Source organism: Talpa occidentalis, unplaced genomic scaffold (assembly GCF_014898055.3).
Source record: "Talpa occidentalis isolate TD23 unplaced genomic scaffold, MPIMG_talOcc4v2.1, whole genome shotgun sequence".
Lineage (NCBI taxonomy): Eukaryota > Metazoa > Chordata > Mammalia > Eulipotyphla > Talpidae > Talpa > Talpa occidentalis.
This window is the reverse complement of record NW_026555331.1, coordinates 73357645-73429733: the sequence shown is the minus strand read 5'-3', so window position 1 is coordinate 73429733 and position 72089 is coordinate 73357645. Positions and strand designations below refer to the sequence as shown.

Sequence of the window (72089 nt, the reverse complement as noted above, 5' to 3'; positions counted from 1 at the left end):
TGGAAGATCTGCTAAGATCTTACACAACTCAACAAAAACAATCCACCTCAAAAATGGGCAGGAGAGCAAAAAGACACTTTTCCATATAAGAGATGCAAACAGCCAACAGTTACATGAAAAAAAATGTTTAACATTACTTGTTATCAGGGAAATGCAAATCAAAACCATAATGAGATAACACCTCACACCTGTGAAATTGGCACATATTTTAAAAATGAGAAACAACAAATGCTAACGAGAATGTGCTGAGAAAGGAAACTTCTACACTGGTGGTGGATGCAAATTGGTCTAACTCCTATGGGAAGCTTGTGCAGATTCCTCAAAACACTAAAAATAGATCTACCATATGATCTAGCGATTCCACTCTCAGGAATCTATCAAAGAGCACAAAAATACTAATTTGAAAGGAAACCTGCACTCCTATGTTTATTATAGCTCTATTGACAATAACTAAGCTATGGAAACACCTAAATGCCCCCAAACAGAGGAATGGATCAAGAAGATGTGGTATATATACACAATGGAATACTACTCAGTGTTCAAAAATGATAAATGCATGCCATTTGTAGCAACATGGATGGACCTGGAAAGGATTATGATAGGTGAAATAAGTCAGAAGGAAAAAGTATCAGACTGTTTCACTTGTACTGGAATATGAAGAAACTAAACAAAGTGTCAGGGAAAAAACACAAACTTGCAAGCTGACCATAGATCTGCATAGAGCAGGTTAGGGACAATATGAAGATTCAAACCAGGGGAGGGAAGAGCACATGATTCTGTGGTGATGGGCCATGAGTCATGGTTTTGGGAGCTACACTAGAGGGAAGAAATCAAATACTCTCCCAAAATTAACAAAGATGTAAGAAAACAAATTTAAAAAAGAAAAGATAATATACTGAATATGGCAACCAATTACAATTACAGATTTCATAGAGTTAAGGTTAACTTCATAGAATAGAGGAACAAACTTTGAAGTCTGGGTAGTTTACAGAACTTCTTTGTTGCATTCATCTTCATTAAAGTAGTTTTATCAAACAGTTTTGTTTTCTGCTGTCCCACTGCGTGGAAAGAGGGAGCATTTTTTTCCTGTTGAAATTTATTTTACCAACAGTGAGTAGGATTTATCATTTGCAGGGCAATTATTGGAATCTCAATGATTGTTAAGAGTGTTAAGAAAAACAAGTTTAAAACACAATGTAGACAGAGATAGTTTTAACAAAATATAGAACATGTAATGCTTTACATTCACAATTCTCCTGTTGCCTCTATGTGACACTTTAACTTATATTTGAATTTGCAGAAGATACCTTAGCTTCTTTTTTTAGGTCTCTTTTTTCTAAAAAGCAATACACACACTAATAACATACGCTAATAACAAACCAAAGAAGACAACAGAGAAAGATAAAACTGTAGACAATCTCCCTAATTAACACAGAAGCAAATGTCCTCAACAAAATGCTAGTCTTTAATATCCATGTGAGAACACTGGTTATTATTTAAGCCTGCAGATTATGCAACATTCTGTAAGTGTTACTGCTAAATAAAAACTGTTTCTTCCAACACCATTCAGTATATTTTTATACTGAATATTTTAAAGTCAAGAAAACACAAATGACTCAGGTTTTTTAAATTTCACCATCTTTTTTTTTTTAAAAATAAGAATTTATTATTTTAAATGTGGTAACTTTAGGATTCTTTCCATCAGATATTGTCACTGTCAAACATCAGACCAACCATAGTCCACTACATAGTCCATTGTCTACCCTCTTTGTTCTCACTCCTTACCCACCTCCTCCCTCTTTTTTCTTTTTTCTCCCCTTTGTTCCTTTTCTTCTTTTTTTTTTCTTCTGGATATATAGTAATTCCATTTTTAAATTTTTATTAATTAATTTTAATTCTTGAGATTCCTTGCTAGTATTTCTTGAATTTGACCATACAGTGTAAAAGTTTTGGCTTAAAATAAGGAAAATAGCAAGTACAGTTCATATTGGTTATTGACATTGGTCAATCTTCCTGACTTCCTCTAGCAAATAAAATATTTTGAAACAAGAAAAAAAGCAAATTACAAAAGTCATAACAGAAATCCAGAAGATAATCAAGATTACTATGAACATTGATATGCAAATGAGTTAAATAGATAGACGATGTAGAGACAAATTCTAAGAACTATACAGTCACCTACAGCTGAATAAAAACCCTCCCAAAACAAAAACTCAGGAGCAGATGTTTTTACAAATTAGTTTTAAAAATATTCAAATATGAAAAAAAATTTAAAAAAAATAAAATAAAAAAATAAAATAAAATAAATATTCAAATATGAACTGGTACCTATCCTACAAAAATTAGGACAACCTAATATATTTTAAGAACCCTACATACACTAATAACAAAACCAAACAAGACAACAGAAAAAGATAAAACTATAGACAATCTCCCTAATGAAGATGGAAGCAAATGTCCTCAACAAAATGCTAGCAAACTGAATCCAATAATGCATCAAAAGGATAATACACCATGACCAAGTGGAATTTGTTCCAGGGACACAAGAATGGTTCATTTATTCATATGCCTGTTTGCCACTCGCACTTCCTCTTTGGAGAAGTGTCTCTTTAACTCTTCTGCCCATTTATTGACTGGGTTGTTTGCTTTGTTTTTGTTGTGTAAGCTCCTTGCAGATCTTTGATATAAGTCCCTTACCCTTACCAGTTTTATGGAGTGCAAATAATTTTTTCTCCCAATTTGTAGGGTGTCTCTTTATCTTTATTATTGTCTCTTTTGCTGAATAAAGCTTTTTAGTTTGATGTGGTCCCAGCTGCTTATCATCTTCATTTTTGCTTTGGGGGAATGTGTCCTCAAAGATGTTTCTGATGTATGTCAGGGAGAGTTTTGCCTGTGTTTTCTTCTGTATATTTTATGGTTTCAGGTCTTACATTCAAGTCTTTTATCCATTTTGAGTTGGTTTTTATCTATGGTGTGAGGTAGTAGTCTAGTTTCATTCCTTTTCATGTAGTTGTCCAGTTCTCCCAGCAGCATTTATTGAAGAGACTGTCCTTCTTCCAGTACATATTCTTTGCTCCTTTGTCATAGATTAGTTTGTCCATATATGTGTGGTTATATATCTGGGTATTCAATTTGATTCATTGGTCTGTCTGTCTGTTTTTGTTCTAGTACCATATTGTTTTAACTATTATGGCTTTATAGTATAATTTGAAGTCTGGGCCTGAAATACCCCCATTCTTCCTTTTATCAGTCAGGAGAGTATGGCTATTCAAGGTTTTCTGTGATTCCATAGGAATTTCAGCAATATTTGTTCTATTTCTTTGAAGAATGACATTGACATTTTTATTGGAATTGTATTGAATCTATAAATTGCTTTTGGTAGGATGGCCTTTTTGATAATGTTAATTCTTCCATTCCATGAGCAAGGAATATCTTTCCATTTCTTTGTGTCTTCTTCTATTTCTTTTAATATCTTGTAATTTTCTTTGTATAGGTCTTTCACCTCCTTTTTTTTTTTTTTTTCCCCTGCCAGGGATATACCCACATGGCGTGGCAGACCTCTCCTGTCTCACCTGCTGCTCCCTTGAGCAGTGGATTTCAGTTAATCTGCCTGTTTTGCTCTCTGTTCTGTCTCTGGTGAATTCTCTCACCCTTTCGCACCTCTTGTGCCTCTGGCCTCTTGTACAAATAAAAATAAACCTTAAAAAAAAATAAACTCCTCTATATTAGGATCAGAAATGTACTGTCACATGACCATCAGTTGCAACACACTTATGGGCTGGTCAGTCATGGATGCTTGGCCCCACTGAGCTGAAGTGGGACAAACCCAGGGAGCCAAGGGTGTCCCAGTTAGTGAAGTCTCATCTGCACACTTACATAGGAAGGTATGACTTAAAGGCAGATACACAGGGGCAAAAAACAATATGATTTATTTACAGAGAGAGTGACAAAAGGGTGGGGGGGAGAGAGGGAGTGGAGAGAGAGAGAAATTATTACCCAGTATGTAGCCAGATGCCATCTGTCCTACCCAATAGCATCTGCTGAGCCAAGTATGGGGTCAAAGCCAAAGGTGCATGTGGCAAGCTGGTTTCTTCTCCTCGTCAGTGGTAACAGCCCAGGCATCAACCCTATTAACTGCCAATATGCCAGCCCCAACATTATTTCCCATCATCCCCATAGGCCGTCACAGGGTAGATTCTGGAAAGCCTTTCCTTCTACAACTGAGTTGGTTATGAGCACCACCCAATGGCTCAGCGGTTGTTCCTCACTAGTCCTCTCATATTTTGGTCAAAACTTTACCCAGTTCTTCAAGAATGAGTTATGTAGAAGGTAAGGTTTCATATGGAACCATACCTCTTTTCTACTACCAGCCCTTAGGTATGGAAAATTTTAGGTAAGGGAGAAGAGTCTGGATGGTAAGGAAATTCATGGAGATATCATAAGGCCTTCAATACTCAAACCAGAGCATTGACACTAGAATTAGTGTTCAGTAATTATGCATTCCTGTGAGAAAAATAGCAACACTGACAATCTTATTTCATAACTCACCACAGTAATGGAAAAAACATTGGCTCTGGAGTGGGGCATAGGTGTAACATTCTTTGTACAACTGAACCTCAGTTCCATTATATATAAAAATGAGTCATGTTAATAGTCCTACCTTACAGATTTGTTAGGATAAATAGCTGTTACCTGTTTTGTTAGGCCAAATAATGTGAAATTAATAATATTTGCTCAGTTTGACCAATAATATTCACTCTAATACTGCCTGGTTTCCTGTGGGAGGAAAGACTAGGTTATCATCTATGTGGAAATGCAAGCAGATGTGGGGAGTGAGTTGTCCAAGATCACAATGGAGAGAGACAGAGAGGCACCAAGACACAAGACTTTTAACTTCAGTCCAGTCTACCTTGTAAGACTTATTTGACCACTGGAAGTGTGGTCCTCAAACACCCCTTAATAAAGGGACAGCATCTTTCATCCCATTTCACAAGGAATATTTTATGTCTAACTTTGGAAACTGTGGCTTCCAATTGTTTTGCATATTGGAAAAGGGACCAGAACAGGAATGATATGTTCTCCAATCTACAGTAGTTTACAAATTACTGAGAGTTATTCAGTAGTGTTCCTGGCTGTGCAAGTAGGCGAGTGACTTGATCTTACTAGGCCTCAGTTTCCATTGACTGTAAAATGGGTGAAAAGTGATTTTTGTGAAAATTACATTATAAAATGACTGACAGAGTAAGCAGCTAACAATTGTTTTGTGTGTTTTTTTTTTTTAAGAGTAGATTCCCTGATATTTACATACTGTTAGGGAAATGAATCAGGGTTCATGAGAACTCCCAGGAATACTAACATTACCAGAGGAGACAAGAACACCAGTATCTACTGGGGTAGCAGGAGGCAGTACTGGCCAGGTGAGCAGGGGCTGCTGTGTTTGGGGTTAAAGTTTTGCCCTGGATGCAGACAAAGCACCCCCATGCCGCTGAGTTTCTCCATGCCACTCCCACTCTGTTCCCCTGGACCCACGGGGTAAAAAAACAGTTCCCAAAGGACACTAGGAAAGATCTCTGGTGCCACCTAGCGACCAGAACAAAATCACCAACACCCTATAGTTGGAAACAAGAGATCCCAAAAACACCCACGAGGCACTGAGAGAAGTTGGGCCACGCAAATGGGGGTAAGGGGGGAAATAAGGCATGGAGCAAGACCACATCCTGGGACTGAGAGCTAGGCACAGGTTCCGGGGCGTGGGACGTGCCATATAGCAGCAGGCACTGCACAGGGTGACAGCCAGCATTTTTGGATCTGATAGCCGTGGAACTGAGACCTAGAGTGCAGAATTCAGGGCATGGGATCCATACAGCTGCAGGTACAACACTGAGTGAACACCGGCAGACACAGCACCCAGCTTGAATAAGAGCCCCTGTGTTGAGGTGCTCCCCTCTGTGCCCCCTCAGCTACTCAGAGAACCAGTGGGAAAAAGCACAGATCAGCAAGTACAGGTTTCTGGCGCCACCTTGTGACCATAACTAAATCTACTTGCTGATTCCCTGTTGGAACTGAGTAAATACAAAGGGAGGGAACTGTAAGGGACAGAGCCCAGCAACACAGCATCAACACCCTGGTGGAGTTTTGGCCTACCAGTGCTGGTCTCAGTCTGGTAAACAGTTTCCAACATCCCTAAAGGAGCACTCCAAAGAGATGCCCGCTATCACCAGTGGCACAACGTCCCAATGCATAGAATTAATTAGAAAGCAAACAACAGGGAGAAGAAAAAATATAAATAACCAAGCAAGCCAGCAGGAGGACATACCACAAAAAGAAATACAGTCACCAGAGCTCAACAATGACATTGAAGAACTTCTCGGCCTATCATATAGAGAATTAATAATCATCCTGATTAAAAAGCAGAAAGAAAATGAAAAGGAAATAAATGATTTGAGACAAATAATCACTGAACTGAAGAATGAAATTGAGACCTTAAGAAAGGAAAGAAAAGAAACACAGGAGATAAAAATATTACTAGAGGAGATAAAGAACTCTGGGAAAAGCAATGAAAACAGAATCGATGAAATGGAAGAATGGATCAGTACTATCACAGATACAGAAATAAAAAGAGCCAAAAGAGAAAAGAAGAGAGAAGTGCAAATGAAGCAGTATGAGGAGACTCTTAGACAATTATCAGACTCCATGAAGAGAGGAAATATAAAAGTTACAGGCATTCCAGAAGGTGAGGAGAGAGACAAAGGAACTGAGAAATTATTCAAGCAGATAACTGAAGAAAACTTCCCAAGCATGAAAAATGAGATGAATATAGACATACAAGAAGCAAGAAGAACCCCCAATACCATAATGAAAAGAAAACTACAGCAAGACACCTAATAGTAAAGCTTGCAGAGTCCAAGACAAGGAAAAAATAATGAAACTGGCAAGGGGAAGAAACAGATAACTTATAAGGGAAAACCAATCAGGTTAACTTCTGACTTCTCCAAAGAAACATTACTGGCAAGAAGAGAATGAAATAACATATTCAGCAAACATCGAGACAGCAAATGCCAACCAAGCATACTTTACCCTGGAAAGCTCTCCTTCCTCTATGAAGAAAAAATATGGACCTTCCCAGACAAACAGAAACTCCAGAAATTCGTTACAACTAAACCCCCACTCCAAAAAATTCTACAAGAAGTCCTAAAGCAAAAACCAACAGAGGAATGAACAAGAAGAACAGAATAAAGCAAGGAATAAAATCACAAAAAAGACAAACAAAATGGCAAACACAGATGCCAACATATCAATATTAACTCTAAATGTAAATGGACTGAACTCATCAATAAAAAGACACAGAGTAGCAGGCTGCACTAAAAAAAAAACCAAAATCCAACTTTCTGCTGTTGCCAGGAAACACATTTAACCACAAAAGATGAACACAGACTGAAAATAAAAGGTTGGAAAACAATCCTACAAGCAAATAGACGAAAAAAGAAGGCAGGAACAGCCATACTTATATCAGATGAAATAGACTTCAAATTAAAAAAAGTAAAAAGAGACAGAGATGGACACTACATTATGATCAAGGGAACAATACATCAGGAAGATATAACACTCATCAATATATACTCACCAAACGAAGGGGCACCAAAATATATTAGACAATTATTATCAGCTCTGAAAACAGATATTAAAAAAAATATAGTTGGAGACTTCAACACCCCACTCTCACCAATGGCCAGATCAACGAGACAAAAAATAAACAAAGACACTAGAGCCCTAAATAAAGACATAGAACTCATAGACTTAACAGACATCTATAGGACACTGCACCCAAAAAAACCTGAGCACACATTTTTCTCAAGTGCGCATGGATCATTATCGAGAATCAATCACATACTGGGCCACAAGACAAACATCAACAGATACATGAAGATCAAAATCATTCCAACTATCTTCTCCGATCATAAAGGCATCAAGCTAGAAATAAATCATGAAAAGAAAACAAGGAACCCTCCCACTTCATGGAGATTGAAATCCACACTACTGGAAGACCACTGGACTAATGAGGAGCTCCAAGAAGAAATTAAATAATACTTTGAGTTGAATGACAAGGAGGACACCACTTTCCAGAATGTATAGGATGCAGTAAAAGCAGTAATAAGAGGAAAATATATAGCAATACAGGCTCACATTAACACACAAGAAAGAACTCAAAAAAACAATTTAATCTCACATTTCAAAGACCTAGAAAAAGAACAACAACAACAACAAAAAAAAAAACCCTAAAGCCATTAGAAGAAAGGAAATAATAAAAATCAAAGCAGAAATGGGTCTCCCCAGTAGCACAATGGTTGAGCGCTGGGTTGCGAAGCTGCCCGCAGCTTCTGCAGCGCTGGTTGGATCCCCAGCCACCGGGAGAGGGTCCCACATGGTGCGCAGACCTCTCCTGCTGCCCGCTGCTCCCCTCAGCAGTGTATTTCGTCAGTCTGCCTGTTCTGTTCCCCCTCTGGCTCTGGTGAATTCTCTCGCCCTCTGGTGCTTCTGACTGTACCCAGTGCTTGTATAAACAAAATAAATAAATCTTTAAAAAAAATCAAAGCAGAAATAAATGAATTAGAAATTTTTAAAAAATCCAAAAGATCAATGAAACCAAAAGTTTGTTCTTTGAAAAAATAAACAAAATAGACAAACTTCTAGCAATGCTCACAAAGAAAAAACGGGAGAAAACACATACAAATAGGATTATAAATATAAGAGGAGAAATCACAACAGACTCAGTAGAAATCAAAAGAATAATCTGATATTACTATGAACACTTATACACAATCAAATTCAACAATCTAGAAGAGATGGACAAATTCCTAGAACGATATAATCATCCAAAGCTGGACAAAGAAGAAATAGAATAACTAAACAGACTAATTACAAACAGCGAAATTGAAGCAGTAATCAAAGCACTCCTCAAAAACAAAAGACCAGGCCCAGATGGCTTCACAAATGAATTCTACCAAACGTTCAGCAGTGAATTAGTGCCTAACCTACACACACTCTTTCAAAAAATTGAAAAAGAAGGAATACTACCAAATATGTCCTACGAAGCAAAACCCAAAAAACAGCACAAAAAAAAAAATTACAAACCAATCTCCCTAATGAACACTGATGCAAAAATCCTCAAAAAAATCCTTGCCAACAGAATCCAGCAATGCATCCATAAAATAATTCACCACAACCAAGTAGGATTTATTCCGGGGACACAAGGATGGTTCAACATCTGAAAATTAATCAATGTAATCCAACACATCAACAAAAAGAAATATAAAAACCATATGATAGAGGCCTCCCCGGTGGCGTAGGGGTTGGGTGCTGGGTTGCAAAGCTGCCCGCAGCCTCTGCAGAACCGTTCGATCCCTGGCTGCTCCCCAGCCACGGGAGGAGGGTCCCACATGGCTCGCAGACCTCTCCTGCCGCCTGCTGCTCCCTTCAGCAGTGTACTTTGGTCCTTCTGCCTGTTCTGTTCCCCTCTCTGGCTCTGGTGAATTCTCTCACCCTCCTGCGCTTCTGACTGTACCCAGTGCTTGTATAAATAAATAAATAAAAATAAATCTTAAAAAAAAAGTTTAAAAAAATTAAAAAAAAAAACAAAAAAAAAACCATATGATAATATCCATAGATGCTGAGAAAGCATTTGACAAAGTACAACACCCATTTATGATAAAGGCCCTTGAAATTCTTGGGATACAAGGAACATACCTCAACACCATAATGGCCATCTATGACAAGCTCACAGCCAATATCATTCTCAATGGTGAAAAGCTGAAAGCATCCCCATTAAGATCTGGAACAAGATAAGGATGTCTACTCTCAGCACTGCTTTTCAACATAATACTGGAAGTCCTAGCCAGAGCAATAAGACAAGAGGAAGACATAAAAGGAATCCAAATAGGCAAGGAAGAAGTCAAACTATCACTATTTGCAGATGATATGATAATATACATAGAGAACCCCAAAAACTCCACAGAAAAACTAATTAAACTAATCAATCAGTTTAGAAAAGTGGCAGGATACAAAATCCACACACAAAAATCAGTAGCCTTCCTATACACAAACAATAAATCTGAAGAAGAAGAAATCAAGAAAACCATTCCTTTTATTATTGAAACAAAAATAATCAAATACCTGGGAATAAACCTAACAAAAGAAGTAAAGGACCTATACAAAGAAAACTATAAAACACTGTTAAAAGAAATAGAAGTAGACCAAAGAAATGGAAAGACATCCCCTTCTCATGGATGGGAAGAATTAACATTATCAAAATGGCCATCCTACCAAAAGCAATATACAGATTCAATGCTATTCCAATAAAAATTTCAATGTCATTCTTCAAAGAAATAGCAGAATTATTGATGAAATTCATATGGAGCCATCAAAAACCCCAAATAGCCAAAACTATCCTGAAAAAAAAAAAATAAAGGAATGGAGGCATCATACTCCCAGATTTCAAACTATACTACAAAGCCATAATCATCAAAACTGCATGGTATTGGAACCAGAACAGACACACAGACCAATGGAACTGAGTAGAAAACCCAGAAATAAACCCACAGATTTATGGTCAACTAATCTTTGACAAAGGAGCAAAGAATATGCATTGGAACAAAGAAAGTTTGTTCAATAAATGGTGCTGGGAAAACTGGGTCGCTACATGCAAAAGAATGAAACTTGACTACTACCTCACACCATGCACAAAAACCAACTCAAAATGGATTAAAGAACTAGACATAAGATCTGAAACCATAAAATATATAGAAGGAAACATAGGCCAAACAATACTTGACATGCACCTCAAAGACATCTTTACAGACACATCGCCCAAAGCAGTGATAGTGAAGGCAAAGATAAACAGCTGGAACTACATCAAATTAAAGAGCTTCTGCACAGCAAAAGAGACAATAACCAAAACAAAGAGAAACCCCACCGACTGGGAGAAAATTTTTGCACACAACGCTAATGATAAAGGACTGCTCACAAAAATCTACAAAGAGCTGATGAGACTCAACAAAAACAAGAAAATAATCCTATCAAAAATGGGCAGAAGAGATAAAAAGAAACTTCTCCAAAGAGGAAATACAAATGGCCCACAGGCATATGAAAAAATGTTCAACATCACTTGTAATCAGGGAAATGCAAATCAAAACTGCAATGAGATACTATCTCACACCAGTGAGAATGGTACATATTAAAAAAAACTAGCAACAACAAATGTTGCGAGGATGTGGAGAAAAAGGAAATCTCCTGCACTGCTGGTGGGAGTGCAAACGGGTCCAGTCACTATGGAAAGCTGTGTGGAGATTCCTCCACCTACTAAAGATGGAGCTTCCATATGATCCAGCAATTCCACTCCTAGGTATTTACCCAAAAGACACAGAAACATTAATTCCAAAGACCACCTGCACCCCTATGTTTATAGCAGCACAGTTTATAATAGCTAAGCTTTGGAAATAATCCACATGCCTAAAAATAGATGACTGGATCAAGAAGATGTGGTACGTTTACACAGTGGAATATTACTCAGCATTCAAAAAGACAAACACATGCAATTTGCAGCTATATGGATGGAGCTGTAAGGCATCATGCTCAGCGAAATAAGCCAGAAAGAAAAAGAAAAATACCGAATGGTCTCACTCATAGCAGGAATCTAGAAAACCTAAATAAGGGACCAGGAAAAAGAATAACTAGAAGAAAGAAAAAATCAAAATCAACAAACAACTGTGAGCCACAGACACACTATGGGGAGGAGGCGGGAAAGAAGGGATTGGGGTCAAAATATGGGGGTTGCAATTGTATGGGTATATAAAAATAAAATAAAATAAAAAAGTTTTGCCCTGGAGGTAGTAGGCAACACCACTATCAAATTTGTGTTTTTCTTTATTCAAGTCATACATAGCTGTCTCCCAGGAACTCCATACTGATCTAAATCTGTCATAGTTCAAATACCCTGTCACCTACCATTTGTTTATTATCTTTGTTTATACGATGCCTTGTTTGCAAAAGGGGTTTCAGTGAGTTCCATGACTTTCTTTTTCCTTTGAGGGTGAGAAGTTGGGGTAGGATTACGTGTGTTAGCATGAATAAAATAATTTAAAATGATGTTTTAATATGACTTATTATACTATTTTAAATTGTCATTGGAAATTTTCTAATTCTAATGGCAATATTTTATTTTTCTGTAATTTCCCTTTGTTAGTGTTTTGATGCACTTTGCTTTCCTCATCAATTGTGTAAAGAAAGTACTACTGTCTAGATTTCACAGATTTTTCAGAAGATGGAGGCTCAGAGACTCACCTGAGGTTACAGAAACAGCAAATGGTAGCAAGTCTTCTTGTTCCAAAGTATGTGCTTATTCCAAAACTGGGTTTCCATTGCATCAGTGGGTTCAGAATGGTCTGGGTTTCTGTTGTTGGGCACAGACCTCTAAGGGATGGCCCTGGGAAACTTCCTGGGTATGAAACAGCCACATCCAGAAACATGTCACCCACATGAATGTCCTACCTGTGTCACTGCTGCGGGGTGCACATCAGAAGCCCAGAATGATGGGGATGCACAACTGTTTTTTCTCAGATGTAAGCCTCTTGGTAACCAGGATGAGCCAGAGTTGCCTTTATTCTCCCAAAGCTGGCTCCTAACGCTGGCCGCACATTAAAATCCACTGGGCCCCAGACTGAGTCCCACAGGTACAGAACTAGGGGGACACACAAGTACAGAACTAGGGTTTAGAGAAAATGAGTGACTTTGCTCAAGGGCCATATAATTACAGGAAGCAAGACTGAGGATCCTGCGTGATGAGGTGAGCTACTTCCCATCTCCTGGAAGAAGGGGCAGGCATCTTTGTTAGGAGTCTCAAAGATTTGCAGGTTCATTTACTCCAAGATCACTGACATAGTTCATTCTTCACCAAAGTAACCAGATGCCCTTTGGGCAGACACCACCTCTTTTGAACATCCTTGTCCATCTGAGTGGCTCTTGCTTTACTATGCTGGTTCCAAGGACACTACTGCTCAGCAGCCCCATGGCAAGTTTTGGAGTCTCTCAGTCCCTATGCTAATCCCAGGAATTGGTAGAATGGACTGATACTTAAGGTTTGAACTCAATATGCTAGGCAAGTCCTGGGTTTTGTGGCAATTTGAATCACAAGAGCAGTACTGACCTCAGGGTCTGAAGAAAAAACAATTCCTAAAAAGGAGACTGAAGTTCTAGAAAAATGACTCCGCTTCAGGGAAACCTCTTCTGTGCCTGCACCTGAGGGTCTGCACACAGCCCAGGGAATTCCTTGGCTGCTTCACTAATATTCCCTCCACAGTGATCTGGCCTAACGCTGACCAGGTGTAGAGTAAATGATTTTCAGGCTTTTCTGCACTCTGGCAATTAGGATCGCATGCCTGATGGCAGGTACCTGCATTTGGTTACATTGTTACAAGGTGTGTTGTTTACTTCTGTGGACCATGGCTGCAGTATTGACATATTAGCAGAGAAGCAGAGGCAGGTGAGAGAGTGAGTCAGCGAGCCCAGTACAGAGTGAAGATTCCCCCAGGGCTGAGAGGCCTACCCGCCTCCTGGCCTCCCAGCACCCCTGCTTTCTGTGTACCTGGTTGCTGGACTACATGTAAAAGCTCAATGAAAACCTGCAAAAGGCACTGAGGGCTCCAGGACTCTCCTTTACCCCCATCTGCTCCAATCACAGAAAAGCTGCTCTGTGCCTTCCTGGCACTACACCAGGGAAACCTCCCACCCAAAGTCTGTTACACCCTGTAACAGCCTTCAGACTGGTTGTTTCCAAGATACTTTGGGCACATATTTGATATAATTTCATAATATCTGATGTCATGGGGGGTATGCATGGAAAAAATTTCCTGATTACTAAGTAGTTATTAATCTATTTTAGATCCTGCATCCTTTCTTTGAAAGCTATGAACTCTTTGCCCAGGGAGGGGGAAGAAAGTATAGAACTAATTTTCAGCAATTCAATGATTAAATCTTATCTTTGAACAATAGTGGATGGATATACCATCAAGAATCCTTGATTTGTAGGGAGACACTATAATGGCTTTTTCAGATATCAGGAATAGCTTGAATAAATTTTTAGGGGGAAGACTGATAGTCTACAATTTTAAGAGAGCTTTCCAATGCCTGAACTTGGGGCAGAGGAATATCCTGGGTAAAACTGCTAGCACCTGGATAATTTCCATGGCTTTTTGGGGAAAACGAAGAAGTTTTGATATTTCCACATGAGCCAACATCATATTTGTGATACAGGAAGAGGTGAAAGCTTCCAGTACTACAGAATTAGATTCTATGTAAGTTTTAGTAGGAAAAAGTTTTTCCTAAATTTATTAGCAGAAACAGATCTTCAGAGTTCCAATAATACTTTCAAACTCTGTTTTACATATCCAGACCCAGGTTCCCAGAACACAAAGTCAACACTTTGAACATCAAGGGAGTAGCATGTGTAATTATCTCGAAAGAAGGGTTCCAGTCCAGAGGGCTCCCTTGCCAAATCTGGCAAAAGGAGGAGTTCCTGATCACCATCTGGGAAGAACTTAATTTCCCTGAAGTCACAAAAGACAAAGTGAAAGAGTCCCCAAGGCCTAAGCAGTAAGGTACATATGACCATGCAGAGATTCTCAGATCTAGTGACGAAACTGAGATTGAGTTCCAAGGTTTAGTGACATGACACTGGTCTTTGCTAAGGGCCAATATAGGCAAAGAGTCCAGCTGGAGAAAATGGACAGGAGAGATGACATAGGAGGGCCATGGTTATGTTGGAAGGAAGCCTAACCTTAGAGGCATGGAAATGAGTGAACGAACTGAGGAACAAGGCTGGGGATGAGCCTGACAGCTCTGGAATTTTGGGGGAAATGAGCAGTCAGGAAGCAGCGGTATAGGTTTAGACTGCTAGTTTACTCAGCTCTTCTCTACCCATGAAGGTATATGAGCTGAGCATGTTCTAGGCCTCCTTTCCTCATCTATATAATGGGAAAATGGAGGTACCTTGGCATTACAGCAAAAAAAAAAAAAAAAATTTTAGTTCAGTTTCACAGTAATAGTTTGAAGAATGGATCTTTGCTCAAAGAGAACAGAACAGCATGGTAATTTTTAAAGACACTTCTGGGACCCTCCATTTCAGATGTTCTGTGATGTGCCTCTCCTCAGACAGACACTGTGATCCTCTTTGAAGAAACTGGAACATTAAGACACAGTGGAATCTCCCCATTACTATTATTTGTGCATCAATTCTATTTCATTCATTCAACAAATATTTATTAAGTGCCTACAATGTGCTAGGCCTTGTGGGTAGAAATTCGGGTGACATACAGCCCCTGCCCTCAAGGAGCTCACAGTCTAGGGTAGGGGCAGATACATGAACAGAGAAGTCACGATACACGTGTTGAGTACTGTGGCAGGATGTGAACAAAGGCCATGGTACAGGACAGAAGGCAGGAACTCTTCCCAGGGTGGGGTAAGGGAAGGTGGCCCTTTGCCATCTCAGTCAATAAACAGAGTGCCATGGCAGGCCCTGCATGCCACAGGCATGCACTACCTTGGGCAGGACTGAGTCACTAATACTGAACTCATTGGAAGGGCCACCTCTGCTTCCTCAGGACAACTTTCTGATCTATATCCTGGGTATCCGTCTGCCTGGACTGAAGCAACTGAGAAGAAACCCTCCAATTCCAGGGGCAAATGAAGGAGGGCAGCTGCACAAAAGGCCAAGCCCCCATGGCCCTCAGAGCTCAAAGACAGAAAACCCATGAGTGCTTTGTCCCGCTTCCTACCCCAGGGCTTGATCTTCCTGAGAGTATCTCTAAGGTGGTCTGTGCAGTTATTTCCTTTCTTACCACTGTTTAGTAAGCTCTAGATTCCCCCCTCATTCACTTTCCTCCCTTTCCATGTATGCTGGGCATCAGTCCCTCTCAGACACTGGGCACAGCCCCATGTGGACACCCTACCAGAAAAAGTCACCCACAGCAGGCCTCTCTCCACACTCATAGTCGTCTCACCAGCTCAATGAGCTGCTGAATGTTCTTGTTTTGGTTGGACAAGCCATTCCTGATGTTTTCTAGCAAGCATCTCTTCAATTCAAATATAGCTTCACTGTACCCCAAGCTCACAGCAGCCATGGGAGGCACTCCATGCCACAGGCCTGGAATGTACCAGATATGTTGCTTCTCAGGGTCACAAAAGGCCATGTCAGCCAGAGTCCGGATGCTATCACCTTTTTCCATTTGCACTGTGGATCTGCTGACATCACTGGACTGATCCAGGAGCTGCCTCCGCTCCCTCAGCTTGGGGCCTGGAGCAGACACGTCATGAAGGTTCTGATACACAAACTGATAATTTGGCATATGCCCTGTTTTTTCCAACCTCAGAAATGCATGCAAAATTGCAGGAGGAATGTCCCTTGTTTCTGATAAACTAACTACGGTGACGTTGCTCAGTGCCATAATTAAAGTGGCCAGGGATGCCTCCAGCTCAAACCTCTCTCCAGCCGTGGTTAGGGCCCCACCTATCAATCCCCCAGAGTCTATTACTAGAATGTGATCACAGCCCAAGTCCTGGCTGAAGCCCTCAGCCACTGTGATGAGCTGCATGAAGGCCCCTCGAGGGTCACAGCCCCTGCCAGTGGCAAACCGCAGCCCAAACATGGTGTTGAGAAGGGTGGACTTCCCTGTGCCTGGCACACCCAGTGCTGACAGGACTACCAATCGAGACCTTCTCTCCAGACTAACATGCAGCTCCTTCAGGAGCCCCGTGACCCAGCGCAGGGGGGTGCTTAGAGTGCTCCCATCAACCAGTTCCAGGGGAAGCCCTTTCAACAACAGCTCCAACGCCAAAGCTGGAAAGTGGGCGAACCGCCTCTGGCCTGCTGGCAGCTTTCCTGCCTCCACAAGACAGCTTTCTGCCTCATAAAATTGTCCCATTTCCCGCAAAAAGTGCTCCACTCCCAGAGGTTCAGACCAGAGTGGTTCACTGAAGTCCACAGATGCACAATGTTTTGGTCTCAGGGTAAGAATTGTCTCCGGAGGCTGTCTTGGTCTTGGCTGGGTCACCCTGGCCAGCCCCCACTCCATCCACTTGAGGAAGTACTGCTTCTCACCCAGGGAAGGGCTGCTGATGCCATTGATGAACTCCTGCAGCCCCCAGGCAGGTTCATGGCCATTCTGCTGCATTCGAAGTTCCAGTAACCGATGCCTCAATTCAGTTCTGTGCTTCTCAGGAGGGTCACCAGCCCACTGAATCTGACAGAGTTCCTTTTCCACCTGGGCCACCTTCCTCCAAGAGTCCCCCTGCAGCCTTAGCTCGTCTCTTTTATAGGTATCTGCATCTTTGATTTTCTTGGTTATCCGTTCCATCCGGTCTTTTGCCTGCTGACATTCCTCACAATCCTCATCAATCTTCAGTCCCAGCTTTCGGGCAGCATTCGCCATATCCTCCACAGAGACCCTCCTACAGGGGGACCGAACCACGTGTGCCACAATGGAGCGGACCCTTTGCACAAAGCTTGCACTATCTGTACTGCTTACCTTCACGAGAACATGTGAGTGATCCATCTTCAGCACAGGAATTAGCTTATTCAGGAATCTCAGGTTTGTGTTTCGTTTCCCTCGGTAGGGACTTAGGATAAAGTAGTATTTCGTGGATGACCCCTTCATGGAGTAGAGCAGTTTGTATTCCTTCTTACTGATGTTGTCAGTCAATATGAATACAGCTGAGGAGATTTCTGTCAAGAGCTTAAACTGTAGCCAATGAGACCCGATGTCGCCTCTCAGGTTCAGAAAGGCCACAGGCTCCAGGAAAATGTCTAAGTCCTCCCTGCCACTAGGAAGAAACCATGAAATTTCCACTAGCCCATCTGCAATCTCCCGAGGGTTGGTGCCCAAGTTCAGATCCCGATGCCAGAAGTAATCCTGCTGCCTGTGGCCCAGGCTGAGCACAGCATTGAGAAGCTGGGACTTGGAGTTGCTGCTGACCTCCATGCGCACAAAGGCAAAGGTGGGTGCTCGGGATAAGACCACATTGTCTTCTCTGAAGCTGCCCACTCCCTTTGGAGGCTGCGACCACCATGTCTGCACAATGCCCCTCATGGCCCACAGCAGAAATGTGTGGTAGTGGTTTTCTGAGTCAGGCAAAATGAGAGGGAGTGCAAACTGGCAAAGGGACATTTTCAACATGATTTCTTGTTGCAGGAAACTATCTGAAGAAAGCAGAAGTGCACAAAGAAGGTCCAAGGGGTTCACAGGTGTGTCCGGGGTGGGCAGCTCAGAGAAAGAGTAGATATCTGCAGAAATGTCATCCGCCGTGTCCCAGTAGATTATCTCCTCTTCCATCTGACTCTCCTTCTCCACAGGCCTAGCATCTGGGGGCATGTCCAGCACCATGGTGGTGTTCCTAGCCTCAGCATTGAGGGCCTGCAGTTTCCTGAGGAAATTCCAGGGCAGGTCTTTGGGAACCTGAGGAGCCCAGTTCTTCATGCTGTCACTACTGATCTGCAGAGCATCCTGGAGGCTAAGTTTCTGGACTTGGTATGTCTCCAGTCCCAAAAGCGACAGCATTTCTTGTAGTCTGCTTCTCTCCACTGTGGAGAGAAATGAAGACATAAGCACCCACTCAATACATTAGGTGTCCTAGGTAGAGGTGGGGAGGGATAGGCTAGCACAAGGGGTGCATAACGTCCTACTTCAGAGAGGAGAATGCAGGGCACCCCTAAATAAGACGAAGGTAAAATTACACCACCCCAGATGCAAATCCAGCCAGATACATAGGGCATATAAAAAGAAAAAGGAAAATGAGGCAGTATATTTAAGAATTGGGAGATTTCATGTAAAAGTCTACACACCTGGTTTGTCTTAAACTTGTAAGATTTAGTAACATTGAGCCCAAATTTAATTGGCCAGAGTGAGCAATCATGCACCTAGATGTGAAATGCAGACTCCATTCTCCAACCACACCTCCACGCACTCCCCAAAATTCCTGTGCTTCTGGCTAATGTTCTGGGCCCAGCGTGCAACTCCTCAAACTGTTACCAGGAATTTCCCATAGGGAACACAGTCACTGATTCACTCTGATTTTCAATTTAATATTCCCTTCTCTTTACAAATAAGTTGGAGAATTTTAAAAGGAAACAAGGAATATGATTAAGTATGGAGTGGTCGAAACTGTAGTTAAATAACCATCTTACCAATGTGAGGCCAAGAGGACCATTTGAAATTTTTTTTTTTAAGAGTTAATTTATTTATACAAGAACCAGGATACAGGCCAGATGTGCAGGAAGGTGAGAGGATTCACCAGAGACAGAGCAGGGAACAGAACAGGCAGACTGATGAAATATACTGCTGAGGGGAGCAGTGGGTGAGACAGGAGAGGTCTGCTTTGCCATGTGGGATCTCACCAGCCGGTGGGGATCGAACCCGCGCTGCAGAGGCTGCGGACAGCTTCACAGTGCAGAGTTCAACCACCTGCGCCACCAGGGAGTCCCTGAAATTTTTTTTAAAGATTTATTTTTACTTGTGCATACAAGAACTGGGCCAGAGGTGTGGGGGGATGAGAAGATTCACCAGAGACAGAGTGGAGAACGGAACAGGCAGATCAACTGAAGTGCACTGCTGATGGGAGCAGTGGTCCAGGCAGGAGAGGTCTGCTATGCCATGTGGGTTTGCTCGCTGGCCAGCCTGGGATGGAACTCGTGCTGGAGAAGCTGCGGATTGCTTCATAGGTTGCGTCTTAACCCCTTGCACCACCAAGGAGGCCCACCATTTGAAATTTTTACTATATTAAATATTTGGCACAAACTGTCATGAGTCTCCATTTACTTGTTAAGCTCTTTTAATATCACCTAATATAACATGAAATCTTACAAGCACCAGATGCTAAGAACAGTAATGCTGTCTCTAAAGTTCATATCCACCATCCCTGCTCTTGGCTACGGTATTGGTGTACCAATTTTTGCACTGCACATAACTAGTACACAATATTCATTAAATTAACAAAATAAACAAATACAAATCCCGTTCAGCTACAGGATTTTCTCCATCCCTTTCTTCAAAGAAGTGACACCTATGTTGCTTCCTTAGATGCTCAAATAAAATACAAGAAGCAGCACAGATAATCATCCCTTTTCTTGTTTTCTGAGGTGTCACATGATGGGTTCAGAACCACACTTGGGTAACCAGCAGGGCTCAAAGCACTGGAGCAAAGAAGGGCCGCCCTGACAGAACTCAGAGAGTTCTATGGGCATTGTGACTACAGTACCAGCTTAGAGTGTACAAGAACCACTGAACTTGGTGCAAAAAAAAGAGCGTCACGGAAAGGACATGCTATTACAGAAATCCTTCATGAGTGTCACTAAGATGTCTGAGTTTTGCCAGGACATTATCTTATACAAACATGGAACATTGTTTTTATATTTTAGTAGTAGTAAAGTGCAGTGGGAGCAAACAAACCTACTTAGATATCTACTCATGCCCAGGGCGTGACCCTCAGATTCTTAGACTTTACCTAAAGTGCTGAGGAGGACTGATCACTCTGTATGGTAACAACTTCCTAGCGTTTCTTTTTTCTGGTAATATTATTGACGGCATACCAACTAAAGGTGATCCTAATGCCATAAGGTTGTAGGAACCACCAGCCAAGATAATATTCTCCACAATAGGACAGAAAAAGCACATACCTGTTGGGAAGTCACTGTCCTGACCTTCATTTGTACCCTCTAAAAAAAAAGGAAAGGAAAATGAAATATCAATCAAATAGGATTCCTTGACTGATACAAAATAATTTAAGCTAAACTAAGAGCCCTCCTTCTTTCTTACTAAGATACAAACTTCTCCCAATTGCTTAAAATATAAAATCCCATTTTTGTGTTACCATTCCCTCTCTCTTTCCCCAATCCACTCTGTTGCCAAATCCTGTAGTTTCTACCTCCATAATGAAACTCGCAATCATCTCCTTCCATTTCTCTCCATTCCAAATCTGGAACAAAAAGCACACACACATTTAGTTTCAGCAGCAAGTTAGGACCTTTAAAATGAGGATAAGGTGGCTAATGTTTATTTTGAATGCAATAATTGGTTTCAGTTTTTCATATATTTTTTTTAACACAAGATATTAAGTTATACACAAAATGATGCTCTGAGATATAGCCCTTGTGGAATTTATTAAAGTTTGTGAAAACAAAATATAAATAAAATCATGAAACATCATCTTTGATTTTAGCAATTGTTTAAATATAATTTGATATAAATTCCTTGGTTTAATTTCAGGATTACCTGGTATAAAAACTTTTTTCTATCATAAGGAGTTTTACTAATCATTTAACATGATGTATATATATATGGGGGAGGAGAGACTCTTAATTGAGGAAAAGATATGACTTATAAGTAAACTTTTTTCTTCAAAGTCTCTAAATCATGATATGCCCATCAACACAAATATTTTAATTATAGAATGTATTGTGCTATTCAGATGTTTACATTGGAGGGAAAGACCTTAAAATCCTAATGTTTTACTTGCAAACATAATATAAAGGCAATTACAACTTTGGAAGTAAAAATCACCTGTGCATGTTTTCACTATTATGATGTTTGAAAGTACCACCTACTCCAGAATTTAAATTACATTTTTAAAGCTTATGAATCAAGAAGAGATTGCCTTTTTCATATTTTTATTATTATTCATGACTTCCATATAATCAACTAGAAAAACATGACATTTCAGTTTTTTAGAGGTCTCTGGAAGACATATGTATAGAAATAAAGGAAAGGGGTTTAGGAAAATGTGGGAATGTCAGAGAAGACACAGTTGCTCAACACAGATCACTCCACACAATGTTGAACACTCTAAAGATTTTATTCCAAGTGGACAAAAAACATCATAAGATTTTTTCCAAGGAATCCAAAGTGCCACCTGAAAAGATGCAATGATTAAAGAGAATAGGAAACCCAGGAAAGCCCAAGATGGGCTGAGGTGGCTCTGAGACAAAACTTTTGAGCAAGAATCAGGACTAAATGTTAGACCCAGAGAAGACAGAGCCATTCTTTGTTAAGAATAAGAAATAGCTCTCAGTTGGACCTGGAGAGATATTAGGTGGATGAGGACAAGGATGTACAGTCGCCAAAGGATCAGACTACAAAAGCAAGGAAACCACGGATGAAGGGAGGGAGAGCCTATTGTTCAAGAGGCGAAGACCACTGGAAGCTAAGATAAACAAGCAGAATAAGAATGAGGTTGAAAAAAATAAAGGAGCCTCAAGTAAGCACACAAGTCAGTAGCAAATATAGGGTTTGAGCAGGGCTTGGTACCAGGAGACAAGGTCTTCACTGTCCTTTCTGTTGGTCAGGAACTGGTTACTATGGGACAGAATTGGGCTCCAACCTAAAGGGAATGCTGGGCTCAACTAGTACACAAAGGGCGACTGTGGGCCAGACCTTACCACTGAAATGAATTCTAAGTGGAGAAATTAAAACCCATAAAATTGAATGACTTCTCCTCACCCCCTCCATAATTACAGTACCCACTACCCTCAAAATAGAAGTTTTTTTTCACCAAATATTATAATTGTTATTGAGTATTAAATGGACATTTAAGACAGCATTTGAGGGCCTCCCCTGGTGGCGCAGTGGTTGAGCGCTGGGTTGCGAAGCTGCCTGCAGCCTCTGCAGTGCCGGTTCGATCCCTGGCCGCCAGCGAGGGTCCCACAGGGTGCGCAGACCTCTCCTGCCGCCCGCTGCTCCCCTCAGCAGTGTACTTCAGTCCTTCTGCCTGCTCTGCTCCCCGCTCTGGCTCTGGTGAATTCTCTCACCCTCCCGCGCTTCTGACTGTACCCCAGTGCTTGTATAAATAAATAAAATAAATAAATAAATAATCTTTAAAAAAAAAGTTTCATTTCTCCCCTTTTTTCTTAACAGTTTTTGCAATTGAGGCATTTTTTGGTTCCACATAAATTTCAGTATTTTGCTCAGTTTCTTTGAAAAATATTGTTGGCATTTTAATAGGGATTGCATTAAATTTGTATTTAGGCAGAATAGTCATTTTGATTATACTGATTCTCTGTATCCACAAGCACGGGATATCCTTCTCTCTCCTTATGTCACTAAGTGCTTTAATAACATCTGTAGTTCTCATTGTGTGGGTTTTTTATCTTCTCTTTTGGGTTGATGCTGATGTTTTTAATTCTTTTTGAAGCAATTATAAGTGGAGTTATTTTCTTCATTTCTTTTACTTGTTTGTTGTTTATATATGAAAAGGGCATGGATTTTGTATGCTGTTTTATGTAAACTACCATTTCTTCTTTTTTTTAAGGGTAATTTTTTGGGTTTTTTTTTTAAAGATTTATTTTATTTATACACGAATCGGGGTACAGGCCAGATGCGCAGGAGGGTGAGAGGATTCACCAGAGACAGAGCGGGGAACAGAACAGGCAGACTGATGAAAAGCACTGCTGAGGGGAGCAGCAGGCATGACAGGGAGGTCTGGCACACTATGTGGGATTCTCCCCGGACAGCTGGGATTGAACCTGCGCTGCAGAGGATGCAGACAGCTTTACAGTGCAGCACTCAACCACCTGCGCCACCAGGGAGGCCCTGTTTTTTTCTTTTTAAATTATTTATCTATTTTATATATTTTTTACATCATCTTTCATTTTTGCACAATGTATGCATTTTCATCTTGGTTATAGTCCCCATACAATTCCCACCCCACTTATCCTAATTCCTCCTCCCCCACCTGTAGCGTGTCTCTGGTTTATAGTTGCTTGCTGATTTTGATTTTTTTCTTTCTTATAGTTATTCTTTTTCCTGGTCCCTTATTTAGGTTTTCTAAATTCCTGCTATGAGTGAGACCATCTGGTATTTTTCTTTTTCTTTCTGGCTTATTTCACTGAGCATGATCCCTTCCAGCTCCATCCATTGCACATTGCATGAGTTTATCTTTTTGATTGCTCAATACTATTCCATTGTGTATGTGTACCACATCTTCTTGATCCACTTATGTATTTTTGGGCATTTGGGCTTTTTCCATAGCTTAGCTATTGTGAATAGTGCTGCTATAAACACAGGGGTGCAGGTGCTAAGGGTACATTTTTTTACTGACAATTCAATCTTTATATACATACTACTGCACAAATTACAAGTGAATTGACAATTATATGAATGATACAAAGTCAGCAGCATCTACATAAAGCTACTACTTAAGGTGCATTTTGTGCCAGTAACTATGACAAAGGAACTCAGCAACTTCAATTCATAAAAGTCACCTTTCATGAAAAGCATATATGTCATCTCAGAATAACTAAATGCAGAAAAATCAGTAATTAAATGACAAAATGATCATGGTTAAAGAAAAGTTAGTGATAAAAATGTTAGGCTAAAATATTAGGCTTAAAAATTTTAGTGTCTACATTTAGGATCCCAAAGGTATATAAACATTGGGATCTTTTAAGAAAAGACACCCATGTTCTAATGGTAGCTTTACCATTACTAATACATTTCAAAAGAACAATTTTGTGTTCATCTCTAATTCTTCTTCCCTGCTAGTATAAACTACTGTTTCATATTTTTAAAGAAGTAAGATAATATTTCACATAAGTGGGTTTTAAAGATTCTTCTCACTTAAAGCAAAACTAAATATGATCTCCATCAAATTACAAGAAATCTTACTAAAAGCTTGACTGGATAAGGAAGTCAACTACCTATTTACTGTCCATGACTTCCTCAGGCATGTCACCTACAAGGAAGAGAAGATGTAGGTGGTTCCAGTTCTGCCCCTACCAAGCCTGCAGCGTAAGGGTGGACAAAAACCCTTCAGCTTCCCTGGGGTTTTGCTTTCCCAGATAAAAAAAAATCGAGAGCTGGCTAAATGGTTTTAATAGAACTTCCAACAAAAAGGATCCAAGTCAAGTTGAGATGCCATCTCTGAGTAGACTTGTAGGATGGCAAAAGAAATGGATTAAAAACAGGTGGGTAAAGTATTTTTCTTCTGATCCCCTCACTCAGCACTATTATACACTACAGTCGAAGGAAATTTTTGTCACATACTTTCATTTAATGTCTAGTACTCCTAAAGTCTAAACAAATGAGGTATCTGACAAAGTTTGGATTAAAAACATAGAAAGGCCATGCCAAGTTTGGGGGGAAAATCAATGTGTCACCTCATCACACAAGCAATCTTCCTGTCTGAATTCTATTAATCTGGTGGGGAGATGTGCATTCAGACCTATTAAAAATACAGTCTCTAAAATTCATCCAGGAGAGCAACTTTCACAAAACTGCTTCTAACAGAAAGAGTTAAGAGTAGAATAGAATAATGTCCCCAAAAGAGCACTGGTGTCTCATTTTCTGTCTTCTAAAACAAATACAAATGTCACTTCTCGAATCTAAACACTGGCTTCCTTTTTAAAATGCATCACTTTGTTTTCCTAAAAAGGCAGCCATACATTATAAGCTGTAAGTATGTGACAGTCACGTGAATTCTTCAATAAGTCCCGGGACTTCCACCTTCTTGGGGTTTACACAAAGAATAGTCATGTAGAATAGAAAGGAACAGGGCTTCCCTGGTGGCACAGCGCAGTGAAGCTGTCCACAGCCTCTGCAGTGCCGGTTTGATTCCCAGCCAGCTGGGGAGATGCCCATGTGGCGCAGCAGACCTCTCCTGTTTTGGCCCGCTGCTCCCCTCAGCAGTGTTAGTCCTTCTGCCTGTTCTGCTCCCTGCTCTGTCTCTGGTGAATTCTCTCACCCTCCCGTGCCTCTGGCCTGTACCCCAGTGCTTGTATAAATAAATAAATTTTAAAAAATAGAAAGGAACAGCCACATGTTTCTTTGATGGTCGAGTTATTGAACACTAACTTACTCTATAACCTGTCTTTAACATAGTCCATTTCTGTTCCTAAAAGTATTAGCTGTGCTTTATTTTTGATGATTACTGACTCCATCTTGAACAACTTCATCAGAATCTCCTTTTGTCTTCATCTACTCCAGAGCATAAAAACGACCATTACAACCCCAGGTTTGTACACCAACTTTTATACCTATGTGTTTTGGCTTATCTTTAAGCTGTTTTATCTTGTTTAGTGTTAAAGGTCCAAGTGAAAGCAGCCCAGGAGGGTCATAGCTTCCTCTTGCTCATTAGCAGGACAGTAGCCCTGGTAAGTTGACATCCTTGCAGTACCAGAGCCCAGGTTCCTCAGCCCAGACCTCAGCCACTAGAGCCTCTCAAAACAGACTGGGGGTGGAGGTGGTGGGTGGTTGGTGGGGCACACTGATACTAGCCTATCACTTCTTTATCATCTAGCCTTATCAAGTTTGTGTTTCCACAAATTTGTCCACCTTAAGGTTATCCAATTTTTGGGTGTACAACTGTTTATATTACCCTCTAGGCCCATCCTTATTGTCGCTGGATTTCATCGTTTTTACAGTTGAGTAGTAATCCATTGCACATACATACACATTTTATCCAAACATCTGTCAATGGACACTTAGGTTGCTTCTAATCGGTGATTTCAAAAAATGCTTTGATAAATGTGGGGGAGCAAATACCTCTTTGAATTCATGTTTTCGTATTTCTCAGGTAAATACCCAGAAGTGGGATAAATGGATTGTACAGAATTTAATTCTTAATTTTTTGAGAAATCTTTATACTGTTTTCCATGATGTCTGCAACAGATTATGTTCCCACCAACAGTGTAGAAAGAGTTCCACTTCTTTTCCCATGCTCTCTAGCACATGTTTCTTGTCTTTTTTATAATAGTAGCCTTTCTCACAGGTGTACAGTGATGTCTCAGTAGTTTTGGTTTGAACTGCCCTAATAATAAGAGATGACAAACATTGTTCCATGTTCCCATTGGCCATCTGTATGTCTTCTTTGAAGAAGTGTCTGTTTAGATCCTCTGCCCATTTTTTAATCAGCTTTGTTTTGCTGTTCTTGTTAAGTTTTATGAGTTCTTTATATATTTTGGATAGTAACTGCTTGTCAGTTGCATGATTTGCAAATATCTTCTCTCATTTAGTAGAATGCCCTATCATTTTCATAATAGATTCATTCACTGTGCAGAAGCCTCTTAGCTTGATATAGTCCCATTTATTTTTGCTTTTATCCCCCTTGCCATTTGGAGTTTAATCCCCTATATCATCTCTAAAGTCTATGTAAGGAGCAGGTTGCCTATATTTTCTATGTATTTTCATCTTACATTTATTAGATAGTGGTGTAAGTGCATTTTTCCACCACGTGGTTGTCCCGTTTTCCCAATACCATTTACTGAAGAGATTTTCCTTGATCCATTGTATGATCTCGGCTTCTTTTTCATAATTATTTGTCCAGATATGTGTGGATTTACCTCTGGGCTTCCACTGCTGTTCCACTGATATCTGTGTCTGCTTTTACTCCAATATCATGCCGATTTAGTTACTGTAACTTTGGAGTATAGCTTGAAGTCAGGAAGCATGATACCCTCACTCTTCTTTTTTACTCGGGGTTGTTTGAGTAAAAAACAGCTTTAGGTTACATAACATTTGTAATGATGTTCATTCTTCAAATCCATGAACACAGAATATCTTTCCATTTCTTTGTGCCTTTTCCGTTTCTTTGTGCCTTTTTCAGCACTTAGAGTTTTCAATTCTTTTGGTTACATTTATTCTGAGTAATTTAATTCTTTTTTTTTTTTAAAGATTTATTTATTTATTCATACAAGCAGTGGGTATAGTCAGAAGCACGGAAGGGTGAGAGAATTCACCAGAGCCACAGCGAGGAATAGAACAGGCAGACTGACGAAATACACTGCTGAGGGGAGCAGGGGGGCATGGCAGGAGAGGTCTGTGCGCCATGTGGGACCCTCGCCCGGTGGCCGGGGATCGAACCAGCGCTGCAGAGGCTGCAGGCAGCTTCGCAACCCGGAGCTCAACCACTGCACCACTGGGGAGGCCCCTGAGTTATTTAATTCTTTTCGATGTGATTGTAAATGGGATTGCTCTACTGGTTTCTCTTCTAGTTCCTTATTTGCAAATAGAAATGCAACAAACTTTGAATATTAATTTTGTAACCTACCACTTAATTGTTTTTTTTTTTTTTTATTTCTAGAACTTGGGTTTTTTTTTTGTTGGTTTTTTTTTTGTTGTTGTTGTTGTTTTTTACTGGAGTCCATGAATATTACCATGTCATCTACAAATAGTTTTGGTTTTACTTCTTCCTTTCCAATTTGGATAATTTTCATAGCATTTTTCTTGTCTAATTACTTTGACTTGTCTTCCACTTCTATGTTGCTATTAGTGGTCCAAGATGACACACTTGTCTTGTTGCTGATCTTAGAGGAAAAGTTTTCAGTTTTTCACCACTGATCATATTGTTGGCTATGGGTTTGTTACACATGATTTTTATGTTAAGATATAGTCTTTCCATGCCCATTCTGTTGGGGGTTTTATCATATATAGATGAATCTCGTCAAATTATTTTCCTGTACCTATGTAGATAATCATATTACTTTTGTCCTTACTTTCACTGATGTGGTTTATCACATCAATTGATTCCGCATATGTTAAACTGTCCTTGAAACCCTCCCACTTGATCGTGTGTATGATTCTTTTAGTAATGTTTTTGTCTGGTTTTGGAATCAATGTAATGCAGGTTTCACAAAGTGTGCTCAGAAGCCTTTTCCCTTTTCAATTTTTTGTAAGAGTTTGAGGACAGTTATTAATTTTCTTTGAAAGTTTGATAGAATTCACTAGTGAAGTCATTTGGTCCTGAAATTTGCCATTAGGGAGGTTTTTGTCTACTGTTTCAATTTCCTTACTTGTGATTAATCTATTCAGATTTTCTGTTTCTTCCTGATTTAGTCTTGGAATGGTGTGTGCAAGAAATAGTCCCTTTTTTCTAGATGGTTTGATTTGTTTACATATAGATGCTCATAACATTCTTTTACGATCCTTTATATTACTATAGTACCCACTGTAAGTTTTCTTTTGTTTCTGATATATTTTGGACATTTTCTTCTTTGTTAATCTCACTAAACATCTGCCTATTTTGCTAGCCTTTTCAAAGAAATGATGCTTGGTTTCAATGCTCTTTTCTATTGTCTTTTTGATCTCTATTTTGTTTATTTCCACTCAAAGTTGCAACATTTCTTTTCTACCAATGACTTTTGCCTTAGTTTTTGCTTCTTTTAGTTGTAAATTAAATTTTTATTTAGTTGTAAATTAATTTTTTTATTTGTGATTTTTGTTTCCTGAGGTAGGTTTGTATTGCTGTAAACTTTCCTGTTAGTACATTTTTCCTGATTCCATTGGCTCTGATAATTCACACCTTCATTTTCATTGATCTCTAGGTATTTTTTTTCTCCTTTGAATCCTTGTTGACCCAGTATTTGTTCAATAGCATATTGTTCAGTTTCCACATACTGTCATTTTCTGCATTTTCTTCTTTTGGTTGACTTCTAGTTTCATAAAATTATGACCAAAAAAGATATCTGATATGATTTCAATCTTCATAAATCTAGAGAGATTTATTTTTTATCACAACATATGGTCTATCCTTGAGAATGTTCAATGTGCACTTGAGAAGAAATGTATATTATGTTGTTTTGAGATGGGATGTTCTGCAATAATTTATTAAGTCCATCTCATCTTATGTGTCATGTAAGGTCATTTTTTCCTTATTGGTTTCCTGACTGAATGATCTGCCCATTGCTACAAGTGGGGTGTTAGAGTCCCCTACTATTATTGTGTGACTGTAAATGTCTCTCTCTAGGTCTGCTAATATTTAGTTGGTATATTTTGGCATGCCTATGCTGGGTGATAATGTATCAGTGTTATGTCTTCTGGCTGTATATAGATCCCTTTATCATTATATAATGTCCTTGTCTCTTGTTTTTTGTAACTGAAAATCTATTTTATCTGATATGTGGTTCCTGTTTTTATAATTTTCCAATCTCTTGTGGTACCATTTTTTCACCCCTTTGATTTAACTGTCTTTATAGATTAAATAAATCTCTTGTAAGTGGCTATTGCTGGGTTTTATTTTTTTTAATTCATAAAGCCATATGTACCTTTTGATTAGTAAGTTCAGTCCACTTACATTAGGGTGATTACTGATATATGTGGATTTGATACTGCCATTCTGTTTTCTGCTTTATGATACTATCGACTTCCTTGGTTGTTTTGGGGTTTTTTGTTTTTTGTGGGTTTTTTTGATGCTATTTTAAAAATTCATTTAGAGAAAGAGCGCCTTTCAACATTTCTCATAAGTGAGAATGGTGGTGAATACTTTCATTTTTTTGTCTGGGAAAGTCTTTATTCTCCCTCATACCTGAAAGACATTTTTGTGTGACAAGAGTATTTTTGGCTGGAAGCTTTAACTTTGAGTATTCTGAATAAGACATTCCACTCTCTTCTGGCCTGAAGAGTTTCTGTGGACAAGTCTGTTGATAGCCTGAATGGAATACCTTTATACATTAACCGTTTCTTTTCCCCACCTACCTTAATACTTTCTTTTTCTTGGACTCTGATCATTTCAGTCCTGGGTCTTGGTGCAGGTTTTTTTTCATACTCCCCATATAATTGCAGCCCCCTGATTTTGATCCCAATTCCTCCTTTCCCCACAGCCCCCCAAAGTGTGTCTCTGGTTCATAGTCGTTTGTTGATTTTGATTTTTTTCTTTCTTATAGTTTTTCTTTTTCCTGGTCCATTATTTAGGTTTTCTAGATTCCTGCTATGAGTGAGACCATCTGGTATTTTTCTTTTTCTTTCTGGCTTATTTCACTGAGCATGATCCCTTCCAGCTCCATTCATGTTGCTGCAAATTGCATGTGTTCATCTTTTTTGAATGCTGAGTAATATTCCACTGTGTATATGTACCACATATTCTTGATCCAGTCATCTATTTTTGTGCATTTGGGTTGTTTCCAAAGCTTAGCTATTGTAAACTGTGCTGCTATAAACATAGGGGTGCAGGTGCTCTTTGGAATCAACGTTTCTGTGTCTTTTGGGTAAATACCTAGGAGTGGAATTGCTGGATCATATGGAAGCTCTATCTTTAGTAGGTTTAGGAATTTCCACACAGATTTCCATAGTGGTTGGACCAGTTTTTGGTGCAGGTATTTTTGCATTTAGAAAGCTATATGAGCTATTCGCTTCATGAACTTGTGTATTGAGCTCTTTCCCAGGTTTGGGATGTTCTGAGCCATTATTTCTTTGAATATACACTCTGTTCCCTTTTTCCTCTCTTCACCTTCTGGGTAACCCATTATCCTCATGCTTCCTTTTCTAATAGCATTGTTATTTCATATTTTTTATATCTTAACTCTCTCTTTTCCCACCTGAATCATTTCTAGGTTTCTATCTTTGCGCATGCTGACCACATTCTCCAGTAGATCTATTCCAGTTCCATAGCTTTCTATAGCACTCTTGCTCACATTTATTGAGTTCTTATTTAAAGTTCATTTCTACTTTCTGCTTGTTAATTTTATTCCTGAATTGACTGAAAAGCTTTTCTGAGTTTTATCTCTTTAAGTTCCTTCATGATAACTATTTAAAATTTTCCAGGGCCTCCCCGGTGGCGCAGCGGTTGAGCGCTCGGTTGCGAAGCTTCCCGCAGCCTCTGCGGCGCCGGTTCGATCCCCGGCTGATCCCCGGCCACCGGAGGAGGGTCCCACATGGCGCGCAGACCTCTCCTGCCGCCCGCTGCTCCCCTCAGCAGTGTACTTCGGTCCTTCTGCCTGCTCTGCTCCCTGCTCTGGCTCTGGTGAATTCTCTCACCCTCCCGTGCTTCTGACTGTACCCAGTGCTTGTATAAACAAAACAAACAAACAAACCAGCAAACAAATAAATAAATAAAGCATGCCTCTATTAAAAAAAAATAATAAAAAAATAAAATTTTCCATTAAGAAGACGTAAGTGTCCATGTCTTTAGTTTATGGAGATTTTTTCTCTTTGAGATGTCATATTACCTGAGTTGCCCAATGGTATATTATTTTGTGTTTCCAAGTGGCTAGTCTACCACCTTTTAAAATATTCCTGGTTTTATTTAAAATCTGCATAAGCAACATAGTATTTAGCAGCTTATCTTTTACTTTTCCAGCATTTGGTGTTACAGCTTTATTTATATCCATACAATATGACAGTGGTTGTATGTGCCTCAGGCAAGTCAGGCTTGCTGGAGGCACCATTACTTTGTCAGCAGGGTGAGGGAGGGTGCACAGGGAGCCAGAAGCTGTTCAGCTGGGGAAAGACTGGCTGGTTTAGTTGTTATCCTACTATACTTGTTCCTGAAAGACCTAGACCAGCAATCTTTTAGCTGTTAGTGCCCTTTACTACACCAGCATAGATTCTGAGGGATAGGGGAGGGAACTGTATGTTAGAGAGCGTTCTCTATTGTCCTCTTTGCTCCATCCTGTGATGCACCTCAGCTCTTCCACTTCTGATTTCACCTGAGCCAAGAGACTAGGCCTCCACATCATCTCTATAGTCTCCCCGCTCCAGGATCTTTATGGCAGCCCTGCCATTCTTTTCCATCCCATCTCCTGAACTGTTGCCTCCATGTGTCCCTGTCCACCTCCCTTGCATCACAGCAATATGTGTGTCTCCTTGGCATCCCTTCTAAGGCAGTCTGTGTGGTCTAAGTTACAGGGGTTACATCAGCCTCACTCTGACACAGTGCATTCTCAGTGGTTCTGTCCCTAAATAGTTTCTTGCTTTTTCCACTTGTGAGTAAAGATGTTGCTATCTTAGTCACATTTTGATATGGGCTTCATATATTTTGATGGTTTGTCATTAGGTGCATAAGTGTTTATAATTGTTTTATCTTCTTGTATGAAAACTTTTTAAATATATTATGGCATTCTTTATCTTTTGTCAGTCTTTTGATTTAGTCTGTTTTGTCTGATTTAGTGACTATAGTCACACCTGATTTCTTTTAGTTTACTATAATTTTTTTCATGCAGTCGTTGGATCTCTAGTGAAAATCTTGTAGAAATGCTACAATTGGATTACATCCAAATGGATTATATCCATTTGGTCCATCTCTGTCTTTTGGAGAGCAAAATCCATTTACATTTAGGGCAATTATTGAGAAAAGAAAGACTTACTTCTGTCATTGTGCTGTTTTGCCCCTCATTTTTTGAATTCTTGTCTTTGTATTCAGTCAATTTTTATAGTGAAATATTAAATTCCTTCTTAATTTCCTTTCATGAATATTCTTTTGGTTACTATGGGGATTACATTTAACATTCTAAAATTATAACATTCTAATTTGAATCTATAGAAACTTAACTTCAATAACACCTTAAACTGTTCCTTTACAGCTCTGTCTCCAATCCTTTCACAAAATTACATTTTTATGCATTGTTTGTCCCAAAACACAAACTAGAAATTCTTTTAAATGTACTGGTCTCCTCAGTCATGTAGAAAATGAGATTTAGTGTTATAAACCACAGTTATTGGAGCAGCACAATGCAGATGAGGAGCCAAACTCCACCTCCAGATACTCAGACACCACCTAAGCACCGCACAGTGCCCTGGTTGAACTCTGCCCCTGATGTCCTGAGCAACCAGGGGGCTGCTGGGAAGGAGGTAGAACAGAGAGGCCTTTTGGGGGGAAGCCTTTAAAGGGCAGTTGCCCCTCCAGCTAGCTGGGCAGTCAGTCTTATCCCCTTCTCCAAAGAAAAGAGGAAACCCCCTGACCTCAGTAGTAGCAAGCCTCTGCCGCAACCTCACACTCAGTGGTTAGGACTTAGTAAACTTTGCCCAAGGGTGTTGCAGGCCCAGGTTCCAGGCATAACAAGCCTTGTCACACCCTGCTGGCTCCTGTAGTTGGAACTCTACCTTGCACCAGTGTTCAATAACTGGAACTTCTCTTTCTCCCTCTATCCTGCTGGTGAGAATTATTTTTTTTCTTCTTTTTTAATGTGCCAAAGGCCCTTTTGTATGCATTTGTAGCAGTAGGTGGCCAGACCCAGAACTGTTGAGAGAAATTCTTACTCAGTGACAATTTTTAGACACTTTGTCCAGTAACAGACATAAATGATGAAGTTTTCATTAACTGCACTAGTCTCTTAAACAAGATAAAGAACAAAGTACACTCACAAAGCATTGTTACAATACTAGTTTTCATTATTGTCATTTATTTATCTTTACTGAGATTTTTATTTCTCAATACAGCTTCAAGGTACACTGTCCAGCATCCTTTCTTTTCATAAACCAGGACCTCCTTGAGAATTTCTTGCAGGGAAGGTGTAGTAGCCACAAAGATTTCTGTGGCTGAAACCCCTCATATTTTTATCTAGGAATATTTTGATGTTCCCCTCACTTTTGTAGGACACTTTTGGCAGAGGGAGGACTCTTCACTGACATTTCTTTCTTTTAGCACTATGAATATACTGATGTACTATCTTCTGGTTTCCAAATTTATAATGAGAAATCCGCAAATAATCTTATTGAGCATCACTTACTGCAATGATTGGTTGGTTTCTTTCTCACCGCTTTCAAGGTTTGCCTATTGTCTGTCTTTTCAAGGTTTAACTATGTTTCTCAGTGTGGGTCTCCTTAAATTTATCTTAGAATCACTGAGATTCTTGGATGTTTATATTCTTGGATGTCTTTTTCATCTTTGGGAAGTTTTCAGCTGTTATTTATTCAAATAGTCTCTCTCTTTCTCTCCCCCTCCACCCCTATCTCTTTCTGGGACTCCCATGACATATATTTTGGTCCTTTAGATGGTGTCCCACAGGCATTGTTAGGCTTTTTTTCATTTTCTTCAATCTTTTTTCTTTCCGTTCTTCAGCCTTATTAATTTCCATTGCCCTACCCTCTAGCTCATGATTCATTCTTCTGCCTGCTCAAATCTGCCTTTGACACTCTATGGTGAATTTTTCTCTTTAATTATTATACTTTTAGTTCCAGAATTTTTTTTATTTGGTTTCTTTTTCAGATTTTCTGTCTCTTTATAGATATTTCAATTTTGTTCACATACCATTTTCTTGACTTTTTCCACATCTTCAGTTATTTGAGCATCGTTAAGGCCATTGTTTCAGTATTTATCTAACATATCTGCCATTAGATCTTTTTCAGGGACAAATTCTATTGAATTACTTTTCCCTCAGAATGGGTCATACTTTTCTGCATTTTTCTATACCTTGTGATCTTTTTGTTGAAAACTGAACATTTAAATCTAATTATAAACTAAATCTGGAAATCAGTGTCGCTCCTATTCCCCAGCTGTTTTTTATTATAGGCCATCTCCATATCCAGATCAGCCTGAAGTGTAAACTTAAGACCTTCTCAGGTCATTTCTGAGTCTTTCCTTTAGCACGTGCGTCACTTTCTCATTATCTCCATATATAAAGTTGCTTTTGAGTGTCCTAGTTTTTAATGTCTGGTTCTCCAAAGGGGAAACACTCACAAATGAAGTGTGTATGTGGAGAAGTTGGGGGGAGGAAGAAGGCAGGCCTTTAAATTTTCTGGAAGTCATTTTTTCTGGAGGAAGGGCTTATAAAAATGGAGAGGTACAACAAAAGTGGCTGTCCTCTTATGTCTGCACCTCTATCATCACAAGCAGCAATCAGAGCAATCAGATCCCTAATCAGATCCCTAAAGGACAGTGGAGGTTAGTGTCCTTTTTGTCCAATCTTTGTTCTCAGAAGTTGTATGTAGTCTGCTTCAGGAACCTGTACTTAGCTGCCTGCTAAGAGACTGGAGTTGAGGATAGGTAGCTGTTACTGGGTTAAGAGCTGAAATTGTCCTAAATTAATTACATTTTTGCTATCCTAATTTATCCTGGATGTTGCAAGCCTTCAAAAGACTCCAGAGTTTCAAAATAGTTACATGAGAATCTGTCTCCAGGTAGGGAGACAGATTCCTAGTGCTTTCTACCTCACCATCTTTCCCAGAATTTCTTAAAATGGTTAATTTTTTTTTTTAAAAGAATGAGCTATGCAATAACTATTCAGTCCTCAGAATTGAGATAAGGCAAAATATCACAGAATGATTATAAGGCACAAACCAGGCAAAACCAATGTGTGCCTTTAGAAGTCAGGAGAGTGGTTATTTCTGGCAGAGGAGGAGTGAGAAGTAATTAGAAGGGAAAGTTATGGAGTGGTGGTTTAGTAGTTTCTTTAACTGGATGCTGGTTAACATATGTCAGTTCACATTGTACTTGAATAGAACTGGTTTTTCATCTGATAGCTTATTTTAATTAAAAATGAAATATATGCTAAAAAAAGATGAAAACTTTAAAAATAACTACAGGAGCCTCAATCACTGGAGAGATACAGAGATTGAACTTTGGGGAAAGAAACAAAGGAACTATAATAACTGTCTTATGAGGTTGGTGTAAAAATTAGACAACCTAATCACAATAAGCATCCAATAAGGTAATTTCTTTTCCTTTGTCCATTTCCAAGTTTTCTTTTCTGCTTTTCTAGAGCAATGCCCTCTAATACAACTTGTTATGATGAAACAAATATTCTATATCTGCACTGTTCAATAAACAGACACTAGCTGGTTGGCTACGAAGCACTTGAAAAATGCCAATCATAAATAAGTAACTGAATTTTAAGTTTTGATTTTAAATCACATGCCTAATGACTAATAGTATTGAACAGTGCAATTCTAAATCTTGAGAAAATGAAGGTCACCTGGCCAGATGTCAGCTCTGCCATGAGCCTTGACCAACTAGCCATTAATTCCCAGAAAGCCTCCCTTCTAGAATTTAAGTTCCATCAAGATAAGGATCTTTGGCCAATTCATTTACTATTGTTCACTATATTCACAATGTCCACGACAATGCCAATATGTGGGACGTATCAATAAATATATGTTTGAAGGAATAAAATGAATTATTGGATTAACCCAAACTTACATATTCTTGTGAGTTGTTGTTTTTTTTTTTTTGAATGGCACTATTAATATCTAGTAGAAAATTTTCATTTTGAGAAACATCAAATTCAAGAAAGATCTAAAATAAGTTAGTAAGAGAAATTAAGGTATCTGGAGTATAGACACCACACCTTAAAGCTGAACTCATGAAAGAGAGCGACCATTCAACCTACCAATTCCCAGAAAAGAAAAAGCATCTTATGTGCACCAGGACCAGGAAGACTACAGCATCAGTATCCTGGGACAGTCCTAATCCATACTTGCTGTCCCTTTTCATTCTTAGAAGTGCCCATCTAAGAAACTAAAGAGTCAATCTAAACATGACTCAGGGTGGCAGTTATGAGATATTCAAACTAAAGTGATATGTTCCTGGTAAAATGTGTGATAAATCACCTGTCTATAACCCTATTTTGAACCCTATTTTAAAATATACGAGGAAAGCTTAAAAGATCCTTAGATGAAATCTTATAAAGGGAAAATCAACAGCCTTAAACATATTTATTTTAGGGGTTCATGATCTCTAGTTCAGGGTGGTATTAGAATCCAGAATCCCAAAGAGACAGAAAAAAATGTATCTGCTTTGGAGAGGGCCCATGTCCAAGTTTACCTGTAATGGCCACGGCTGTTCGTCTCTCTGATACTTTTATTTCTGGGGTCACTTCTCCCAAATCTGAATGTCTGAAACAATTTTAGAAGAAAATTATAATTAAAATAATGAATTACCACTTTCACCTAGCAAATTGGCTGCATATTAAAATCTCTTGGGGGGCCTTTCAAAATTATAAATGCTGAGTCATAGCCCAGATCCTTGAAACCAGAATCTAGGACCAAAGACTAGACATCACTGCTTTTAAAAATGCCTCAGTGATCCTAATCCATAGCCACTCTTGAGAAACACTGGTGTAGAAAAACCAGCACCTCTCAACAACTGCAGGCTAGAACATAAATATAGTTGTTCAGAAAGACATAAAAAATATACATACCCTTTGACCAGTAATTCCACTTCTATCCTAAGGAAATAATTAAGATTTAGTTACAAAGATGCTCCCACTGCCAAATCTGGGACAATTTGAGCATGAATATAATTAAATATAGTAACTTATTTAAAAAAAAAAAAACATTTAAAAACAGGAATTAATGAGTTAACGAGATAAATTAATGGGGGTGGGGTGAAGAGGGCTCTTGTTTATAATAGAATCCTCATGTGGAGAGGGGCTGCAGTTGGAATAGCATCATTTTGCAACCATCTTAATCAAGATTGGCTCAAGCATGAAACATCATTGAATGCCAACTCTTAAAGGAAAATGTTGATGAGAAGCAAGATATTTGCCTAGCATCCAAATGTGTCCTTATAGACTGCCAGGAAGAAAAAACCCAATAAATACACAAGGAAGAATTTGGACAATACTTGACTAGGTGATCAAAGCCAGTAACAATGGGAATGGATGGTAATCATGTGCTCCCAGCTGTGGTGCCCTGAGAAAGGGCAAAGCATCACTTATCCAGGGTTCTGGCTGAAAATGGAAAACTTAATCTAACCACATGGACAAACTCAAAAGGAAATGTTATGCTACAGGGGAGAATAGTATTATCCAAAAGTACCACTGTCAAAAAGATAAAGAAAAGATTGAGGAAACATTCCAGATTAAGGATGCTAAAGACACATGAAAAGTAAATGCAATACCTAACACTAGATTGGGTCCTAAACAAGAATGAGAAATCTTGGAAATCAACTGACAAAATTGAAATATAGGTACTATCAATGTTAAATTTTTTGACATTGATAACTATACTGTGGTTATGTAGGAGAAAATCTCTATTCTTAGGAAACAAAGTTAAGGATTTTGGGATAAAGAGTGATAATGTTAGCAACTTTAATGGTTAAGGCAAAAATTATATATTTATATGTATGTGTGTGCATGTGCACATACATATATAGAAAGAGCAAGGGTGAGAGAATGATAAAGGAGAATGGCAAATAAACTAAAATGTGAAGAATAAAAGCTTTGGATGATGGATCTTTTTATTTTGGTAATTTATCTCTAAGTGGAAATTATTTCCAAGTAAAAAGTTTAGAGTTGATAGTGCTTAGTTATGTGTGGGCACTATGACAACAATTTATTTTGGTCTTATTTCAACTTTTTAAATAGAAGAACCAAATATTGATTTAGTAAAACTAAAAGAGCTTTTTAAATGATGCTGTGAAAATGGTCAACACATTTGGCTACCCCATAATCTGGTGACCTTTAAAGCCAATATTCTTCTAATAGTGCAATTTAAAGTCGTTTTTGGCAGGCCCACTCATTGAGAGTAATATCATATCATTTCATTCATCAACAAATCAAAATCTACTCTCCTAAAGGAAATTTTAGGCTCTCTGTCCATCATTCTGGTATGTGTCTTGATTCTCATCCTCTGCCCTCTCTGAGGAGAGCTTTAGCCACTTCATAGCACAGAGCACTAAGCAGCTTTCTGACTTAATCTGACCATGATGCTGTTAAACACTGGAATTTTTGCTGTCTTCATTTTTCTGCAAGGAACATATACTGCTATTGTAATAAGACAAAAAATCAACAAAAAAAAAGAAAACATGATCTGTTAAAAAGGCCTGGCTTGGCAGCAGTGATGGACACTTTGCTTGAGGATTTCAGGCAGGCAAGGGACAGAGGACAGGTATTTATAGCCTAGGGTGTTGCCTTTACACAGGTTCTCAGGTTAGAACCGCCCCCCCCCACCAGGATGCAATCTCCAGATAGTTTCCATTACAGAAGCTTGACTTCAACTCTTTCCCATACAAGAAAGCAAGGTACAAGAGGAACATTATCACAGGAACAACCTTGAGTTTGTGCTAACGTAAAAATATTAATACAATTCTCTACTTCTTGGCAACAACCTTCATGGCTGATTAATTTAGAGATGCACTGTTCCAGGTCAAAAGGTTGTAAACAGGCAGTTGGCCACGCTTGGCCACCATGCAGGAGAGAACAGCAACAGTATCTCACCTTTGTCTAACACTTTTTAACTTCTAACTCTGTTTTCAATCCTGTAAGGACCAAAAGGTGTCCCCTCAAATTTCACACATTGAAACCCGAGCCCCTGATGCGACATATATTGAGATGAGACATTTATGGAGGTAATCAAGGTTAAATGAAGAAGTAAGGGTAGATCCCTGATCTTGGGATAGGTGTCCTAGAACACCTAAGAACTTGCTTTCTTCAGGCACCCTGCAGGACACAGGTCAAGGGAGAGAGAGCTTTGGAGAAACACATTCTACTTACACCTTCACCTGGACATCCAACTTCCAGAAATGTAAAAAATAAATTTCTATTGTTAAATCAGTTTGTGGTATTTTGTTATGGCAGCCTGGGCTGGCTAATATAATATCCAAAAACCTGCAATATTCTGCAAGGTGGAAAAGAGGGCTCAAAGAGAACAAGATATTTGCCCACTATCACCAAGTTAGCAGGCAATACCAGAACCCAAACATGAATCTTCTGGTTCTCTTCTGGCTTATTACTTTTCAGGCTCAGAGAAGTTTTAGGTAAATTTTAATTACAGCTAATAATTATAAAATCATAAATTCTGTAATTTTCCAATTCCAACTCCAGTCTTCTTCTGAGTACATAGTCTTACAAAGCTGCCTCCTGCCTTCTGATAGCAGACTGAACTAAGACAGAGAAAATCAACAATATTTATAATTGCCCCAGATACAGGCAAGGGGGATCTCTGCAAATTTTTTAAAACTGCTAATATCATTCATATCTTTTTTCTGTTTCAAAAACAAGACAAATAAAAAATATAGAAAGGTACCAATCTTCTCCCTCTTTTAATCTAATTATGTTGCTGTAACTCACTCCACTGATACATATTACTATATTATTTTTTTATTTTTAAAGATTTGTTTTTATTTATTTATACAAGAACTGGGTACAGTCAGAAGCACGGGAGGGTGAGAGAATTCACCAGAGCCAGAGCGGGGAGCAGAGCAGGCAGAAGGACCGAAGTACACTGCTGAGGGGAGCAGCGGGTGACAGGAGAGGTCTGCGCGCCATGTGGGACCCTCCTCCAGTGGCCGGGGAGCAGCCGGGGATTGAACCGGTGCTGCAGAGGCTGCGGGCAGCTTTGCAACCCAGTGCTCAACCGCTGTGCCCCAGTAATATGGGGAGGCCCCATATTACTATATTCTATGTTCATCGTTTTACTCCCTTGCTTGGGGTTAAGTTTCAGTTTTCTCCTGGATCCACATTAATCCTCTCAAGACCCAGGATGTGGTGCCAAAAGTGGAACCCAGCTTAGACACAGGTTGAAGCTGCAGGCACAGAAGCCTAGCCCTCCTAGGGGCACTTCCCAGACTTCTCTCCAGGGTCAGGGGTGATCTGCCTGCCAACCTGAGAGCCCAGTGTGTCCAGCAATTCCTCCTTAGTCAGAAAGCACACACCCTGGTTTGTACACAGGAACCTCTTAAAGTTTGGCTGGCAGAATCACGGCCCTGAAATACAGGGCACAGACGGGATCTACCCCAGGACCTGCAAGTTGGCACAGTCAAAGGGACAGCACCTTTTGAGGCTCCACCATCATAAATGATACCACGCTAATCTTGCCTCCACTTCTGGAAGGTCTGCTGTAATGGCCCACACCTCACATCTGAGGGAGTCTGCCTCACTGGCTCTCTTAGGATATGGTGCAAGGAAAACTTTCCTTGGTCTTTTTTTCTCTTTTTTTCCCTATTGTCCAACAAAATTATTTAAGTTTTTCTACTTACACCCGGTGACTCCAATTCAGAAGACCAGGGTGTGAAAAGCATGTTGACACTGCTCTGAAAATGGAGATACACACTATCACCTTAAAGCCGGGCAATCCTTGGACAGTGTCCATCAATGTCTAGAATTAAGAATCCAAACATCATCAGCAGGACTAATTCCTAACAATAAATCCTCCTCCTTCATTGGGTTGTGCCAATAAAACAAGCTAGGATAGAAAACCACTCCATAAAGGAGGATGCTAGATAAATACAGGTGCACCTGCTCACCATAATGTAGCCAACAACTTTTCCTGTTTGATGCTCATAGCTTTCAAGACCTGCCACTTTTCTCCCCACTGACATCTTGCCAGCTGACAAGAAAGCCCAGGGTTCCCCATTTTGGCACTGGCAGGGGATCCTCACCTCACTATCACTCCCAAAGCAAACAAAACTTGAAACTAATTGCTCCGTCCAGAAAGCTTCAGTAAATTAATAGTAAACCTTTAAATCTTCTTGGTATGTGATGTAGATTGAACTGTGTTCCCAAAAAATTTAAGTGTAAGTCCTAATCCCAGTACTACGAAAGTGACCTTATTTGGAAATAGTGTCTTATAGATGTCAATTGGTTAAATAAAAATGAGGTCATACCAGGTAGGGTGGACCTCTAATGTAATGACAGTATCTTTATAAGAGGTAAATTAGAATATAAAGGGAGAAAACTTGTGAAGATGGAGGTAGAGACTGAAGTAATACATCTACAATGCAAGAAATGCTAAGGATCACCAGAAGATTTCTTAACTTCACTAGAAGTTAAGAAAGAGGCATGAGACAGAGCCTCCAGAAGAAAGCAACCATGCTTATACTTTAGTATCTGACTTCTGGACTCCAAAACTATGAAAGGATACATTTCTGTTTTCTTCAAGGCACCCAGTTTTTGGTACTTTGTTATAGACTCCCTAGCAAATATAAGATGTGTGTGTCTCCTGACAGTATACAAGTTTCTGCCTCTGTATTGACATGGCATGTGCATCTGTATCTCTTTTGGGTCCACCCTAACCACTAAGATCTTAGCTTAACTAAACACATTTACAAAAGTCAAGTGCCAAAAATGATTACATTCACAGGTACTAGGGGTTAGGACTTCAATATGTTTGCGTTATAGGAATGGGCAGTTCAATTCACAATATCCAAGCCAAGTCTAGGGATCATCCTCACTCCAGAGGGAGACTACACACTTAGAAAAGTTTAAAACTCATCATGCAATGGTGAGGACAGGTTGAAAAAAAAAAATATATATATATAAAGGTTTTATCAAATAGTACACGAGAACAAATAGGTGTCAGATTATTACAGCAAAGGTAAAAGACAAGACTGTACAGCCTGGCAGTTATTCCCTGAAAAATGCTGGGATGTTTAAGAAACACGACACTGGGACCTGATAATGTCCTCTTGCTTTTTATGTACCTAGGACTCCCTGAACGCAAGAGAGGTGGCACACTGAGAAAAGGTCCACCCTCTATACGCCAGGCAATGATGTCTTGGCTTACAATTAGAATATAAAGGGAGAAAACTTGTGAAGATAGAGGTAGAGATTGAAGTGATACATCTACAATACAAGAAATGCTGAGGTGATAGTCATAGTGCTGTAACATCCAAACACTCCAAAAGAGTGTTCTGAGGAAAGAAATGGCTTGATTAGTAACTAGTTTTTGTCCTGGGTTAATGCAGTGTACAAGAGGAAACAGCTGTAAAAATGCAACCCTAGTTTTCCAGGAGCTTAGAGTTAGACTAGATAGCCATTAAAAACATACATTATACATACAAAGATATACACTAATCTATAAAATCATTTCTGCCCTTCACCCCTCCTCAGGCTGCTAAAAGGATCCAGAGAGCTTGATACACATGAAGAAGGTTTCTAAAAGGTAGTCAGTGTTCTCGTGGATTTATCCACATATGTATTTACTGCCAGAACCTTTTGAGGAGTTTAGGGTACATCACTGAAGGACATAAAAATACCAACTCTTAACTTATATTCATGTACAATAAATAATTTTTAAGAGTTTAAATACACAGAAAGATATTAAGAGATATGGAAAGAAGGTACAGATTAGTATTAGGGGAATGGGCATGTGGTGAATGGGGTGTGCACTGCTGGGTGGTCAGGCTGGCCCCCAAAGAAGGCAGAAGCTAAGGGCTTTTGCCCTGGGGGGAAACAGTGCAGCCAGAGGCATAGGCCTGGCCGAAACAAAGTCCTAAAAATGCTCAAGGACCAGCAGGAGGCCAACATGGCTGGTGCAGAGTGAGCTGCAAGAAGGTAGTAAGAGAGGCCACAGAGAAATTCTAACTTTTATTATGAAAGATGTCCAAGATGGCATGCTGTCTTATGGAATTGGCTGCTGAGTTGAGAACAGCAAAGAGATGAGAAAGGTTCCGACCTGGGTGACATCATGAGGTAACAATATGTGAACTCTGAAAGTTTCTGTGAAGGATTTCAACAAATTGGACTGTTGTGTGTGCGAAAGTCAGAGCCCAGGATAAGATCAAGTTTTCAGGCTCCATAAAATTGTTACTGTCTCATATGAGGAGAATGGTGTGAGCAGGTGCTGACATATTGACTTATGACACACAGACATCATGGGGATGATAAGTAAGCTGCAGTGCTGGAGGGCCTAGGTCAGCCAGACCTCCACATTTACCAGAAAGACAACTTTTGGCTCTTTTCTAGGAAACTCACAACAAAGACAGAATCAACTTGCTATATATCCACAGCAATAGAAAGTCATTTTGGTGCAAATAGATCTGGAAAACAGATTAACTGAAAAACTACTGCAAATAATTAGAGAATTTGTTAACCTGGGAGATACAAAAATTTATTTAAAAACTAATTGTTTTCCTGTACACAAACAGAAGGTTAGAAATGTGGAGGAAAACATCCCTTTATAGAATTAACAAGAAAAAGGGGCCTCCCTAGTGCACGGCACAGAGGTTTAAAGACACAGTGCTATCAAGCTATTGCCAGCCACTGCAGCACACGAGTTCAAACCCAGGCCAACCAGGGAGCAGCCCACATGGCATGGCAGACCTCTCCTGTCTCGCTCGCTGCTCCCCTCAGCAGTGTATTTCCGTCAGTCTGCCTGTTCTGCTCCCCATTCTGTCTCTGGTGAATCCTCTCACCCCCACACCTCTGGCCTATATCCTAGTTCCTGTGTGCATAAATAAGTAAATCTTAAAAAAAAAAAGAAAAAGAAAAAGAAAAAAAAAATTGAGAATAATAAATATAATAAATGTATAATAAAAGCATAAGTAGTGTGTAACACCTACATGAATAAAATATAAAATACTGAACAAATGAAAATGCATATTCTGTTTTGGGAAAGCTTAAAATAATTTTTAATGTCAACATCTCTAAATTAACCTATAAGTGAATTTAGACTCAAAAAAACAGATAAATTAACTCTATGGAGAAATATTTGTACATTAACAACCAGGAAAATTCTGAAAAAGAACAATAGTGAAAGAAGGACAAAATTTGTCAGATAGTAAAACACAGTGCAAACCACTGTAAATTAAGGCCTCGGTACTGATTCATGAATAGACAGAGTAAGTACAAGGAGAGCCCAGAAACAGGACTAAGTAATCAGGAAATTTTTTAGTGACCCAGCTTGCTGTGACTATCTAGTGATTATATAATTACAACCTGGAAAAAATAAAGGTATATCTCTGCTACACCTTTCACCAAAATGAATACCACCAGCTGGGCATAAGATTTAAATTAGAAAATGAAACCAAAAATACTTTGAAAGACTAAATAATTTTTAAAAAATAAAAAAATATGGGCCTCCCCAGTGGCTCAGCGGGTTGATCACAGTGCTGTGAAGCTGTCTACAGCCTCTGCAGCACCAGTTTGATTCCCGGCCAGCCAAGGAGATACCCACATGGCATGGTGGACCTCTCCTGTCTTGCCAGCTGCTGCCCTCAGCAATGTACTTTGGTCCGTCTGCCTGTTCTGCTCCCCACTCTGTCTCTGGTGAATCATCTCACCCTCCCGCGCCTCTAGCCTATACTCCAGTTCTTGTATAAAAATAAATAAATCTTTAAAAATAAATAAATAAATAAAAGTTCATCTCTATCCATTACCATACAATTTAAAACAAACAAACAAATAAATAAATAAATCTCAGACTAGGAAGGTTTCATTAAGTCAAAAGGCAAATGACATAATGAGAAAAAGCACTTGGGGTAAATGAAAAAAGGTTAATTTTCTAAATGCACACAAATCTATAAATACATGAGAGAGCTAAGAATTAAAAGAGAAACAAAAATCAGAAAGGACATATCCAAAATGCATTTTGGGGCTTGAAACAAAACAAGGAAGAAGATAACTGAACCCCCACCGTGCCCTTCCATTCTGGGGGATGCACTCAGTAAGATAAGGATGGGAGGTGCCTGCATTTTCATTTAAATCCCTCTCATGCATTTTGAAATTTATACCATGTACATACAGCACTCACTTTTTAAAAATAAGGCAACCAAAAATTTTATAAAAAGTCCAGTGTAGAGAATCCAAAACAGAACCACCACCACATCTGAACTACAGGGGAAACGGCTCTCTAACATGCAAGATGGGTCTTGGAAGGCAGAGTCTCTGTGTGGGAATTCTACTATAAGGGAAAGAGCTGCTTCTAAATTATTTCATTTTAAAAATCTTTTGCAAAACACTAATTTATGGTACAAAATTGCCCTAACAGGGCCTCCCCGGTGGGGCAGCAGTTGAGCGCTGGGTTGCGAAGCTGCCAGCAGCCTCTGCAGCACCAGTTTGATCCCCAGCAGCTCCCGGGCCACCACCGGGCAAGGGTCCCACATGGCGCGCAGACCTCTCCTGCTGCCCCCTGCTCCCCTCTGCAGTGTACTTCGGTCCTTCTGCCTGCTCTGCTCCCCGCTCTGGCTCTAGTGAATTCTCTCACCCTCCCCCGCGCTTCTGACTATGCCCAGTGCTTGTATAAATAAATAAATAAATAAATCTTAAAAAAAAAAAATTGCCCTGTTTCTTACTCCAACAAACCATATAAACAAATTTTTAGATGCTTCATGTGCTCCATGGTTAAAACAAAATACAGAACCCAACATTTTGTTTGTAAAGCATTCACCAAATTTAAACCAACTGCAATAATCCTTAGTGGAATCGTTCTGCATCAAGCTTTAATTTGAACTGCTTAGCTACACAAGGCCTCAGTTTCCTCACCTGCATAATGAGAATAGCATTTATTGATAGGGTTAAAGTGAAGATTAAACAGATAAAGATATGCAAAAGCACTTAGAACACAGGCTGACTACTCACTTCTTAGGAGCAGGCAGGACCTAAATAATATCCTCTGACAAGAAAGCTCCTGCCATTTAACTTATGGTTCTGGGTAAGAGACCCTCTCTTGAGCTCAAGAGAACTCAGCCACATGGCCATTCCAGCTATGAAGCATTGCACCACTGCCAACCACAAGCAGGTAAGGTGAGGTTTGGGGGGGCACGCTATCCAGGAACACTCTGGCCTGTAACACCCTTCCTAGATCTCCCAGTATCTCCTGTTGGGACACACCAGGGTGGTGACTGACTTACTGAGCAATCCTCAAATGTGTGTGGGGAGGTGGCGGGGGCTGGGGGGCGGGGGTGGGAGTAAAGGGATAATGTGAAGAGAAAATCAAAGTCTTCATCCCACTGGGCTCCTTTACAAGCCACAACAGCTACACAGCTATTGACAGACTAAGGACTCTTTTGGTCTTCTCCCAGAGACAGAGATACAGTCACTCTGAGTCCCAGTGTTTGCTTCTAACAGTGTGGTTTCTGGGTCTTTCCTCCCCTCCCCCAGCCTGGCCAGTGTAATCTTCTGCCCATTTGGACCAGGCTAGGCCGTTGCCAGGAAGCAAATCCCAAGATTCTTTCATTCTCCCAAAATGATGAAGTTGGTAAAGACTTACGGGACAAGGAAGACAAAAAGTGAAACAAAGTCTTGGATACTTTTAAATGCCCAGTGGCTGTTAATCGGAGTTTTTCAGCTGCCAAGGGAGATGAGTTTGGAAAACAGTGGCCAGGAGGGTGGTTGAGGTCTCAGTGGAGTTCCTTCATCTCCTAAACCTTCACACAAGGAAAGGTCTCATCACATTCCTTCTGGACAGCACAGACTACTTAAGTGTTAAAATGATCACATTTTCTAACACAAAAAACCTGAGGGGTATGAGTTTACTTATGGGGCGCGAATGGTTAAAGCTTTACGTTACTGGTAGCATCAAAGAAATCGGGACTATTTCTGAAGGAATTCAGGGGTTGGGATAAAGTTTCTATCTTTAAAGATTGGATAAATGAAGATAACATTAGGTTCCTAATTTTTGACACAGTACTTCAACAGACATACAAAACTTTAAAAGTCTGATGTCATCGCGTATAGAGAACCCTTCAAATTTGGTGGTGGAATGGCAAGTGGTACAGTTGTTTATGAAAATACTCTGGTAGTATTAGAACACCCCATAGTTTGTCTACTCGAGAAAACCTTTGTGCAAATCCAGAGGCAGACACCTATGTGTGACATTATCTTACAGAGAAAACTGAAACCATTCTTAAGCAAATAATATAAGCATAACACAGAATATTACATAAGCACCAAAATTTAGGTAGGTAAATTCCTTGTTGTGACGTAGAAAGAATTTCAAAGCCTACTGTTGAGCAAATAAAGCAAGGTACAGAAACGTTTGATAGCATTTAAATAAAAGCAGAGCAAATAGATGGCTAAGATAGCAAGTTGAGAAGAAAAACAGGTAAAGAAGAACTATAACATGCAAAGGAAAAGGAGAATTTAAGTCAGAACATTTGCCTAGCTAAGATGGGGCAGGGACTCTGGTTTTACCTGGCTGTTTCTCTGATAAAAATGACCTAGAAAAGGCACCAAAATTTTAAAGAGTGGTAGGCTATGTGAAATCAAATTATACTTGATTTTTTTTCAGTTCTTCAAATTATCTACCATTAACAATCTGAAACACACACACACACACTTTTTTACAGGTAATCCAGGTTTGCTATCTTCTAGGAGGGTATAGGTGGCTGTAACATTGCTATCTTGTAGGACGGTATAAATGGATGGGCTACTGAGATGATGGTTACATCCCTATGGTCCCAACACTGCATACAATCTCAGGGAATGCAGGGACATCAGAAGCCAACCTATGAACTATGGGCTCTCGGTTAAGTATCTCTGATTTATTCGACATTTAAAGCTACAGAAATGAATGTGATGTTGCAGAGAATGGTTGTTAGGATTAGCAAAGATGGAGCATAGAACCAAAAGAATTCCCAACAATGAAGGAACAGATGACAAAAGATGGGGGTCCACAGGCTCTCCTGTGGACAGATGGTAGCAAGTTGATGAGTTCCATTTCAGAACAGGCCCCAACCTCTTTCTCTCCACTTAGCTCTAAGCACACTGCTGTAGATCATCTGAAATTTATCCTTTCTTTGATGTCTTCATTTTGGCCATTTCCTTTTGCACGTTGCCTAGCACATTGTCAGGATTTCGTTTGTTTTTCCCAATTCTCTCATGAAGATTGTGACTTAAGAAAGAATAGCACATTTGGTGGCTCATTCATGAACAGCTCCCTTCTCACTCCTGTCCTGAATCTTTGGACTTGCTCCCATAATACCTAGTCTAGTAAACCTACTTTGCACAAGAAATCTGGCTGACTGAGACAGGTTGGAAGATCTCAGGAAGCCACATCACCCTGGCCAGACTTTGACCAACCAACAAAGCTGGCAGAAAGGACACACTCTAGGTTAAATATGGAGATGTGGACTATCCCAGAATTGATATGCCATATAATAGGTGTATTGTTTCCTCTAAGAATGAACTGAGGGCCTCCCCTGGTGGAGCAGCAGTTGTCTGGGCTGCAAGGCTGCCCGCAGCCTCTGCGGCAATGGTTTGATCCCGGGCCACCAGCAAGGATCCCACATGGCACGACAGACCTCTCCTGCCGCGCCCGCTGCTCCCCTCAGCAGTGTGTTTCGTCGATCTGCCTGTTCTGATCCCCGCTCTGGCTCTGGTGGGTTCTCTCACCCTCCCGCGCTTCTGACTGTACCCAGTGCTTGTATAGGTAAATAAATAAATCTTTAAAAAAAAAAAAAAATGAACTGAAGTAAACTAAAAGTTTTGTGACCTCAGCTTTCCCTGGGAAAGGGGATGGGCTGTTGTTTATTCCCTCAGATAATTACTTCAGACAAATAACTGTGGCTGCAAATATGAAATCTGCATTAACGGTATCTCCTGCAGGGACACAGTTTATAGTCAGTTTGAGGCCTACTGGCTCAGAGAAAGGCATACCTGCAAAACAGTAAGTGTCTCACACATGTCTTCGAAGAGTAGTGTGCCTGGATACCAAATGTACCATCATTCTTAAAGAGCTTGAGGAGACCCACAGAGACTCAATCATCTCCCTGTGGCCTCCAGGTTGCTGGGCCTCACCCCTTCCTGACAAGAGCAGCAGGAATGAAGTGGGACCTTGAACCCCTGGGTGAATCAACCCCACCTTTGTAGGGATGGGCCACTGTTTATTCTGTTTATGAGCTCAAAGTACTGTATCCTTTATCTCTTCTGCTCCCCAAACTTGAGAAAACGTCCATGACTTGTGCATAAGTTCCAGCTTGCTCCATCAAGGCCCACAGCATTGAGCCAGTTGGCTCTAAGACATGGCTCTGGCCTCACCTGTAAGAGGGGACAAACTGGAACCTGTAAAAAGCCCTCTGTGAAGCATAAAAATGTACAATTTTAATTGCTGTCATGATCACTAGGTCTAAGACCCTGTGAATGAAGGATAACAGTCAAATAAAGAATTTTACCAACTGAAGCAATGACCTTGAGACTAAATTTCCTTCCTCTGAGGTTTGATGGTTTTGATTTCATTATAATTTCCAATTTTCTTTTTTTTTTTTTTAATTTATTTATTTATACAAGCACTGGGTACAGTCAGAAGGGCGGGAGGGTGAGAGAATTCACCAGAGTCAGAGCAGGGAGCAGAGCAGGCAGAAGGACCGAAGTACACTGCTGAGGGGAGCAGTGGGCGGCAGGAGAGGTCTGCGCGCCATGCGGGACCCTCCTCCGGTGGCCGGGGAGCGGGGAGCGGCCGGGTAGCAGCCAGGGACCGAACTGGCGCTGCAGAGGCTGCGGGCAGCTTCGCAACCCAGTGCTCAACCGCTGCGCCACCGGGGAGGCCCATAATTTCCAATTTTCATGACTCGTTAAATTATCCAAACAATAAGTAGCTGTAAGGTATTGCTGAGGTTTTATTTTGCAACTAAAGATTAAAAAATAATTACAAACTATGTGTGTCATTATCAATTCCTAAAAGAAAGCACATTTTAACAGTAAGAAAGCAGAAGAGAGGTAATGGCTGAACAGGGGCACCATCCTAATGGGGTCTCCTGGCAGGACTGGTCAGCAGCCCCAACCGGGTTGGTACTGGGTGTCCAGTTGCCCTCGTTCCTGACATTCGCGGACATTCCTGCTGGCGCCCAATCTGAGAAAGAACCCGGCATCAACTCCAAAGCGAGCAAGCGGAAAAACACAGAGAGAGGACAGCAGATTTGGGGGGGGGGGGGGGAGCGGCCCGAGGCCTCAAGAGCCTGAGGCCGGCTGGGCCAGCGTTTTCTCCCCAGCCACGGAACCTGGGTTCCCCCTCCGCCCGAGCTCAGGCTCGGGGCCCAGCCCTGCCTTCCACTCGCACCCTCGACCCCAGACGCCCCGTTCGCCCCACCCCCACCCCCACCCCCACGCCCGCCTCGGCTTAGGATCCCCGCGGCCCCGCACTCCCTTCCGCGGCCCCGCACTCCCTTCCGCGGCCCCGCACAACCCCTCTGCACCCCCGGTCCCGGCCCCTCCCCCACCAGCCCGACCCCGCTCGGCGCTCGCGACCCCCCCCCCCGCCGCCCTGGCTCGCCCGCAACCCTCGGCCGCAGCGGCCCAAGGTCGGCAGGAGAGGCCGCTGGACTCGGGCCGCGGGGGTCCGGGGCGGGAGGAAGGCCGAGAGCCGGCCCGGCGGCGGCCCGGAACCCCCACCCCGCCGCCCCCGCCCGGCGCGGAGCCCCGAGCGCTGGACTCACCCGGGCGACGCCATGAGCCCAGCCAGGTCCCGGCGCTGTCGCCGCCTCCGCTTCCTCCGCGCCCGGCGACTCTGCGCCGGGGAGGGGCCTCGCCGCGGCCGCCGGCCGCCTGCCCGGGGCAGCTCCGGGCGTCGGGGGCTCAGGACTGGGGCCCGGCGGGGTGGAAGTGCCGGGGAAGGGCCGGGGAGGCACGAGGAGGGAGCCCGCTGGGGCCGGGGATGGCGGGGAGGGGACCCGGGGCAGCCGAGAAGGGGTGAGAGTGGGCCGGGCACCGGGTGTGGTTTCAGCCGGGGTCGCCTGGGCGCTGCCTGGGGGTGGCAAGGGCGCGGGCAACACGCGGGTCGTGCGGGGGTGTGGGGGGTGTTGGTGGGGGAAGCGGGGGTGTTGGCGGGGGGCGCGTGGGGGTGTGAGGCCAGCTTGGGCCTGCAGCTCTGGCCACCCACCTGCCCAGGTGCTCACGGGCCTGGACAAGCCTGAGAGGCACCTGCGGTGCTCAACAAGGGAACATATCCTCTAGCCAAGAAGCAGCAGCACCTAGACGCCAGTAAAGTGAACGCTTAACTGTTAATTCAGTTTAATTTCCATAAAGAAAAGCCTTTCTTTAGCCCAGGAGTATAAGGTGTTATTGTTGTTGTAATTGATCAAAACTTTGCCACCTTGCTTTGCTGTTCCCTGTGTAAAATATGTGTAACATCACGTTGTAAAGCCCTGAGGACTAAGGAGCACCTTTATTATTCGTTTCATTGTGTTATTAAACAAGAAGTCTGGAATGCTGCAGTGGGGTTTTGCAGCATCAGTTCCTGTCTGTGCAAAATGTGTTTTCAGTTCTTGTGAGTGAAAATGCTTAACGTAAAGCGCTGGACAGTATAAACCTCTGATCATATTTCTGTGTTATATGTTAATTATGATGAAAAATAACAGGCAGCAAAGCAGTGAATGAAAGCCTAGACTCTGAAATCAGAATACCTGGGTTGAAATCTGGGCTCTACCAATTAGTAGCTCTGGGGCCTCCAATAAGATAGAAACTTCCCTGGTCCAGTTTCCATATTTAAAACCCAGTTCTCTTCCTCTCTATAAGGATTGCATAAGTTGATATTTGTAATTAATACATGGTCCACTTCCCTTCCTAAGAATTCATCCAAGATTTGAGTCTCCTGTTCCCTTCAGTAAAATAAAAGCTCACATTTGCCTTGAGTTCCAAAGATAATGCTCTGTAAATGTAAATATAAATCCAAGAAGACCAAAGTTAAGAAGAGTTTGGATAGTTGCCTACTGCTAAGGGTGGTCAGATAATTTTTTTAAATATAATCTGTTCGTTTTTGATAGATTAAAAAAATATGTAACATCAGTAAAATTAAATATTCTTCCATAACATGGATTTTAGTGGGTATGTGGCATTTCACTGTAGGGTAGACCATCCCCTCTTGTTTGACATAAATATTGCTGGCAGTATTTCATTATTAGTTGGGATGTGAACAATAAATATCCTTGTAAGCGAAATTTCCTGGACACTTCCATAATTATTTGCTTAAGCTTAGTTTCTAGGAATTGAATTTATAGGTCAAAGTATACCAGTATTTTGTCTTTTCAGATATCTATATACTCTATGTATATATGTGTGTACTTGTCCATGTATGTAGACACATCACAAACGCACATATATATATATATATATATATATCGATACACACGTATAAATATACTTATATATATATATTTATACTCACACACATACACACACACAGAATGCTTTCTCCCAGTTTGGTAACCAATACTGATGGGAGTGCCAGTTTCCCAAAACTTTTCATAGAACTTTCCCAATTTTTTATTGCCAATTTGATGGGTTAAAAACAGTATTTCAGAGGAACTAAAAAGAAACTTCTCTGAAGAGGAAATGCGAATGGCCAACAGGCATATGAAAAAATGTTCAACATCACTTGCAATCAGGGAAATGCAAATCAAAACTACCATGAGATACCATCTTACACCAGTGAGAATGGCACATATTAAAAAAACTAGCAACAACAAATGTTGGCGAGGGTGTGGAGAAAAAGGAACTCTTCTGCACTGTTGGTGGGAGTGCAAACTGGTCCAACCACTATGGAGAGCTGTGTGGAGATTTCTGGACCTACTAAACATAGAGCTTCCACAGGATCCAGCAATTCCACTCCTAGGTATTTACCCAAAGAACACAGAAACATCAATTCCAAAGAACACCTGCACCCCTATGTTTATAGCAGCACTGTTTACAATAGCTAAGCTTTGGAAACAGCCCAAATGCCCAAAAATAGATGACTGGATCAAGAAGATGTGGTACATATATACCATGGAATATTACTCAGCATTCAAAAAAGATAAACACATGCAATTTGCAGCAACATGGATGACGCTGGAAGGGATCATGCTCAGTGAAATAAGCCAAAAAGAAAAAGAAAAATACTGGATGGTCTCACTCATAGCAGGGATCTAGAAAACTTAAATAAGGGACCAGGAAAATGAATAACTATAAGAAAGTGAAAATCAAAATCAACAAAAACCATGAACCAGAGACACTTTTTGGGGGGTGGGGGGCGGGAGGGGAAGGATTGGGGTCAGAATGGGGGGATTGCAATTGTATGGGGAATATAAAAATAAAATTTATTAATTAAAAAAAAAAAAAAAGAATAACAAACAGAAAAATAAAAAAAAAAAAACAGTATTTCAGCAAAACAGCAGACTTAGAAATATCGAGCTCTTATTTCCCCCACAGAAACATGAAGAAAACAACCAGAAACACTCTGAACAAATTGTGTTGGTGTTCTGAAAAAGTCAAAAGTTTACAGCAGCCAAGCAAACATTCCAGCAAAAAAAAAAAAAAAAGTCATCTTTAAAATAAGTTTTGTGGGCCTCCCTGGTGGCACAGGAGTTAAAGCTATCAAGCTATTGCCAGCCACTATAGCACTAGTTCTATCCCTGCTGGCCAAGGAGCAATCCACATGGCACAGCAGACCTCTCCTGTTTTGCCTGCTGCTCTCCTCAGCACTGTATTTCAGTGGATCTGCCTGTTCTGTTCCCCACTCTCTCTGGTGAATCCTTTCACCCGCCTCACTCCCACCACCTCTGGCTTACACCACAGTTCTGTATGCATAAATAAATAAATTTTTAAAAAATAAGTAAAATAAGTTTTGTGGTACTTTTACTTGCCATTGTCCTGCCCTTTCCACAGTATGGCAGTAGTCTTGGTCTTGATAAGGTGGCATCCTGTAATGTAAGCCTGAAGGGAATGCTTATGTGGATAATCTGCTTTTTTTTCCCCCTAGCAACTTTCAATGTTATTTGAATTATTGGTAGTTTCATAACCATGTGTCTTGGCGTAAGTCTCATTACATCTAATAGCTAGGTGTTCTTTTAGCTTTTTGAACTTATATTTTTAGTTCCTTCACCAGATTTGAGACATTTTCCTCTGTGTATAAATGAGCTCTCTGTTCTCCCTATCCTTCTCTCCTTCTGGAAAACCCACTATCCTTATGTTGCTTTTCCTAATGGAGTTAGATAGTTCTCTAAGTATGTCTTCATTTTTTTTCCTTCACATTACTCTTTCTTCTTCCACTTGGTTACATTGTGCATGATTATCTTTAAGGTCACTGATTCAATCCGCCATTTAGTCTATTCTTTAATAATTCCTCCAGAATTTTGATCTCCTCTATTGATCTTATAAATCCTGTGACTCTATTCTTTTCTTGTTATAAATTTCAATTTTTACTTTCAGTTCATTAATTTGATTTCTCATGCCATTCATTTTTTTCCCAAATTTTGTTTTATGTCTTTGATTAGCTTTTTAGAGTTCTTTTGTATTATTTTGACTAGACTTTCTGCATTTTCTTCCTTCCTTTGAATATCCTTATTTTATTATATATTAGTTTTGGCAATAAGATGTTCATTTTCTTAGACTTTCATTTTAGAAATTCTTCGACTTAAATGAATGTGTATTTTTCCAGAGGCAATTTATATCTCTGTCTGCCAGACTCCTGGAAGCACTAACTATCCAAGAGCACTCTGTAAAGTTATTTCTCAATTTTCAGATTACCAGTGTCATGTGAATTCAGGCTTCAAGTTCATGTGAGGAGCACTTGTCACTTACAATCTCAGAAGTAAGCCTCCTATCCCAAACAGAAAGTAGGCACTATGAATGAGGAACAAAAAAACTAAAACAGATCTTTAAGACTTTGAGATGAATGGAATTATTAGACACAAATTTTATAACTGTTTAGCGTTTTGAGAAAAAATATAATCTTGGATATATGTATGAAAGAGAATGAGAGTTTAAAAAATCATAACAAAATAGAAACCTAAAATGTCACAAATGACAAGTGTTCATCTTTTTTCATTGCTGTGTACTATGCTATTCTCTGTGTGTGTGTATGCCATTTTCTTAATCCTTCAAATTAGTGTTTTTTGCATCATTGTTAATGTAGATATTTAAGAATGGGATTAGTGCATAATATGGCAGATCTATTTATAAGAATTTGAGAAACCTCCTTACTGGTTTCCATAAAGGATGGACCAGACTATATTCCCACCAACACTTGTTCCCATAATCCCACCAGGAATTCCTTTTTCCACATCCTCACCAACACTTGTTTCTGGTCTTTTTGATAGGTGCCATTATCATAGGTATGAGATGGTATATCATTGTAGTTTTGAGCTGCATTTCCCTCATAAGTGGTGATGAGCTCTTTTTATGTGCGTGTTGATTATCTATATGTCTTCTTTGGAGAAGTGCCTATTTAGCTTTTCTGCCATTTTTTGGATTGGATTATGTGTTTTCATTTTGTTGACTTGTATGAGTTCATTGCAGATCCTGGATATCCTTGGATGCCCCTTGACATATGTATGATGTGCAAATACTTTCTTCCATTTTGTAGGGTGCTTTTTTGTCTTAATGGTAATTTCTTTCTCTGGGCAGAAGCTATTAGTTTAATGTAGTCCCACTTTTTTTCCTATTTCCTGAATAGAAGAAGTACCCAATCAAGTACCCAAGGACATTCCTGAAAACAATGTTGTGGAGTGTTCTCCTTATATTTACTTCTATGTAGTTTATATCAAGTCTTACATATATTTTAAGTTAATTTTTTGTATAGCATGTGACATAGTGATCTAAGTTCATTCTTTTGCATATTCCATTTGCCCAGCACCATATATTGAAGAGACTTTCCTTTTTTCCATTTTATATGCTTAGCTTCTTTGTTATAAATTAACTATCCTTACAAGTTTGGGGTTATGTCTGTGCTATCAATTCTAGTCCATTGATATTTGTGTCTATTTTTCTTCCAATATCATACTGCTTTGGTTCCTGTAGCTTGTTAGTATAGCTTAAAGTCTGGCGGTTTAATCCCTGAATTTGTCCCTTTTTTTCCAAGATTGCCTTAGCTATTTGAAATATTTTGTGATCCATATAAATTATAGTAATTTTTGTTATATTCCTTGAAGTATGTTATTGAAAGTTTGAGCAGGTTGCTTTGAATCTATCTATTCTTTTGAGTAACTTGGCCATTTTAACAATGTTAACTCTTCCAGTCTATGAGCAGGGAATGTCTTTCCGTTTCTTTTGTTTTTCACTTCTTTTAACAATAGTGTTCATTGTACAGGTCCTTCACCTCCTTTCTTATGTTTATTCCAGGTATTTAATACTTTTTGATGCTATTGAAAATGGGATTGTATTTTTCATTTTTTTCTAGTTCATAGTTTCCAAATAAGAATGCACCAGATTTTTGTATATTGGTTTTGTAACCTGCCACTTAACTGTACTTTTTATTTTTTCTAACTTTTTTTTTATAATAAATTTTATTTTTATATTCCCCATACAATTGCAACCCCCCCATTCTGACCCCAATCACTCCCCTCCCGCCACCCACCCCCCAAAAAGTGTCTCTGGTTCATAGTTTTTTGTTGATTTTGATTTTCACTTTCTTATAGTTATTCATTTTCCTGGTCCCTTATTTAAGTTTTCTAGATTCCTGCTATGAGTGAGACCATCCGGTATTTTTCTTTTTCTTTTTGGCTTATTTCACTGAGCATGATCCCTTCCAGTGCCATCCATGTTGCTGCAAATTGCATGTGTTTATCTTTTTTGAATGCTGACTAATATTCCATGGTATATCTGTACCACATCTTTTTTTTTTTTTTTTTAATAGAGGCATGCTTTTATTTATTTATTTGTTTGTTTGTTTTGTTTATACATGCACTGGGTACAGTCAGAAGCACGGGAGGGTGGGAGAATTCACCAGAGCCAGAGCGGGGAGCAGAGCAGGCAGAAGGACCGAAGTACACTGCTGAGGGGAGCAGCGGGCGGCAGGAGAGGTCTGCGCGCCATGTGGGACCCTCCTCTGGTGGCCGGGGAGCAGCCGGGGATCGAACCGGTGCTGCAGAGGCCGCTGGCAGGTTCGCAACCCAGCGCTCAACCGCTGCGCCACCGGGGAGGCCCTGTACCACATCTTTTTGATCCAGTCATCTATTTTTGGGCATTTGGGTTGTTTCCAAAGCTTAGCTATTGTAAACAGTGCTGCTATAAACATAAGTGTGCAGGTGCTCTTTGGAATTGATGTTTCTGTGTCCTTTGGGTAAATACCTAGGAGTGGAATTGCTGGATCATATGGAAGCTCTATGTTTAGTAGGTCCAGAAATCTCCACACAGCTCTCCATAGTGGTTGGACCAGTTTGCACTTCCACCAACAGTGCAGGAGAGTTCCTTTTTCTCCACAACCTCACCAACATTTGTTGTTGCTAGTTTTTTTAATATGTGCCATTCTCACTGGTGTAAGATGGTATCTCATGGTAGTTTTGATTTGCATTTCCCTGATTACAAGTGATGTTGAACATTTTTTCATATGCCTGTTGGCCATTTGCATTTCCTCTTCAGAGAGGTTTCTTTTTAGCTCTTCTGCCCATTTTTTGACTGGGTTATTTTCTTTGTTGTGGTGGAGTCTCATCAGCTCTTTGCAGATTTTTGTGATCAGTCCTTTATCATTAGTGTTGGGTGCAAAAATGTTCTCCCAGTCAGTGGGGTTTCTCTTTGTTTTTGTTATTGTCTCTTTTGCTGTGCAGAAGCTCTTTAATTTGATGTAGTCCCACCTGTTTATCTTTGCCTTCACTATCACTGCTTTGGGTGATGTATCTGTAAAGATGTCTTTGATGTGCAAATCACGTAGTGTTTCGCCTATATTTCCTTCTATGTATTTTATGGTTTCAGGTCTTATGTCTAGTTCTTTAATCCATTTTGAGTTGATTTTTGTGTATGGTGTGAGGTAGTGGTCAAGTTTCATTCTTTTGCATGTAGCGACCCAGTTTTTCCAGCACCATTTATTGAACAAACTTTCTTTGCTCCAATGCATAGTCTTTGCTCCTTTGTCCAAGATTAGTTGACCATAAATCTGTGGGTTTATTTCTGGATTTTCTATTCGATTCCATTTGTCTGTATGTCTGTTCTTGTTCCAATACCATGCAGTTTTGATGATTATGGCTTTGTAGTAGAGTTTGAAGTCTGGGAGTGTGATGCCTCCATTCCCTTCTTTCTTTGTCAGGAGAGCTTTGGCAATTTGGGGTTGTTTGTGATTCCATATGAATTTCATCAATAATTGTTCTATTTCTTTGAAGAATGACATTGAAATTTTGATTGGAATAGCACTGAATCTGTATATTGCTTTTGGTAGGATGGCCATTTTAATAATGCTTATCCTTCCAATCCATGACCAGGGGATGTCTTTCCATTTCTTTGTGTCTTCTTCTATTTCTTTTAACAGTGTTTTATAGTTTTCTTTGTATAGGTCCTTTACCTCTTTTGTTAGATTTATTCCCAAATATTGGATTTTTTTTGTTTCAATAATAAAAGGGATGGTTTTTTTGATTTCTTCTTCTTCAGATTTATTGTTTGTGTATAGGAAGGCTACTGACTTTTGTGTGTTGATTTTGTATCCTGTCACTTTACTGAACTGATTGATGAGTTGAATTAGTTTTTCTGTGGAGTTTTTGGGGTTCTCTATGTATATTATCATATCATCTGCAAATAGTTTGTGATAGTTTGACTTCTTCTTTTCCTATTTGGATTCCTTGGATGTCTTTCTCTTGTCTTATTGCTCTGGCTAGGACTTCCAGTATTATATTGAAAAGCAGTGGTGAGAGTGGGCATCCTTGTCTTGTTCCAGATCTTAATGGAATTGCTTTCAGCTTTTCACCATTGAGAATGATACTGGCTGTTGGCTTCTCATAGATGGCCTTTATGATGTTGAGGTATGTTCCTTGTATCCCAAGAATTTCAAGGGCTTTTATCATGAATGGGTGTTGCACTTTGTCGAAAGCTTTCTCAGCATCTATTGATATTATCATATGGTTTTTATATTTCTTTTTGTTGATGTGTTGGATGTTAAACCATCCTTGTGTCCCTGGAATGAATCCTACTTGGTCGTGGTGAATTATCTTATGGATACATTGTTGGATTCTGATAGCTAAAATTTTGTTGAGGATTTTTGCATCAGTGTTCATTAGGGAGATTGGCCTGTAGTTTTCCTTTTTTGTGTTGTCCTTATTTGGTTTTGGTATTAGTGTAATGTTGGCTTCATAGAATGTGTTTGGTATTGTCTCTTCCTTCTCAATTTTTTGGAAGAGTTTGTGATGGATAGGCACCAATTCATCTCTGAATGTTTGGTAGAATTCGTTTGTAAATCCATCAGGTCCTGGGCTTTTGTTTTTGGGGAGGATTTTGATTAACATTTCAATTTCACTGCTTGTAATTGGTCTGTTTAGGTGTTCTATTTCTTCTTTATCTAGCTTTGGGTGATTGTAGAGTTGTAGGAATTTGTCCATCTCCTCTAGATTTTTGAACTTGTTTCCATACAACTCTTCATAGTAGTTACTGATTATTCTTTTGATTTCTGCTGTGTCCGTTGTGATTTCTCCTCTTTCATTTCTGATCCTGTTTATTTGTGCTTTCTCCCTTTTTTCCTTTGTGAGCCTGGCTAGGGGTTTGTCTATTTTATTGATTTTTTCGAAGAACCAGCTCTTGGTTTCATTAATCTTTTGGATTGTTTTTTAGTTTCAATTTCATTTATTTCTGCTTTGGTTTTTATTATTTCTTTTCTTCTACTGGTTTTGGGGTTTTTTTGTTGTTCTTTTTCTATATCTTTGAGCTTCGAGATTAGGTTGTTTCTTTGAGTTCTTTTTTGTTTCTTGATGTGAGCTTCTATTGCTATATATTTTCCTCTTATTACTGCTTTTGCTGTGCCCCATACATTTAGAATATTGGTGTCCTCCTTGTCATTCAATTCAAAGAATTTTTTAATTTCCTCTTTGATCTCCTCATTAGTCCAGTGATCTTCCAGTAGTGTGGTTTTTAGTCTCCATGAGGTAGGAAAGTTCCTTGCCTTCTTTTTATGGTTTATTTCTAGCTTGATGCCTTCATGGTCAGAAAAGATGTTTGGTATGATTTCAATCTTGGTGTATCTGTTGATGTTTGTCTTGTGCCCCAGTATGTGATCGATCCTGGAGAATGATCCGTGTGCGCTTGAGAAAAATGTGTACTCCGTTTTTGGGGGGTTTAGTGTTGTATAGATGTCTGTTAAGCCCAAATGCTCTAGGTCCTTATTTAGAGCTTTAGTTTCTTTACTTATTTTTTGTCTTGTTGACCTATCCATTGTTGATAGTGGTGTGTTGAAGTCTCCCACTACATGTGTGTTTTATCTGATGTCTGTTTTCAGAGATGACAACAGTTGTCTGATATATTTTGGTGCTCCTTCGTTTGGTGAGTATATGTTAATTAGTGTTATTTCTTCTTGAAGTATTGTCCCTTTGATCATAATGGAGTGACTGTTGGGATCCCTTTTTATTTTTTTGAGTTTGAAATCTGTTTTATCTGATATAAGTATAGCTGTTCCTGCTTTCTTTTTTGGTCCATTTGCTTGTAGGATTGTTTTCCATCCTTTAACTTTGAGTCTATTTTTATCTTTTGTAGCTAAATGTGTTTCCTGGAGACAGCAAAAGGTTGGGTTTTGTTTCTTAATCCAGGCTGCAACTCTGTGTCTTTTTATTGAAGAGTTTAGTCCATTTACATTTAGGGTTAATATTGATATGCTAGCATCTGTATTTGCCATTGTGTTTGTGTTTCCTTTGATTTTATTTATTCTTTCAATATCTTTTTTTTTTTTCCTTGCCTTCTTTCGTTGTTGTTCGTCCCTCTGAGGTTCTGGCTTTAGGATTCCTTGTAGTATTTTTTGGAGTGGGGGTTTATTGGTAATGAAGTTCCATAGTTTCTATTTGTCTGGGAAGGTCCTTTTTCTTTCTTCATAGAGGAAGGAAAGCTTTGCGGGATAGAGTATTCTTGGTTGACATCTGTTTTCTTGGAGTCTGTTGACTATGTCCTTCCATTTTCTCCTTGCTCGTAGTGTTTCTTCAGAGAAGTCTGATGTCAGCCTGATTGGTTTTCCTTTGAATGTTATTTGTTTCTTCCCTCTTGTCAGCTTCATTATTTTTTCCTTGTCCTGGATTCTTGGGAGCTTCACTATTATGTGTCTTGCTGTATTTTTCCTTTCGTCATGGAAGTTTGGTGTTCTTCTTGCTTCTTGTATATCAATTTTCAGCTCCTTCTTCACATTTGGGAAGTTCTCTTCAATTATCTCCTGGAATATTTTCTCTGTTCCTACATCTCTCTCCTCTCCTTCTGGTATTCCTATAACTCTTATATTTCCTTTCCTCATGGTGTCAGATAGTTCCCGAAGTCTTTCTTCGTTCTTTCTCCTTCGTACTTCTCTTTCCTTTTCTGTTTTGGTTCTTTTTATTTCTGTGTCTTCAAGAGAACTTATTCGTTCTTCCATTTCATCTATTCTGCTTTCATTGCTTTTCCCAGAATTCTTTAGTTCTTCCACTAATTCTTTGATCTCCTGCATTTCTTTTACTTCCCTCTTTAGGGACTCAATTTCATTCTTCTGATCGTTGATTATTTTTCCCTTATCATTGTTTTCCTTTATGACTTCTGTCAGTTTTTTAATCATGGCAATTTTAAATTCTCTTTCTGGAAGGCTCAGAAGTTCTTCCAAGTTACTGTCGTTGCAATCTGGGGGCTGGTTTTCTTTTTGTGGTGTGCTTCTTCCCTGAGGAGTTGCTATGTTGCATGTGGTTCTTCTACTCCCTACTGTCTGTTTTCTAATTTGCCGTATGCGTTGGGACACTGTGTTGCTGGAACTGGGCGGCATCTTGGGTGAGCTTCTCTGCTCCCCTCTGGCTCTTCCGGGAGCCATCTGTCATTTTCAAGCAGTCTTTACTGAAGAAAGGTCCCTGTTCTAAAATGCCGATGTGGGGACACACTCCCCTGTGCTCCTGGTCTGCCCCAGCGGTGGGTTCCCTCTCCCCCTCTGGGCTTGGACTGCAGGCCAGAGGTGTTCTGGTGTGGGCGAACTTCCCCGGCTCACCTCTAGCTCCTGAGGGAGCCTTCTGCAGGCAGTCTTTACTGAAGAAATGTCCCTGTTCTAAAATGGCGATGCGGGACACACTCCCTGCGTGTCCAGTCTCAGGCACACTCTTCTGCGCGCCTGGTCTGCCCCGGCTTTGGGTACTCGCTCCCCCTGTGGGCTCAGACTACTGGTCGGCAGCGGCCCGGCGTGGGCTAACTTCCCAGCTGGCCACTGGCTCATCCAGGAGCCTCTGCTGGTTTCAAGTCGCTAGGTGGCGCCAGAGATCTCTCCTAGAGCCCTTGGGGAGCTGTTTTTTTTTTTTTTTTTCACCCCGTGGGACAGGAAACAGAGCGGGAATGGTAGGGTAAACCTCAACGGCTTTGGGGTGCTGTGTCTGCCTTGTGCCCCACCGTCGTGGAGAACCCACGCCCCGAATTTTGTGGCCCGGATCTCAGTTCCAAAGCCCTCAGTTCCAGGACGTGGGCTGTAGCCCAGTTCAGTGTCCACAGAATGGCGTCTTTTGCACCCCGCTCCTGTGCCTGGGTGCCTCGTTCCTGGATACTCAGTGAGGGACTTTCACCTCAGTGAGGGTCTTTGCGTGCATCTCCCTGCAAGCGTAGGTCGCAGGCGCGGGGACCTGGGCAGCCGCGATCCCAATCCGCGTTTGCTTTTCAACAGCGCTGCTTTTCCGCGCTATCCCGATCCCGATCCGCGTTTGCTTTTCAAGCCCGCCGCTTTTCCGCGTGATCCCGATCCGCGTTTGCTTTTCCACTGCACTGCTTTTCAGCGCAAGCTTACCGGGCGGCCCGGGGCTGTGTGCTGGTCCTGGCCTCCTCCTGGGGGGCGGGGTCTCTGTTTAATGGCGCCTGGAGCTCACCTCCGCGGCGAATCCTGCAGGGTTCTCCGCAGCTCCCGTTCACGGGGTGTGGTGGCTGAAATAGTTCCTTTCCACTCACAGTCCCGCTTGCTGCGTAGTTTGTTCTTGTTGGTCATTTTGGTTTTTTTTTCCTCCTCTCTGCCGGTCGGAGAGTGCCGACTCTGTGGGTGTGGGAGGAGAGCAGGGTTCTGCGCTTTCCTCCCTTCTAGTCCTCTTTTATGGCCACTTTCTTCTTCGGGTAGTTTGCTGGAGTCGTCCGTTTATCTTCCGTGTCCCAGTTGTCACTGGGACCTGCTGCTTTTCCTCCCTATTAACTTTTTTTAATGGGAGATCTTACTCGCAGCGTCTCCTCTCTGCCATGTTGCTCCGCCCTCCCCCTATTTTTTCTAAGTTTTTTTTTTAAAGTCGAGTCTTCAGGGGTTTTCTATGTATGTTATCGTGTCATCTGCAAATATTGATAGTTTTACTTCTTTTCCATTTTGGATTCCTGTTATATCATTCCCTTGCCCAATTGTTCTAGCCAGGACTTCCAATACTATGTTGAATAATAATGTAAGAGTGGGCATCCTTGTCAATACCTGATCTTGAAGGTTAGCTTTCAATTTTTCAATATTGGATATGATTTTAGCTATGTTTGGCATATTTGATCTTTTTTAGGCTGAGGTATGTTCCTTCTCTCCTCATTTTACTGAGAGTTTTCAATCCTAGATATTGGATTTTATCACAAGCTTTTTCTGCTTCACATGGTTTTTAATCATTTGTTGATGGGTTGAATTACATTAATCAATCTTTATTGCTGCAATAAATCCTGATCCTTTTTATGTATTTTTTTATCTGTTTGCTAAGATTTGTTAAGGATTTTATTGTCATGTTCATCAGGGATATCAGTCTATAGTTTCCTTTTTGTGATGTGTTTGTTTTGGTTATCAAAGTAGTATTGGCCTCATAAAGTGTGTTGGAAGCATTCCCTCCTCCTCAGTGTTCATAAGTGCTTGAGAAAGATATTTATCTTTGATGGTTTAGTAAAACTCACTATTGAAAACATGTGGTCCTGGGCTTTTTTTTTACTGATTCAATTTTCTTGGTTGTAATCGATATTTTAAATTTTCAGTTTCTTCTTGATTCAATCTTAGGAGGCTGTATGATTCTAAAAATTTTTTCTGATTTATCTGAATTATTTGCATGAAGATGTTCAAAGTGATACGATCCTCTGTATTGCTATGATATCTGTTTTAACTTCCCTTCTTTCATTTGTGATTCAGTTTATTAGAGTGTTATTTTTCCTCTAATGATCATATGTAGATATTTGTTTATCTTTTCAAGTTCTAACTTTCGATTTCATTGTTTTAATAAATGTTGTATTTTATTTCTATTGACTTATTTCTTCTCTAATTTTCATTATTTCCTTCCTTCTGACAATTGATTTTGGTTATTTTTCTAGTTTATTAATATTTAAGATTAGATTTTTTAATTGTTTCTTGATATAAATATGCATTATTATTTACTTCCCTTTTAGTAGCTTGAGGAACCTTCACGCAGCTTTCCATAGTGGTTGGATCAGTTTGCATTCCCACCAGCAGTGTAGGAGAGTTCCTTTTTCTCCACATGCTCACCATCATTTGTTGTTGCTGGCTTTTTTAATATGTGCCATTCTCACTTGTGTAGAGTGGTAGCTCATTGTGATTTTGATTTGCATTTGCCTGATTATAAGTGATACTGTACATTTTTTCATATGCCTGTTGGCCATTAGCATTTCCTCTTTGGAGAAGTGTTTTTTAGCTCTTCTGCCCATTTTTTCACTGGCTTGTTTACTTTGTTTTTGTTGAGTTATATAAGCTCTTTGTAGATCTTTGTGATAAGTCCCTTATCAGTTGTACTGTGTGCAAAATTTTCTCCCAATCAGTAGGGTGTCTCTTTGGTTAGTTTCTCTTCTGTTGTACAGAAGCTTTTTAATTTGATGTAATCCCAGCTGTTCATCTTCTCCTTTACTTTCTTTGCTTTGGGGGCTAAGTCTTTAAAGATGTTACTAAGGTGTATTCTACATAGTGTTTTGCCTGTATTTTGTTCTATATATTTTATGGCTTCATGTCTTATGTTTACTTCTTTTGCCCATTATGAGCTGGTTTTGTGGATATTCTAGTTTCATTCTTTTACATTTGGTGGTCCAGTTTTCCCATCACCATTTGTTGAATAGACTGTCCTTGTGTCAATGCATATTCTTTGCTCCTTTGTTGTCCATATATGAGTGGCTTTATTCCTGAGTTTTCTATTCAATTTCATTGGTCTGTTGTTGTTCTAGTACCATATGGCTTTGTAATATAGTTTTTACTATGGCTTTGTCATATAGTTTGAAGCTGGCCTGTGATACCTCTATTCTCCTTCTTTTAGTTCAGGAAAGTTTGACTATGCACAGTTTTTTTGTGGCTACATATGAATTTCACCACTATTTTATGTATTTCTTTGAAGAATGTCATGGAAATTTTTATCAGAATTGTGAAAAATCTGTAAATTGCTTATGGTATGATGGCCATTTTGATGATGTTAATTTTTCCAATCCATGAGCATGGGATATATTTCCATTTCTTTGTGTCTTCTTCTGTCTCTTTTAACAATGATTTGTAATTTTCACCGTATAGTTCATTCACCGCTTTTGTTAGGTTTATTCCCAGGTACTTGATTTTTTTGTTTGTTTGTTTCAATTGTAAATGAGATGGCTTACTTAATTTTTTCCTTTTTCTGTGAAGTTCTTAGGGTACTTTATGTATATTATCATATCATCTTCAAATAGTAATAGTTTTACTTCTTCTTTCCTATTTGGATTCCTTGTATGTCTTTCTCTTACCTTATTGCTCTGGCTAGGACTTCCAGTATTATATTGAAAAGCAGTGGTGAGATTTTATATCCTTCTTTTGTTCCAGATCTTAAAGGAAAGGCTTTCAGCTTTCACCACAGAGAATAATATTGGCTTTGGGTTTGTCATCTATGGCTTTTATTATGTTAATGAATGTCCCTTCTATCCTGAGAATTTCAAGATACTTCATTATAAACTGATGCTGAACTTTGTCAAATGCTTTCTCAGCATCTACTGATATGATCATTGATTTTTATTTTTCTTTTTGTTGATGTATTTATTTAATTTTAGGATGCTGAGCCATCCTTGTGCCCCTGTAATAAATCGCAATGGTCATGGTGTAGTATCCTTTTGATGCATTGTTGGATTCTGTTTACTAGGATTTTACTGAGGATTTTTGTATGAACATTCATTAGGGAGATTGGCCTTTTTTATCTTGTCTTTGTTTGATTTTGGTATTAGTGTAATGTTGCCTTCATAAAACACATTTGAAAAGCAGTGGTGAGATTTTACATCTTTTTCCATTCCTTCCTTCTCAATTTTTTGAAAGAATTTTTGTAGGATAGGCACCAGTTCATTTCTGAATGTTTGTTAGAATTCATTTGTGAAGCTGTGTGGTCCTGGGGTTTGTTTTGGGAGGATTTTGATTACTGTTTCAATTTCATTGCTTGTGATTGGTCTCTTTAGGTGTTCTAGTTCTTCTTTGTCTAACATGGATGATTATATAGCTCTAGGAATTTGTCCATCTCTTCTAGATTGTTGAACTTGTTTGCATATAAATGTTTATAGTATTCTCTGATTATTCTTGGGATTTCTGCTGTTTTCTCTCTTTCAGTTTTGATCCTATTGTGCTTTCTCCCTTTTTTTCTTTGTGAGCTGAGCTAGAGGTATGTCTATTGTGTTTATTTTTTTAAAGAACCAACTTTTGGTTTCATTGCTCTTTTGGGATTTTTTAAAATTTCTATTTATTTCCTTTTTTTAAATTTTTTACATCATTATTCATTTTTAAACAATATTTACTTCCCCCCACCCCCTCAGGTGTAGTCCCCATAGAATTTCTTTCACCAGCGCACCCTTGCACCATCACTTCAGTCCCCTGTACTCCTCCCTCCGTCCCTCTAATCCCTTTTCCTCCTCTTCCCCTGCAGTATGACTCTGATTTATAATTGCATGTTTTTGCTTTGTTGCGTTTTGTACTGTTATTATGTTTTTACACTGGTGTCTTATTCCTATATTCCTGCTATAAGCAAAACCATCTGATATTTTTCTTGTTCCTTGTGGCTTATTTCACTGAGCATAATTCCTTCTAGCTCCATCCATGTTGCTGCGAATGGCATGATTTTATCTTTTTTACTTGCTGAATGATAATCCATTGTGTATATTATACCACATCTTCTTGATCCAGTCATCTGTTTTTGGGCATTTGTGTTGTTTCCAGGTTTTACCTATTGTCAATAGTGCTGCAATAAACATAGTGCTGCAGGTGTTCTTTTGAATCAATGTTTTTGTGTCCCCTGGGAGTGGAATTGCTGGATCATATGGGAGATCCATTTTTAGTAGACTGAGGAACCTCCCGGACAGCTTTCCATAGTGGTTAGACCAGTTTTCACTCCCACCAGCAATGTAGGAGAGTTCCTTTTTCACCACATCCTTGCCAACATTTGTTGTTGCTTCTTTTTTTTTAATATGTGCCATACTTACTGGTGTAAGGTGGTATCTCAATGTGGTTTTAATTTGCATTTCCCTGATGATAAGGGATGTTGAACATTTTTTCATATGCCTGTTGGCCATTTGCATTTCCTCTTTGGAGAAATGTCTTTGAAGTTCTTCTGCCCATTTCTTGACTGGATTGTTTACTTTGTTTTTGTTGAGTTGTGTGAGTTCTTCATATATGTTTCAGATAAGTCCCTTATCAGTTGTATGGAGTGCAAACATTTTTTTTCCCAATCAGTGGGGTGTCTCATTGTTTTTGTTAATGTCTCTTTTGCTGCACAGAAGATTTTCAGTTTGATGTAATGCCAGTTGTTTATCTTTTCCTTGACTTTCTGTGCTTTGGGTGATGAGTCTTTAAAGATGTTACTGAGATGCATGCTTTGTGGTATTTTACCTATATTTTCTTCTATATATTTTATGGTTTCAGGTCTTATGTCCAGTTCTTTCATCCATTCTGAGTTGATTTTTATGCATGGTTTAGTTTCATTTTTATCCATGTGGTTGTCTAGTATCCCCCACACCATGTATTAAACAAACTGTCCATGTTTCATTGCATGTTCTTTGCTCCTTTGTCAAAGATTAGTTGTCCATATAAGTGTGGCTTTATTGCTGGGCTCTCTATTCGGTTCCATTGGTCTGTGTGTCTTTGTTCCAATACCAAACTGTTTTAATAATTATGGCTTTATAATACAGCTAGAAGTTTGGAAGTATGATGCCTCCTTTCTCTTTTGTTTTCATCAGTAGGGTTTTGGCTATTCGTGTTTTTTTGTGCTTCCAAATGAATTTAATCAGTATTTGTCATATTTCTTTAAAGAATTATCATTGAGATTTTTATTGGCACCAGTGATCTTTTGCTGCACCTCCCCCTGCAGTGATCTTCAGGGCTAATGGCTGTTGCCATGGTCCCTGAGGTCCGGCGTGGGCAAGGAACCATGCGCGCAGGGGGAGAACAGCAAACTCCCTAAGATGCAGAGAAGCCGAATGCCTCCCAAGATATAATGACCACCAGAAGCTGCCACAAAGATGATTAAAAGAAATGCTGACCACCTGGAACCTTATCTCGCTTTCTCAAGGCCCACAAACTTCATTCTGCTACAACTGTCTCTCTAAAATCTTTCCTTTTTCTGGTCATTGATTGCTAATTAAAAAATATACATAATTTAATAAACAGGCTAATCCAAATGAAACATTACTAAACACTGTGTAATAATAGAATTGTTAGTTTAATAATCTTTCTATTATGTGCTTGACTTTAGTACCTATAATATTAACTGCATTATAAAATAAATTCACCCATGACAATTAATTATGAGTAAAAATGAGTAGGTAATAGTGATAGTTAGTGCAACTAGAAAATAATTATATAGAACAGTAGAAAGAATTAATAGCCTGTCCAATTAGGAATGAGGCTAGGTCCAGATGTAACTTCGGACATAAATCACTGCCCTGTCAATTAAGCTAAGCCTATGAGCAAACTGATCTCTTTGATATTCACTGTTCCTATGCCTTTAGAAAAAACATATATATACTGACCACTAACTTAATAAAGGCGCACTCAGATTTTCACTCTCTTGAAATGTGTCTGTGTGTCATTTATTCATCGAATCCCTGACCACCCTGCGCAATCTCTCAACCCTGAGAAGGCCTCATCGTCCATCGCTGTGCTGGTCCGCGGCAATCTTTCCTACTATCCTTCCAGAGCTGTGCTTCTTCCCTGTGGGTCTCTGGGGAACGGAGCAGGGGCAGTGTAGAATGGCTCAACAGCGTGGGGTGCTGTGTCTGTCCTGTGCAGCATGTCGTGGGGATTCCACACCTCGAATTTCGTGCCCCGGGTCTCAGTTCCTAAGCCTTCAGATCCAGAATGCAGGCAGTAGCCCAGTTCAATGTTTGCAGAAATGGCACCTTTTGCACCCCGCTCCCATTCAGGAGCACCTGGCTTTTGAGTACTCAGTGAGGGTCATTCACCTCGGTGACAGTTCCTGCACCTCTGCCCATGAACCTAGGTCATAGGCACAGTGACCTGGCCAGCTGTGTGTGATCCGTGTATGCTTTTCGAGAGTGAGTGCTCTTCTGCACAAGCTTACTGGCTGGCCTTGGGTTATTTGCAGGTATCTCCAAGGAGTCCTTATCTTCCTCTAATGGCACCTGGAGCCATTTGCTCATCTCCATGGTGATTCCCGCAGTTCCTGTTTGCAGGGTGCAGTGCCTGCAGCAGTTCCTTTTCATTCACAGTCCTGCTTGATCTGTAGTTTGTTCTCACTGCTGTTTTTATTGTTGTTTTTCTTTCTGTTGGTTGGAATGTGCTGGCTTTGTGGGTGGGGGAGGGTAGCAGGGTTCTTAGCTTTACTCTCTTTTTGTGCTCTTTTATCTTTCCTGTTATTTTAATATGTGCCATTCTTGCTGGTGTAACTTGGTATCTCATTGTGATTTTGATTTGCATTTCCCCAACAAGTACATTTCCCACAAATGATGTTGAACATTTTTTCATGTACCAGTGGCCATTAGCATTTCCTCTATGGAATAGTGTCTTTTTAGCTCTTCTGCCCATTTTTTGACTGGCTTGTTTATTTTGTTTTTGTTGAGTCTTTGTTGCTCTTTGTAGCTCTTTTTTATCAGTAGTACTGTGTGCAATTTTTTTTTTCCAATTTAGTAGGACCTCTCTTTGTTTTGTTTAATGTCTCTTTTGTTGTACAGAAGCTTTTTAATTTGGTGTAGTCTCAGCTATTTATCTTTTCCTTCACTTTCTTTGCTTTGGGGGATGTGTATTTAAAGATATTACTGAGATGTATGTCATGTAGTATTTTACTTATATTGTCTTGTAAATATTGTATGTTTTCAGGTCTTATTTCCAAGTCTTTTCTCCATTTTGAGTTGGTTGTTGTGCATAGTGTGAGGTAGTAGTCTAGCTTCACTATTTTGCATGTAGCAGTCCAGTTTTCCAAGCACCATTCATTGAAGAAACTATCCTTGTTTCATTACATATTCTTTGCACCCTTTTCAGAGATTAGTTTCCCATAAATATTTGGGTTTATTTTTGGGTTTTCGATTCAATTTCATTAGTCTGTGTGTCTGTAATTTTATTCCAGAACCAGACAGTTTTTTTGAGCATTTTTATTTTATTTTATATATTTTACATCATTTTTCATTTTTGTACAATGTATGCATTTTCATCTTGGTTATAGCCCCATAAAATTACCAACCCCCTTGTTTTGATACTACTCTCTCCTTCCCCCCAAACCCCGTAGTGTGTCTCTGGTTTATAGTTGCTTGGTGATTTTGATTTTTACTTTAGTAAAATTAGTCTTTTTCCTGGTCCCTTATTTAGGTTTTCTAAATTCCTGCTATGAGTGAGACCATCTGGTATTTTTCTTTTTCTTTCTGGCTTATTTCACTTGGCATAATCCTTTCCAGCTCCATCCATGTGGCTGCAAATTGCATGAGCTTATCCTTTTTTATTGCCAAG

General features: G+C 39.9%; 1 protein-coding gene across 4 annotated transcripts; it reads right to left on the bottom strand.

Annotated features, from left to right (window-relative positions):
* Window positions 1–14302: 14302 nt before the first annotated feature.
* On the bottom strand, window positions 14303–51835 carry URGCP (upregulator of cell proliferation). 4 transcript variants are annotated; one of them, XM_054692280.1, is made up of 6 exons: window positions 51769–51835; window positions 37877–37898; window positions 37501–37571; window positions 20965–21015; window positions 20717–20755; window positions 14303–18625 (listed from the first exon to the last, which is right to left on the bottom strand). In XM_054692280.1, the coding sequence occupies exons 4-6, from the start codon at window positions 20996–20998 to the stop codon at window positions 16035–16037; spliced, it is 2664 nt and encodes an 887-aa protein (XP_054548255.1). In that variant the 5' UTR covers window positions 20999–21015; window positions 37501–37571; window positions 37877–37898; window positions 51769–51835; the 3' UTR covers window positions 14303–16034. The 4 variants fall into 4 exon arrangements, with proteins under 4 accessions (XP_054548255.1, XP_037362819.1, XP_037362836.1 ...); XM_037506922.2 differs by having other exon boundaries at window positions 37877–37903; window positions 51769–51818; XM_037506939.2 differs by lacking the exon at window positions 51769–51835 and adding an exon at window positions 47607–47675 and having other exon boundaries at window positions 37877–37903.
* Window positions 51836–72089: the final 20254 nt, after the last annotated feature.

Coding starts and splice junctions, on each gene's coding strand:
- URGCP (XM_037506922.2), bottom strand. Junction 37,572..37,876: donor GTGGAATTACTGGTCAAAGG/GTATGTATATTT, acceptor AAATTGTTTCAG/ACATTCAGATTTGGGAGAAG. Junction 21,016..37,500: donor AACAGCCGTGGCCATTACAG/GTAAACTTGGAC, acceptor TTTTTGTTCCAG/ATTTGGAATGGAGAGAAATG.